At 44.1% G+C, this 54598-nt stretch overlaps 1 protein-coding gene across 6 annotated transcripts; it reads left to right on the top strand.

Annotated features, from left to right (window-relative positions):
- Positions 1-28638: 28638 nt before the first annotated feature.
- PHF24 (PHD finger protein 24) lies at positions 28639-52987 on the top strand. 6 transcript variants are annotated; one of them, XM_064380396.1, is made up of 8 exons: positions 28639-28846; positions 41820-42201; positions 42847-43032; positions 46318-46396; positions 47022-47227; positions 47564-47724; positions 48025-48120; positions 48444-52987. In XM_064380396.1, the coding sequence occupies exons 2-8, from the start codon at positions 41824-41826 to the stop codon at positions 48538-48540; spliced, it is 1203 nt and encodes a 400-aa protein (XP_064236466.1). In that variant the 5' UTR covers positions 28639-28846; positions 41820-41823; the 3' UTR covers positions 48541-52987. The 6 variants fall into 6 exon arrangements, with proteins under 6 accessions (XP_064236466.1, XP_064236462.1, XP_012318687.1 ...); XM_064380392.1 differs by having other exon boundaries at positions 48022-48120; XM_012463264.3 differs by lacking the exon at positions 28639-28846 and adding an exon at positions 29405-29520.
- The last annotated feature ends 1611 nt before the right edge of the window (positions 52988-54598 follow it).

Raw genomic sequence — 54598 nt, 5'->3', positions numbered from 1 at the left:
CTGAGAGCTGTCCATCGTTCCTCCCAGCTGCTGAACATGGCTCCTGTGCACCCTCAGCCCACCCCTCCTACTCTCAGCAAAGGCTGAATTCTGACATTAATTGGAAAAAAACAAAAACAAAACAGAACCTCCTGAGCCTTGAGCCTTTCAAAATCCCTGACTCTCAAACAAAATTGGGCACAAGGGCTGGAGAAGTATACAGACCTTTCAAAATAGGACTCTGCCTTTCCCTTACACAGGAAGGGAACTTTTCCTTCTGTGGAGCCCCAGTAATGCTCAGGTAACTATAGTGAAATACCAGGTTGACAAATTATCATTTATTTAGCAATGTAAGGTACATAATAGGTGCTGAATAATGTAGCAGTCATGACAATGATCAATTTAACATCCATTTATACCCTGTCTACAGCTTCTAGAGTAGTTGCAACAGAAATCATATGGCCCACAAAACCAAAAATATTTACTCTCTAGCCTTATAGAAGCAATTTACTCTCTGACCCTTTATAGCAGTAGTTTGCAGGCCCCTGAAAGGATGTGAATAGATATAAGAGGAAAAGCCTGAGCCCTGAGTCAACATTTAGAGATGAGAAATATAAGAAAAAGCAGGTCATGACACAGGCAGAAAACCAAAGGAATGTGGTGTCCCCAAACCAAGTGAAGATTGTTTGCTAAGGTAAGTGGGAGTGATCAACTATGTTAATGTTACCTGGAGGACATGTTAGATGTGGATTGAGAACTGAATGCTGGATATCATAACTTGAAGGACACTGGACACCTTTACAAGACCATTCTCAGTGGAATGGTAGGAATGAAAATCTAATTGATGTGGCGGGTTCAGGAGAGAATGAAGCTGGGCATGGTGGCTCATGCCTGTAATCCCAGCACCCCAGCACTTTGGGAGGCTGAGGCGGGCAGATCACCTTAGGTCAGGAGTTCCAGACCAGCCTGGCCAACATGGTGAAACCTCGTCTCAACTAAAAATTTAAAAATTAGCCGAGGGTGGTGGTATGTGCCTGTAGTCCCAGCTACTCAGGAAGCTGAGGCAGGAGAATTGCTTGAACCTGGGAGGCAGAGGTTACAGTGAGCCGAAATTGTGCCACTGCACTCCAGCCTAGGGGGACAGTGTGAGACTTCATCTGAAAAAAAAAGAATGGGAAGAGAGGTAGTGGTGGAGATAGCTACATAGGAAAGAGTTTCACTGAAAGGATAACAGTGAAAAGAGCCATAAATTGAAAAGGCTTGTGGAATAAAGGGAGTGCATTTGGGGCGTGTGTATGTGTGTGTGTGTGTGAACAGTATCTCATAACATATTTGTGTGCTGATGAGAATGCGACAATTATCCAGTACAGATAAGAATGATGATGAAGATGAAGACAAATGAGGACAAACAAGAGGAAAAAGAGAAGAGGTTAAATTAGGATACAGATACACTGTGGAAGCTGCAGCCCTACTGGTAAGGGATAGAGTTTCAGCAGTGGGGTGAATGATTCCTGTGTCGAGAATCTAGGGTGAATAAGAGTCCTCAAAAAAGAAATGAAAATCACAACAAAAAGGCAGAAAGCTGTCTGGCCTCGCTTGATATAAAAGATAATGGTTCTCACCTAATGGAGGTCAACCAAGGGCCAAGAAGGGAAGAGCCTGGCTAGGCCTGTGCAGGGATGGAAAGGATCATGAAGATTCTGAAAATAAAGCTCTGACTTCCAAGTCATGTTGCCTAAAATAGATTCATGGTTCTCTCTAGATGAGTTTCCCTTTTGCTATCCTTTACTAAGTCTCAATCAGATATTCCATATTTTTATAAAGAATCTAGCAAAGGTTGAAGGAACAGTGAGAATCAGAAGGTTGAAGGAACAGTGTTTTCTTGAGGCCAATGCAGTGAGGGAAACTGATCAGGAAAAGATGAATGAATTCCACAGGCACAGTGCCTGGGCCACAAGAGTACAGACAACCCTTGATTTTCATTCCAGTGTGTTAATCTTAGAAATTTTGTGTTTTGTTTAATGAGGAAGAGGAAGCCTTACAAAATCATAGAGGATTTTGCTTGAAGAAGGCACATGCTCTATTAAGATTATAAGCATAATGGCATATGGTTTCTCTTACAAAACTTTGAACTTTCAAGGTTTAACTCTTCTGGGAGACTTGCCAGGCAGTGTGGGGAAGTTCAACAAAGCAGCCCCAACTCTTTTCCCTGAGTTTCTCCTTCACCTCTTACCTCAAGAACTGAGGCCTACCCCAGGAATATAAAGTTATTTCTTTCACATTATGTTACAAATGTAGTCAAAAACTCCTCTTGCCTTTTCAGGGCAGAGACAGACTAGAATATTCAAAAGCCTTTCCAGGGGATTAAGGGAAAGTGAAGCACACAGAAACTGCAGAGGCAGGAAAACAGGAAATTAAGATCTAGGCATATGGCTATATAGCCAGGATTGTCTAGATATAAGTAATAGCCCTGATATTTGCTGGCTATATAAACTTGTGCAAGTTACTCAACTTCTCTGAAGCATAGTTTCCTCATCTATAAAATGAGTTTAAAAGCCATGAGCCTGGTTTACTTTTCAAAATAAAATAATGGGTAAATTTATACCTACCTGTGTTAGTTTAGGTCCTCCAAGGAGTAGATGCAAAGATCAGTGTAGACTTGCAGGAAATTGGGGGAAATTCCTGCAAAAGGTAATGGGGAGGAAGCAGGAGGAAGCTGAGAGAGCTGTCAGAGAGAGATACACACCTGATCCCTCAGAAGGAGAGAGGGAAAGAAGAAAGGTTGCATAAGTCAAGCCTTAGACTACCATGTAGAATCCTCAAGCCAGAGTTGTCTGTCAGAGGAGTCCTATATTTCATAAGAATGGACCTGCCATAATATCCCTGTCATATCCATCACTAGCTGGAAGCAGACCATGGGAAGCATGGCCTCGGAGCAAATGCAGTGATGTGTTTAGAACACAGCATCTGGGGACATCAGTCAATTGTATTCCCTGCAGTAGGAGGTTGGAGAGGCACATTCTCATGGTCATACACATCTACTTCTACTTAGGGGACTGAGGAGCAGCTCCTCTATAGTTCTCACAGACCCTTATTCCTAAAGGTAAACTTAGTAGAAGGGCCAGGTTAGTGGAATATCACTACTGTTGATATCAGGCCTGCAACTTGTACTCATACTCTCCCTTCTGCATTCTATATTCCCCTCACTGTTGAGGTGGGGTGTGACACAGCAGGAGCACCATCATCTTGGACAAACACTGCCACTCTAAGTTCCAGCTCCCTTTCTAGCCTCATACATTTCAAGGAAATCACTTCTCTTCTAACTGCAAGCAGTCAGAAAGAGCAGACAGTGAAACACAGATAAGACAGCTCAGGCACAAAGGGAAGTTGGGGGAAGTCTCTTGGGTAACTGCCAAACTTCACCCTCATACAATGGGCCCCAGTGAAACAGTGGACCTTAATAAGCACATTTCTTTCCCTTCAGGTACACTAAGATAGGGAAGCTAAAAGCAGATGCGGTGGGGCGGGGTGGGTGGGAGGTGGGTATGCCTGCAAGCTGCAGAAAGATATACGGAAACAGACACATAACTCTCCCTCCCAGAGAAGCACAACAGAGACCCAGAAGCAGTCCAAGTCTCTGATAAACTCTCCTACCCTGAATCCTTAAAAACTCTTAGTCTATGAGCGAGTGTGCCTCTGACCTACCTCAGCCAGAAGGCTCCTCTCCGGTTTGCTTTCTCTAAAATAAACCTGTCTTGACTAGTGAGCCACCTTTCATGTTTCTTTCCTCTTTCTTTAATTCTTACAGGGTGTGGTGTCTCACACCTATAATCCCACTACTTTGGGAGACTGAGGCAGGAGGATCACTTGAGGCCAGGAGTTTAAGACCAGACCCAGCAACATAGTGAGACCCCATCTCTCAGAAAATAAAATAAAATAAGTTCCCTCTTTGTTATCTATCACCTTGGCAGGTCTTGGTGGCTTTCCTGCCACCAAGGTATAACCCAGCCTTCACTCCTGAAGAGTCTGGTAATCATACCATTGGTAACAACATCCTTCTCAAGCTGGAATTGTGTGTATGTCCATTTGAGAGGGCAAGGGAATAACAGGAGATGCTCAACTATGCCACTTAGATTTCACACATATTCCCTTCCTGTTCCCACTAAGTAAAAGAAGCCTTTCCACCTTCTGCTGATCAGGGTCAATTACCTCTGCCAGTATAGTGACTCCTGTTCTCTCAGACTGGTTCCTAAACACAAGGAGCCTGAAATGCCTTGGTGGAAGGTATAGCTTATAATTTGGTGGAATTCTTGATTGTATCTTTTCGCAAGAGTGCACCTTCTTTGGAGACCAGGACACCTTCAATTTTGCAGAGCTCAGAGTTGCATAGATGTGAAATACAAAATCCAGTGGGTCATTGTGACTAATGGTAAAGGGGGTTACTCTTGCTTGCACCCTTGGTTCCCAGACACATGTATTCTTCCTGCTGGGGACCTAGCACAATATAAACGTCTCTGTCTATAAACTGCATCCTAAAGGATGCTGCCCCATCCTTTCAGAATGTTGCCACCAAGCTGATACTTTAGCTGTGCCTTTAAATTGCTGATCTAGCATTTTCTGAGATCATCTGTCCCTGGAAGACACTATATGTGATGTGGCCAGTCGACAATGTGATCATAAGTCAACTCCACATTTCCTTCACTGGGAAGTGGGTCTCCTGTTTGGATGTTAATCCTGTATGGGATTGTATGCTTATGGATCAGGCATTCCATAATCCCCTGAATAGTGATGCTGGCTAAGGCATTACAGGTAGCAAAGACAAACCCATACCCAGAATAAGTAATCTGTCTCTCTAAGGATGAACTACTGGCCCTTTGCCTTAGTCTGTTCAGGCTGCGATAACAAAATATCATAAAATGGGTAGCTTGTAAATAACAGAAATTTATTTCTCACAGTTCTGGAGTCTGGGAAGACCAAGATCAAGGCATTGGCAGATTCAATGTCTGGTGAGGGCAATCTTTTTCAATAGACAGATGTCTTCTCACTATAACCTTACATGGTGGACTCCTTCCACCATGTTCTCTCCCAAACAAGCTCTCTTGGGCCTCTTTTATAAGGACATTAATCCCATTGATTAAGGTTCCACCCTCATGATCTAATCATTTAAAGCCTTCAACTATTAATACCATCACCTTGGGGGTTAGGATTTCAACATTTTGAAGGGACATAAACAGACCATAGCACCTTTCCAGTATGAGAGATGCCCAATGCTGATAGCTTAAACATTCAGAAGTGGCAGTAGCTGGAGTTCCAGGGCCTGCATTGTGATTCCTCCTTGGGAACTTAACACAACCTTCATACTGTATTATTTCCTACCACTGACATTTCCAACAGCATAGGGTCCTCCAAACCCTCTTGGCAGGACTGCTTGTACCACAGCCTAAACCTCCTGCAGAGCCCTTTTCTTTTCCAGGTCCCATTCAAAGCTGGCAGCCTTCCATGCTGGAACAGAGCAATGTTCCTAGGTGTAGAATGTGTTGCTTCCAGATCCCCAAAGAAGTCAACTGGGACTGTACTTCCATCTTTATGGCAGGGGGTACCTGAGGTGCAATTCAGTTTTTACTTTGAAAGATATGTCAACAAACTTCTAATGATCCCTAAAAGTTTCACTGAAGCTATAGGTTCCTAAATCTTCATAAGGTTGTCTTGCACCCTCTAGAGCACATCAGAATGCCATCAACAAAACGGATTAGCGTGATGGTTCTGCAAAAGACAAAGGTGGTCCAGATCTCATCAAACTATATTATGACAGAGGGAAGAAGGGTTAACATAACCCTGAGGGCAAATTGTAAATGAATATTTTTGGTCATCCCATATGAATACAAAGTGTCTCTGATCCCCTTTACTGATTGGAATTGAAAAGAATGCCTTTGTCAGTTCACTGGCCATATACCATGTACCTGAAGACTCATCAATCTGCTGTAGCAATTAAACCGTATCTGGCACAGTAGCTAAGATTGAGGCTACTGCTTGTTTAAGCCTGCAGCAGCCTTCAGTCATTCCCCAGGATCCACCCAGGGATGTGATATTGTTTATGTTTCTCTGAGTCTGCTTGCTAGGGAAAATATCGTTTGTTTAGTATCTTGGCTGGGACAGGAGGGAAGGCGAGGGAACAGTTTCAAGGTTTCTACCTGGCCTTCCTCAATATTATGTCTTTTATCTCATAGGCTAAGAACCCAGTATGAGAGTTACTCTAATATCCAAGTATACCAGTGCAGTCAGGAAAAGGAAAAAATGACCACTGAGTGCATCCACAAACTAAGCAGGTCCACTCTGAGCCAGATTTTAGCCAGGGTTTCATTTGTTATCTGGTCTCTGTAGACCTCCTATTCTATTAGAACCATGAGGATGCTTTGAGCCTCCAAGTAAAAACTCAGACTGTGTGTCCAATAGTCCTCAAAATGTCTGAGCATTTTTCCTTCCATGGTTTACAATCACCCAAGTAAACAGCCCCAAATCCTTTTCAGGAAAAAAACAGGGGATTCATCACAGTATATATTGGCCATGGTGTTACTACCTATTTTTCTCCCAGAGAATTCATGCTCTATTACCATCTCCACAACTCCCTCAAGCTCAAGCCCCTTGACTGTCCCTCAGACCTTGAAGGTTGTTACAATTATTGTGGCCTCTATTACATTGAAGCTCATTAATCCCATGGCTATCAATGAGCCCAGCTCTGTAACCACCTCTCCTACTCTCAGCCCCTGAACTGCAGAGGGGAGCCACCACTGTGGTGCTACTGCTGCTTTCAGCGGTATTTTCCTTAGGGCCTGGGTGAATTATATGTCTTCTGAGCTCTGCCATAAGACATAATCAACTGGTCTGTTTTGTAGACTGCATAACATAGCTATTCTTGCTTGCTCACTTTCCTCAGCCTCTTTATTTCTTCTACCATCTGTCAGAATAGCTAAAGCATTTCTACTTCACTCAGCATTGGCCATCACTTTCTTGAAGCCTCTAAGAACCACCCTATTCTCTAGGGTTCTTGCCAGGGTGTTAAATCCTGTGTTCCAAAAAAATTGTTCACAATCAAAGTATGATGTAGGCTGATAAAAAGAAAAAAATGTTCACAAATCATTATCCAGACTTATATTCTAGCCTGTTTGATGAAGTACCCTCAAATACAATCCCAGGTAGCTTCTGCCAATATGTGATAGCTAATTCTTTTAGTTCCTTCCTTTTTTCTCCCTTATCAGGTCCATCACTTCCTGGCCAAGTTGTCCTGGTATTTAAACCTAAGTTTTTGGCCTAGCAGCTAGGAGAAGAGATAAGGCCCCTGAGAGGGCCAGCTGTTGCCTTATGAGAGAAGGGACTCTGCAACATCTATCAATACACAAATGCCAGCTCTTACTAGAGAAAAGTAAGCCACTTCTGCATAGTCTTAAGGTTCAGAGGGGTCTTTAGAGCCAACATCCTCAAAAGCATTCATTCAGATGTCTCTATGCCATATGTCAGGGTCCCAAGTTTTTCCAACCAGGACCATGACTGTAGCATAATAGACCTGCCTTGCCTGCTTATTTAAATGTTTCTGGATTAGCCAGGCATTATGGCACATACCTGTAAACCCAGCTATTTGGGCAACTCAGGTGGGAGGATTGCTTGAGTCCAGGAGTTTGAGACTACAATGTACTATGATCATGCCTGTGAATAGCCACTGTATTCCAGCCTGGGAAACATAATGAGACCTTGAAAAAAAATGAAAAATGAAAGAGAGAGAGAGAAGAAAGAGAAAGAGAGAAAGAGAGAGAGAGAGATAAAGAAAGAGAAAGAATGAAAAGAGAGAGAGAAAAATCTAAAAAATCAAAAATAAATTCTCTGGACCTCTTAACTGTTAACGGTCCTCTGGTTCTCATTATCCCTGTGCAGAGTATCAGTTCAGCTTAGCGGTAGCGAACTCCACTGTCTTTGTATGCGCTGTTCCCCCATGTCTTCCAAATGACAGAATCACTGTACCGGCAAAGGCAATCCTTTCTATCAGGGAGTTGTCCCAGGTAACCTCTAGTGAAATCTTTAGCAACTGCACCACCACTGCATGCCAGGGACTATCCATCCTCCACACACCACCCAAGAGGGAGTAATCTCTGGTTACCAGACAATGGGTGAAGTATACCTGGAACTCCATCTTACACCTATTTTCTTGGACCAGGTGTGTTGGTTGGGTCATCAAATGAGAAAATGTCAAGATGAAATTAGATACACAAGAGCTTTTGAGGGGGTGAGAAAGAGTGAATTCCTGTGAGGGAAAATAGAGGGAATCAGAGAAGGCTGGGAGAGCTATCAGAACATGATGCAGGTCTGAGTCCAGTGCAGGTGAGAGAAAGAAAGGTTAGTTTGGAAGAGCCTTATGCTGCTGCTATGGTATGAATGTCCCCTCCAAAACTCATGCCAAATTTAATTGCCATTGTGATTGTATTAGGAGGTGGGATTTTTAAGGGGTCTGCCCTCATGAATAGATTAATTCTGTTATCTCAGGAGTGGATCGGCTATCACAGGAGTGGGCTCTTGATAAAACTATGTTTGATCCCCACCCTTCTTCTCTGTCTCCTGTACTCACTTGCCCTTCCACCATGTTATGACACAGCACAAAGGCCCTGGCCTGATGCCAGTGCCATGCTCTTAAGCTTCCCAACCACCAGAATCATGAGCCAAATAAACTTTTCTGTATAAATTACCCAGTCTGTGGTATTTTGTTATAGCAGCAGAAAATAGACTAAGACAACTGCCATGCAGTTTTAAGAAAATTTCAGCAAGGCCAATGGGAATTCCTCAAGCCAAAGTAGCCTGTCAAAGGAGTCCTACACCTTGTCAGAATAGGCCTGCCTTAGTAACCCTGCTGCAATCACTTGCTGGCTATGAACTGTCCATGGGAAGTGTGGCCTTAGTGCAAATGCAGTTGATTCAGAGTGCAGCAGCTAGAGTTGCCAATACTATGCTCTGCAGTAGGAGATAATGAAAGGCACATTTCTTATGGTCACCACAACACCTTGCAAGATTATTTGGAGAATTAAATAATACATGTAAAATGTTTAACTATACTTAACACATAGGCACTTAACACATGCATTCTGTCAGTTGTTGGTGTTATTATTAATGCTAGGTGGTTCCTAACTGTCTCATTGAGAAGACAACATTTTGTCTATTTAGAAGCTACCTCCTTAGCATCTTGACACATTCATGGTCAAGTCTGATAGAAATAGATTCTTTCTATTCTGTTCAACAAGAGTTTCAACTTCTGGTATGTCAGACAGGGTTTTTTCTAAGTGATTGACACTATTTCTCTCCTAAGAGTCCATACCCATTTCCAAATCCATTGAAAGATGTGACTTTGCTGTTTTACAGGTTTATAGGCACAATTTTAGATTAATCTAATAAAAGCCAATATATTATAAATCGAGAATTCTAGTTCTACATAGAGTGATTCTTTGACAATATGTGAAAGTACCTTAAAAAGTATACAAATGTTAAATAAATAATGACATAATTTTTATATGAAATATAAGTTTTATATGATAATGATGATGAAGTTGGTGGTTTAAGAAGTTGCACACAGCTATAGACTGCCCAGGGTTTGGTCTTATAAAGAGAAGGCAGCTGGGCACAGTGGCTCATGCCTATAATCCCAGCACTTTGGGAGGCTGAGGTGGGCAGATCACCTGAGGTCAGGAGTTAGAGACCAGCCCGGCCAACATGGAGAAACCCCATCTCTACTAAAAATACAAAATTAGCCAGGCATGGTAGCGCATGCCTCTAATCTCAGCTACTCGGGAGGCTGAGGCAGAAGAATTACTTGAATCCAGTAGGTGGAGGTTGTGGTGAGCTGAGACTGCACCATTACACTCCAGCCTGGGCAACAAGAGCAAAACTCTGTCCCCCCCAAAAAAAGAAAAGAAAAGAAAAGAAAAACAAAGAGAGAAGGCAGGAAGGACAATTTGGAATTGACACAAGCATGTACAAGGTCACAAAGATCCAGATCAGGGTTATGAAATTTGGAAGAAGAAGATGAGAAACATTTAAAAGGAAAAATCATCAGAAATTTGTAATTAATTTGCTCTGATTAATAAGAAAGGGAAATGAAACAAAAAGAAATAAAAAAAGTTCCCAGGTCCTAAGAAAAAAAGATGGTTCAGTTGAGAGTAGAATGGACATCTGTTTTTAAAATCTGCCCATCGATTTCTTTCTCCTCTTCTTCTACCAACAGCAACCCTCTCCTTTAGAGAACTTCCCCAAATTCCACTCCATGTGGTTCTCATTCAGCCAATTATAGTACTGTACTTCTTTGTCACAGGGTGAGCTGCAGACTCGAACCTAGCCAATTGTAGACTCCATCCTTCTGGTCACAGTGGTTGTCCCAGTAATGGGCATATGACAAGTCATTTCAACCAATGACCTTCCTTTAGATTTTATTTACAGTTATGTGCTGCATAAATGATGTTTTGGTCAATGATGGACCAAACAGACAATAATGGTCCCATAAAATTATAATGAAGTTGAAAAATTTCTATCACCTAGTGACACGACAGCCATTGTAAGTCACAGCACAGCACATTACTCACATGTTGATGGTGATGCTGGTGTAAACAAACCCACTGTGCTGCCAGTTATATAAAAGTATAGCACATACAACTATATACAGTACATAATACTTGCTGGTGATAATAAATTACTATGTTTATATAAATGCTGACATGCTTTTTATTTTAGAGTGTATTCTTTCTACTTATTAAAAAAAAGTTAACTGTAAGACAGGTTCAGAAAGGTCCTTCAGGAGGTAGTCCAGAAGAAGGCATTGTTGTCATAGAAGATGACAGCTCCAGGCCTATTACTGCCTCTGAAGGCCTTCCAATGAGACAAGATGTAAAGGTGGAAGGCAATGATATTAATGATCCTGACTCTGTGTAGGCCTAGGCTAATGCATGTGTGTTTGTGTCTTCATTTTTAAGAAAAAAGTTTAAAAAGTAAAAATAAATAAAAATGTTAAAAATAGGAGTGGCATGTGCCTGTAGCCCCAGCTACTCGGGAGGCTGAGGCAGGAGAATTGCTTGAACCCAGGAGGCGGAGGTTGCAGTGAGCCAAGATCATGCCATTGCACTCCAGCCTGGGTAACAAGAGTGAAACTCTGTCTCAAAAAAAAAAAAAAAAATAGGAAAAAGCTTACAGAGTAAGGATATAAGGAAAGAAAACATTTTTATACAGCTGTACATTGTGTTTGTGTTTCAAGCTAAATGTTATTACAGGAATAAAGAAGTTTTTTAAAAATTGAAAAGTGTGTAAAGTTAAAAAGTTACAGTAAGCTAAGGTTAATTTATTTTTGAAGAAAGAAAAAAATTAAAAATGTTGAATAGCCTAAGTGTACAGTGTTTATAAAGTCTACAGTCATGTGCAGTAATTTCCTTGGGCTTCAAATACACTCACCACCCCTACTCACTGACACCCAGGGCAACTTCCAGTCCTGCAAGCTCCATTCATGGTAAGTGCCCTATACAGGTGGACCACCTTTTATCTCTTATATATATATATATTTTTTTTTTTTTTTGAGACGGAGTTTCGCTCGTTACCCAGGCTGGAGTGCAATGGCGCGATCTCGGCTCACCACAACCTCCGCCTCCCGGATTCAGGCAATTCTCCTGCCTCAGCCTCCTGAGTAGCTGGGATTACAGGCACGCGCCACCATGCCCAGCTAATTTTTTGTATTTTTAGTAGAGACGGGGTTTCACCATGTTGACCAGGATGGTCTCGATCTCTTGACCTCGTGATCCACCTGCCTCGGCCTCCCAAAGTGCTGGGATTACAGGCTTGAGTATCTCTTATATTTTTATTGTACCTTTTCTGTGGTTAGATAGGTTTAGATACACAAATACTTACCATTGTGCTACAAATGCCTGCAGTATTCAGTACACTGACATGCTATACAGGTTTCAGCCTAGGAGCAATAGGCTATGACACATAGCATAGGTGTGTAGTGGGCTATACCACCTAGGTTTGTGTAAGTACACTCTTTGATTTTGCACAATGATGAAATTACCTAACAACACATTTCTCAGAATCGATTCCCATGTTAAGCAACACACGACTGTATTTCAAAGGCTGAAAAAATCGGAACTCTCAAGCATTTCACAAAAGGGGTACTCAACTTGTATAGATAGATTAAAAGTTACAATATGAGAAAACACATAGCAGGGAAACTCAAAAGAAAGCTAGACTGCCTACATTAATATGAGACAAAGTAGACTTCAGAACAAGAACTATTACCAGGAGTAAAGAGCCACATTTTATAATGATAAGAGGGTTGATTCCCAAAGGTAGCATCACAATCCAAAAGTATATGCACATGATAACAGATGCTAAAGCATAAACTAGTATTGTTAAAAGTCAAATCCACAAGTATACTGGAACATTTAAACACTCCTCTCTCTCTAATCAATATAACAAGTAAATAGAAAATCAGTAAGGATACAGAAGACTTGAATGACACTATCAACCCATTTGAGCTAATTGCCTAATTTACAGAGCACTCCATTCAACAATATTCTTTTCAAGTGCGCATGGAATATTCACTAAAATAAACCATATCTCTAGGGGATAAATAGAGAAATGCAAATCAAAACCACAATGAGACACCATCTCACACCAGTTAGAATGGTGATCATTAAAGTCTGGAAATAGCAGATGCTGGCGAGGATGTGGAGAAATAGAAATGCTGTAAACACTGTTGGTGGGAGTGTAAGTTAGTTCAACCATTGTGGAAGACAGTGTGGCAATTCCTCAAGGATCTAGAACCAGAAATACCATTTGACCAGCAATCCCATTACTGGGTATATACCCAAAGGAGTATAAATCATTCTACTATAGAGACACATGCACACGTATGTTTATTGCAGCACTATTTACAATAGCAAAGACTTGAAACCAACCCAAATCCCCATCAGTGATAGACTGGATAAAGAAAATGTGGCCAATTTTGAAGATGGCCAGTTAGAAGCAGCTCAGGATTGCAGCTCCCAGTGAAAGCGCAGAGGGTGAGTGGACGCTGCATTTCCAGACGGATTTTTATTGCCCACAGACCAGGAGATTCCCAGGCAGAGGAGCCCCACGGGTCGCCAGCATGGCTGTTTTGGCCAGTGTGGCTGTTTTGCCGGTGCCCCAGCCCAGCGGTTCCCAGTGCAGAGTAAACGGGACTGGGCCCCCTCTGTTATCCAGCAAGGGGTGCTCCGGGAAGCTCCGGGAAGGCAGAGTCACTCATTCATCTGACTGAAAAAAAGGGGACTGAAATAGGGAGTCAGGCCAGGAGATTCCTGGGCAAAAAAGCGCCAGGAATCTCAGTGCTGCTGTTTCAGCCGGCGCAGTGGGTTGCCACACAGGAAATCACATAGATCCCGGCACCTTTTCAACAGGCGACTGCAACACCTGGGAGAGAGCCAACCATTCAACTAAAAAACAAAAGGCTCTGAGGCAGGGAGCCAGGTGTTCAGGCTCGGCTGGTCCCACCCTCACAAAAAAAAAACCAAAAAAAAAAAACACACACACAAAAAACAGCAATTGGAAACGCTCTGGGTTGAGAGATTCACAGCAAGCACAGCTGAACCTGGGACGGTCCAGCTCTGTGGGGGAGGGGCGTCCACCATTACTGAGGCACTCCACCACTATGGAGGTAGTCCACCATTGCTGAGGCAGCCTGCCATTGCCAAGGCAACCTGCCATTTCAGAGAGAGTCTGTCATTACAGAGGTGGGCCACCATTGCCTAGGCAGTTCTAACTACACCCATATAAACAGGACTGCAGGGAAGTTCACACGGCAGCTGGGCAGAGCCCACAGCAGCTCAGCAAAGCATCTGCAGACAGACAGTGACTAAGCTGCCTCCTTGCTGGGCAGGGCAGCCCTGAAAAAAAAAAAAAAAGCAGCACAGCAGAAACTCATAAATAAAGCCCTAACTCCCCGGGACAGAACACCTGGGGAAAAAAAGGGGTTTATGAGTTCTGCTGCAGCAGACTTAAACATACCTGCCCAGCAGCTCTGAATGAACAACAGAGCTCACAGCTCAGCACTTGAGCTACTATAAAGGACAGACTGTCTCCTCAAGCAGCTCCCTGACCCCCATATATCCAAAGAGTCACCTCATAAAGGAGAGCTCAGACTGACATTTGGTGGGTCTCCTTCTGGGACAAAGCAAAAGAAACTGATAGCAACCCTTACTGTTCTGTAGCTGCTGCAGGTGATCCCCAGGCAAGCAGGGCCTGGAGTGGACCTCAGCAGTCCTACAGCAGAGGTGTCAGACTGTTAGAAGGAAAACTAAGAAAGAGAAATAACTTCATCATCAACAAACAGGATGTCCACTCAGAGACCCAATCAGAAAGTCAGCAACTACAAAGACGACAGGTGGATAAATCCACAAAGATGGGAAGAAACCAGCACAAAAAGGATGAAAACACCCTAAACCAGAACACCTCTCCTCCTACAAGGGATCACAACTCCTCACCAGCAAGGGAACAAGACTGGATGGAGAATGAGTGTGATAAAATGACAGAATCAGGCTTCAGAAGGTGGGTAATACGAAACTTCCATGAGCTAAAAGAACACGTTCTAACCCAATGCAAAGAAATTAAGAACCTTGAAAAAATATTTGACAAAATGCTAACGAGAATGGACAACTTAGAGAGGAATATAAGTGAATTGATGGAGCTGAAAAATACAACACGAGAACTTCGCGAAGCATGCACAAGTTTCAACAGCCGAATTGACCAAGCAGAAGAAAGGATATCAGAGGTTGAAGAGCAACTCAATGAAATAAAACGAGAAGGCAAGATTAGAGAAAACAGGGTAAAAAGGAATGAACAAAGTCTCCAAGAAATATGGGACTATGTGAAAAGACCTAATCTACGTTTGATAGGCGTACCTGAATGTGACGAAGAGAATGAATCCAAGCTGGAAAATACTCTTCAGGATATTATCCAGGAAAACTTCCCCAATCTAGCAAGGCAGGCCAATATTCAAGTCCAGGAAATACAGAGAACACCACAAAGATATTCCTCAAGAAGAGCAATCCCAAGGCACATAATCGTCAGATTGACCAGGGTTGAAATGAAGGAGAAAATGCTAAGGGCAGCCAGAGAGAAAGGTTGGGTTACCCACAAAGGGAAGCCCATCAGAATCACAGCAGATCTCTCGACAGAAACCCTACAAGCCAGAAGACAGTGGGGGCCAATATTCAACATCCTTAAAGAAAAGAACTTTCAACCCAGAATTTCATATCCAGCCAAACTAAGATTCATAAGTGAAGGAAAAATAAAATCCTTTGCAAACAAGCAAGTACTCAGAGATTTCATCACCAACAGGCCTGCTTTACAAGAGCTCCTGAAAGAGGCACTACACATAGAAAAGAACAACCAGTACCAGTCACTCTAAAAACACACCAAATGGTAAAGAGCATCAACACAATGAAGAATCTGCATCAACTAATGGGCAAAACAGCCAGCTAGCATCAAAATGGCAGTATCAAAATCACACATAACAATATTAACCCTAAACGTAAATGGACTAAATGCCCCAATCAAAAGACACAGACTGGCAAATTGGATAAAAAGCCAAAACCCATTGGTGTGCTGTATCCAGGAAACCCATCTTACATGCAAGGATACACAAAGGCTCAAAATAAAGGGATGGAGGAAGATTTACCAAGCAAATGGAGAACAAAAAAAAAGCAGGAATGGCAATTCTTATCTCTGATAAAATAGACTTTAAAGCAACAAAGATCAAAAGAGACAAAGAAGGACATTACATAATTGTAAAAGGATCAATGCAACAAGAAGAGCTAACGATCCTAAATATATATGCACCCAATACAGCAGCACTCAGATACATAAGGCAAGTTCTTAATGACTTACAAAGAGACTTAGACTCCCATACAATAATAGTGGGAGACTTTAACACCCCATTGACAATATTAGACAGATCAACGAGACAGAAAATTAACAAGGATATCCAGGACTTGAACTCAGACCTGGACCAAGCAAACCTAATACACATTTACAGAACTCTCAACCCCAAATCCACAGAATATACATTCTTCTCAGCACCACATCACACCTACTCTAAAACTGATCACATAATTTGAAGTAATCACTCCTCAGCAAATGCAAAAGAACGGAAATCATAACAAACAGTCTCTCAGACCACAGTGCAATCAAGTTAGAACTCAGAATTCAGAAACCAACCCAGAACCGCACAGCTTCATGGAAACTGAACAACTGGCTCTTGAATGTTGACTGGATAAACAATGAAATGAAGGCAGAAATAAAGATGTTCTTCAAAACCACTGAGAATGAAGACACAACATACCAGAATCTCTGGGACACATTTAAAGCAGTCTCTAGAGGAAAATATATAGCAATAATGCCCACATGAGAAGAAAGGAGAGATCTAAAATTGACACCCTATTGTCAAAATTGAAAGAGCTAGAGGAGCAAGATCAAAAAAACTCAAAACCTAGCAGAAGACAAGAAATAACTAAGATCAGACCAGAACTGAAGGAGATAGAGACACAAAAAAAACCTTCAAAAAATCAATAAATCCAGGAGCTGGTTTTCTGAAAAGATCAACAAAATAGACCACTAGCCAGATTAATAAAAAAGAAAAGAGAGAATAACCAAATAGATTCAATAAAAAATGATAAAGGGGATATCACCACAGATTCCACAGAAATTCAAACCATCATCAGAGATTATTACAAACAACTCTATGCATATTAACTAGGAAACCTGGAAGAAATAGATAAATTCCTGGACACTTGCCTCTTCCCAAGCCTAAACCAGGAAGAAGTCGAAACCCTAAATAGACCAATAACAAGGTCTGAAGTCGAGGCAGCAATTAAGAGACTACCACCCAAAAAAAAGCCCAGGTCCAGATGGGTTCACAGCTGAATTCTACCAGACATACAAAGAGGAGCTGGTACCATTCCTTCTGAAACTATTCCAAATAATCCAAAAAGAGGGAATCCTTCCCAGATCATTTTATGAGACCAACATCATCCTGATACCAAAACCCGGCAGAGACTCAACAAGAAAAGAAAACTACAGGCCAATATCCATGACGAACATAGATGCAAAAATCTTCAACAAAATACTGGCAAGCTGATTGCAACAGCACATCAAAAAGCTTATCCACCATGATCAAGTAGGATTCATCCTGGGGATGCAAGGCTGGTTCAACATACGCAAGTCTATAAACGTAATTCACCACATAAACAGAACCAAAGACAAAAATCAGATGATTATCTCAATTGATGCAGAGAAGGCCTTTGACAAAATTCAACAGCACTTTATGCTAAAAACCCTCAATAAACTAGGTATAGACGGAACGTATCTCAAAATAATAAAAGCCATTTTTGACAAACCTACAGCCAATATCATACTGAATGGGCAAAAAGTGGAAGCATTCCCTTTGAAATCTGGCACTAGGCAAGGATGCCCTCTCTCACCACTCCTATTCAATATAGTACTGGAAGGTCTAGCCAGAGCAATTAGACATGAAAAAGAAATAAAGGGTATTCAAATAGGAAAGGAGGAAGTCAAATTGTCTCTATTTGCAGACGACATGATTGTATATCTATAAGACCCCATCATCTCAGCCCCAAATCTCCTGAAACTGATAAGCAACTTCAGCAAAGTCTCAGGATACAAAATCAATGTGCAAAAATCACAAGTATTCCTATACACCAATAACAGACTTAAAGAGAGCCAAATCAAGAACGAACTGCCATTCACAATTGCAACACAGAGAATAAAATACCTAGGAATACAGCTAACAAGGAACGTAAAGGACCTCTTCAAGGAGAACTACAAACCACTGCTCAATGAAATAAGAGAGGACACAAACAGATGGAGAAACATTCCATATTCATGGTTAGGAAGAATCAATATCGTGAAAATGGCCATACTGCCCAAAGTAATTTACAGATTCAACGCTATCCCCATCAAGCTACCAATGACCTTCTTCACAGAACTGGAAAAAACCACCTTAAACTTCATATGGAACCAAAAGAGAGCCTGCAATAGCCAAGTCAATTCTAAGCAAAAAGAACAAAGCGGGAGGCATCACACTACCGGACATCAAACTATACTACAAGGCTACAGTAATCAAAACAGCATGGTACTGGTACCAAAACAGAGATATAGACCAATGGAACAGAACAGAGGACTCGGAGGCAACACAACATATCTACAACCATCTGATCTTTGACAAAACTGACAAAAACAAGCAATGGGGAAAGGATTCCCTGTTTAATAAATGGTGTTGGGAAAACTGGCTAGCCAATGCAGAAAACAGAAACTGGATCCCTTCCTGACACCTTACACTAAAATTAACTCCAGATGGATTAAAGACTTAAACATAAGACCTAACACCATAAAAACCCTAGAAGAAAACCTAGGCAAAACCATTCAGGACATAGGCGTAGGCAAGGACTTCATGACCAAAACACCAAAAGCATTGGCAACAAAAGCCAAAATAGACAAATGGGACCTAATCAAACTCCACAACTTCTGCACGACGAAAGAAACAGTCATTAGAGTGAATCGGCAACCAACAGAATGGGAAAAAAAATTTGCAGCCTACCCATCTGACAAAGGGCTGATATTCAGAATTTACAACGAACTAAAACAGATATACAAGAAAAAAACAAACAAGCCCATTCAAAAATGGGCGAAGGATAAGAACAGACACTTTACAAAAGAAGACATACATGAGGCCAACCAAGCATATGAAAAAATGCCCATCATCACTGGTCATTAGAGAAATGCAAATCAAAACTACATTGAGATACCATCTCACGCCAGTTAGAATGGCAATCGTTAAAAAATCTGGAGACAACAGATGCTGGAGAGGATGTGGAGAAATAGGAACACTTTTACACTGTTGGTGGGAGTGTAAATTAGTTCAACCATTGTGGAAGACAGTGTGGCGATTCCTCAAGGATCTAGAAATAGAAATTCCATTTGACGCAGCAATCCCATTACTGGGTATATATCCAAAGGATTATAAATCGTTCTACTATAAGGACACATGCACACGAATGTTCATTGCAGCACAGTTTACAATAGCAAAGACCTGGAACCAACCCAAATGCCCATTGATGATAGACTGGACAGGAAAAATGTGGCACATATACACCATGGAATATTATGCAGCCATCAAAAACGATGAGTTTGTGTCCTTTGTAGGGACATGGATAAACCTGGAAACCATCATTCTCAGCAAACTGACACAAGAACACAAAATCAAACATCACATGTTCTCACTCATAGACTGGTGTTGAACAATGGGAACACATGGACACAGGGAGGGGAGCACTATACATTGGGGTCTGTTGGGGGGCAGTGGGGGAGACAGCGAGGGGTGGGGAGTTGGGGAGAGATAGCATGGGGAGAAATGCCACATATAGGTGAAGGGGAGGAAGGCAGCAAATCACACTGCCACGTATGCACCTATGCAACAATCTTGCATGTTCTTCACATGTACCCCAAAACCTAAAATGCAATAAAAAAAAAAAAACTACATTGAGATGTCATTTCATGCCAGTTAGAATGGCGATCATTAAAAAATCTGGAGACAACAGATGCTGGAGAGGATGTGGAGAAATAGGAACACTTTTACACTGTTGGTGGGAGTGTAAATTAGTTCAACCATTGTGGAAGACAGTGTGGCGATTCCTCAAGGATCTAGAAATAGAAATTCCATTTGAGGCAGCAATCCCATTACTGGGTATATATCCAAAGGATTATAAATCGTTCTACTATAAGGACACATGCACACGAATGTTCATTGCAGCACTGTTTACAATAGCAAAGACCTGGAACCAACCCAAATGCCCATCGATGATAGACTGGACAGGGAAAATGTGGCACATATACACCATGGAATATTATGCAGCCATCAAAAACGATGAGTTCACGTCCTTTGTAGGGACATGGATGAACCTGGAAACCATCATTCTCAGCAAACTGACACAAGAACACAAAATCAAACACCGTGTGTTCTCACTCATAGGCGGGTGTTGAACAATGAGAAGACATGGACGCAGGGAGGGGAGCACTACACACTGGGGTCTGTTGGGGGGAAATAGGGGAGGGACAGCGGGGGGTGGGGAGTTGGGGAGAGATAGCATGGGGAGAAATGCCAGATATAGGTGAAGGGGAGGAAGGCAGCAAATCACACTGCCACGTATGCACCTATGCAACAATCTTGCATGTTCTTCACATGTACCCCAAAACCTAAAATGCAATAAAAAAAAAAAAGAAGAAAATGTGGCACATATACTCCATGGAATACTATGCAGCCATGTAAAAGAATAAGTTTATGTCCTTTGCAAGGACATGGATGAAGCTGGAACCATCATCCTCAGCAAACTAACACAGGAACAGAAAACCAAATACCGCATGTTCTCACTCATAAGTAGAAGCTGAAAAATGAGAACACATAGACACAAGGAGGGGAACATCACACACCAGGGCCTGTCAGGGGTTGGGGGAAAAGGGAAGGGAGAGCATTAAGACAAATACCTAATGCATGTGGAGCTTAAAACCTAGATGACAGGTTGATGGGTACAGCAAACCACCATCATACATGTATACCTATGTAAGAAACCTGCATGTTTAGCACATGTATCCCAGAATTTAGAGGAAAGACAAAGAAAGAAAGAAAGAGAGAGAGAGAGAGAGAGAGAGAAATTATAAGCCAGTTGCAGTTTAAAAAAATAATAACCACATGAAAAATAAAATTTATATAAGTACATTAAAAAAGAATTGAAATCATACAGAGGATGTTCTTGGACCACAATGGAATAAAATAGGAATTAATGACAGAGAGATATCTGTGAAAAACCTAAAATACTTGGAAACTAAGCAAGACACTACTAAATAGCCCATGTGTCAGAGAATAAGTCCCCAGGGAAATAAGAAAATACTTTCAATTTAGTGAAATTTAAATATATCAAAATTTGGGAATGTTTCTATCAATAAAGAAGAAGAATATGAAATTAGATAGTGGTGATGATAGCACAACACTGTGAATGTATCAAAAACCACTGAATTGTACCCTTTAAAAAGGTGAATTTTATAATATGTGGATATTTCGATTTTAAAAAAGAAAAGAAAAAATATATTGGGACCAAAAGGCTAAGCTTCCACCTTAAACTAAAAACAGAAGAGCAAACAAAGCCTGAAGCAAACATAAGGAGGAAAATAAAAAAGGTAAAAGTAGAGTTTAATAAAATTATAAGCAGAAAATCTATAGAGAAAATCAATTAAAACAAAAGCTGATTCTTTGAAAAGACCAATAAAAGTGACAAACTTCTAGCCAGACTAAGAAAAAAAGAAAAAGACACAAATTACCAGTATCTGGAATGAAATAAGGGACATTCATGAATGAAATAAGGTCTGTAGGACAGCTGTTAACAGGATAATGAGGAAACATTATGAACAACTATATCCCTATTATATTAGTTTTCTATTGTATCTTAACAAATTACCACAAACACAGTCCATTTATTATCTCACACTTTCTGTGGGTCAAGAGTTCATGCATAGCTTAACTGGGTGCTATGTTTAGGGTCTCATAAGGCTGCAATTAAGGTTTTGGCTGGGCTGTATTCTCATATGGGGGTTTGACTAGTGGGTAGGCAGAATAATGGTCCCTCAAAGACGTCAATGTCTCAATCCTCAGGACTTATGAATATGTTATAGTACAAGGAGACTATATGGCAAAGGGGTCTTTGCAGATGGTAAGGATCTTGAAATGGGATTTAATTCTGGATTATATGGTGGGCTCAATATAATCATAAGTGTCTTTATAAGAGAGATAGGCAAGAGAGTCAAAGAACAAGATGTAACAACAGAAGTCAGAGGGATATGATGTGAGAAGGATTCAACCATCTGCTGTGGCTTTGAAGATAGAGGAAGGGGCCACAAGCCAAATGATACAGGTGGCCTCTAGAAGCTGAAAAAGGCAAGGAATGGATTCTTCCCAAAAGCCTCCAGAAGGAATAAAGCCCTGCTGACACCTTGATTTTATCCCTTATAGGACTCATTTTGAACTTCAGACCCCTAGAATTGTGAGATAATAAACTTGTGTCATTTTAACCCACTAAGTTTGTGGTAATTTGTTACAGCAGCAATAGGAAGTTAATATAACTGAGGAAGAATCCACTTCAAAGCTCACTTAGATTGTTGGCAGAATCCATTTCCTTGTGTCTATAAGACTGAAGTCTCTGGATTCTTGCTGGCTGTTGATTGGAGGCCACCCTCAGCACCTTGAGGTTTTCTTAACATAACAAAGAGCTTCTACAATAAAACTTACAGCCAACATCGTATTTCATGTTGAAAAACTGAATGCTTTCCCCCTAAGATTGGATGTCTGCTTCCCCCACTCCTATTCAACATCATGCTAGAAATCCTAGACAGTGCAATAAAGAAAGAAAAAGAAATAAAAAGCATAGAGATTGGCAAACAATAATAAAACAGTCTCTATTCACAGAGAACACAATTGTCTGCATGAAAAATCCCAAATAATCTACACAAAAGCTCCTAGAACGAATATGAGAGTTTAGCAAGGTCACAGGATACAAGGGCAAAACAAAAATCAATTATACGTCTATATACTAGCAATGGACAATTGGAAATTGAAACTATAAAAACCACAAATTAGGTGCAGGATCTGTATACAGAAAACTACAAAACACCAATAAAATAAATCAGAGGAGACCTAACTAAATGGGGAGATAAGCAATACATATGGATTGTAAGAGTCAACATTAAGGTGACAGATTTTTTTTCCCCCAAACTAAGGATTTAATGCAGTGCCAATTAAAATGCCAGCAGAATTTTTTAATACAAATCAAAAAGCTAATTCTATATTTTATATACAAAGGCAAAGGAACTAGAATACCCAAAATTATTCTGAAAAAGAAGAACAAAGAGGACCCACAGTACTTGATTTTAAGACTTACTAAAAAGCCATATTAACTAAGATGACAAAGTAGTATGGGCAAAAGGATAGAGACATAGATCAACAGAAGAATAGATAGTTCAGAAATACACCTGCACAAAAATTGTCAATTTATTTTTAAATAGCTTTATTGAAGTAGAATTGCCATACAAAGAACTGCACATGTTTAATGTATACTCTTTGATGAATTTGGATATATGCAAATACCTGTGATCATAGCCAGTGGATATCCAAAAAAAGCATAGAAGCCACTCAATGAAGAAAGTCTTTTCAGCAAAGGGTGCTAAAACAACTGGACATCCATATACAAAATCAGGAATTTCAATCTATACCTCATGTCTCACACAAAAATTAATTAAAAATAGATCATAAACCTAAGTGTAAACAATAAAAGTATAAAGTTCTTTTCTTCTGTAAAAGATAGGGCAAAATCTTTTGTAATCTTGGATTAGGCAAAGAATTCTTAGATGTGACACTGAGAGCACAACCCATAAAAGACAAGATTGATAAACTGGACTTCATCAAATTTAAAACTTTGCTCTGCAAAAGACACTGTCAAGAGAATAAAGTACAAACTACAGATTGGAAGCAAATTTTTTGTAAAACACACAGTCCACTGCAGACTCGAACTTCTGGGCTCAAGCAATCCTCCACCTCAGCCTCCTGAGTAGCTAGGCATGTGCCACCAAGCCTGGCTAATTTTTCTTTCTTCTTTTAGTGTAGAGATAGGAGTCTTGCTATGTTGACCTGTCTGGTCTCAAACTCCTGGCCTCAAGTGATCCTCCCACCTTGGCCTCCCAAAGTTCTGGGATTATAGGTGTGAGTCATTGCATCCAGCCTCATACTCAGGATTTTTAAATGCCAATCCTAATAACAAAGAAGCCCAGGGCTTGTGTTTCTTTGGTAGAACAGGTATTAAGGGATTGTTGCAGTAAAGATACAAGCTCTGATTAGATGTCAACATCATTTTAGTATATATATATATATATTTTTTTTTTTTAAGAGAAGGGGGTCTCACTATGTTGCCCAGGCTGGAGTGCAGTGGCTATTCACAGGTGCGATCCCACTACTGATCAGCATGGGAGTTTTGACCTGCTCTGTTTCCGACCTGGGCTGGTTCACCCCTCCTTAGGCTACCTGGTGGTCCCCCACTCCCAGGAGGTCACCATATTGATGCCAAGCTTAGCATAGACACCCTATCAGCATAACACACTACAGCCCAGAACTCCTGGACTCAAGTGATCCTCCAGCCTCAGCCTCCTGAGTAGCTGGGACTACAGGCACGCGCCACTGCGCCCAGCCATTTTAGTTTTCGTTTACTGCACCAGGAGATTCCAATTTAGTACCAGAGTCTTCATCTACAGTTTGATGACTCTATTTCAACTCTATTAAGATCCCTTTAGGGTAAGTGTGGTGGTTCACACCTGTAATCTCAGTGCTTTGAGAGGCCAAGTTGGAAAGATCAATTGAGGCCAGGAGTTTGAGATCAGCCTGGGCAACAGTGAGACCCCCATCTCTACAAAATATCTCTCTCTCTCTCTTTTTTTTTTTTTACGTAGCCAGGCACGATGTCTACTTGGGAGCCTGAGGTGGGAAGATAACTTGAGCCTGGGAGGTCAAGGCTGCAGTGGGCTGTGACTGTGCCTCTGCACTCCAGCCTGGACAACAGAGCAAGACCCTGTCTCTTAAAATGAACAAACAGTGACAGCAACAAAAACCCTTTGGGTGTAAGCAATGGAAACCCACAGGCTGGCTGAAGCATTCAAAGGGATGGAAGACATGGGCACCGTGTCTCACATCTGTAACCCCAGCACTTAGGGAGGCAGAGGCAGAAGAATAGCATGAGCCTAGGAGTTTGAGACCTGCCTGGGCAACATAGCAAGACTCCCTTCTCAAAACACACACACACACACCAAAAAAAAAGGATGGAAGGAAAAGAAGAACCATGTAGGAAGAGTAGGGACCCACAGCAGCAGTAGGCAGGTCTTCACTTCAGGACACATTGTCACTAATGTATATATCACAATTCTCAGGCTCTTTGCTGCTCTGTTCTGAGTTTCAAGTTCCTGAGTGAGTATAATTGCACCAACTTTGGTTGGACGTCTACCTCTGGATCAACTGGCGGCAGCCACTGGATGAATGCCCTAAATCTCAGAAGGCCACTGGGGCTTTGTCCCTGCACACTGAAGCCATTCACAACAAAGGGGGAATTGTGTGCTAGGCAGTGGCCCCAATGTATTGTAAGCAAAACAGGTTGCACAGATTCTCTTCTACATGAGCTCACCATCAGGATATGAGGACAAAACAGGGTTTGGTGGCATTCTAATTTCCACTCACAGTCTCTTTAATATCCCAACAGGTCTTTGTCTAAGGCCTAAGAGAAATTAGTCTCATCTTCACGTTTATACTTTTACAATTTGTTTAAACTATGGACAAAAGATCATACACACTCTCATTCAGTCCTTTATCTAAAAAAATAATACTTCTAAATGCTTAGGGTGGTCCTTAAGATGTTACTACTCTGCACAAAAATGTATAGCAAAAAAAAAAAAAACACATAGGGCATTGCACTCCAGCCTGAGTGACAGAACAAGACCCTGCCACAAAAAAACAAGAACTTACAGTGGCTCCCTATTATCTACCACATTAAAACATCTAAGAATTTAGTTACTCATCAAATAGCCTTCTCTTCCTTTCCCAACTCCTTTTTTATTAAATATTAGTTGAGCATACAATATTCTCTTTAAGTATTATTTTTTAACAAAATTTTACACGACAGCACAGCTTCGTGCTGGAGGTGAAAGAGACTATTTCTTGCTATGTTGCCCAGGCTGGTCTCCAACTCCTGGGCTCAAGTGACCCTCTCACCTCGTTCTCATAAAGTGCATGGATTACAGGTGTTAGCCAACATACCCAGCCAGAACAACATTCTCTACTTTCTAGACGTTAACGTGGTGGTAACTGTATTTGTCAATCTTATAAGCCCAAAATTTTATGGTCATAAATATCTGAACTCAGACCACCCCAGAATATTTTTGGCATGTTTGTCATAACCAAAGAATATGCAAAAAAAAAAAAAAAAAAAAAAAGTTGAAAACAGCCCCTACCTCGTAAAGACAGTTAAGAGTGGCACAGGCTAGGGCCAGGCGCAGTGGCTCATGCCTGTAATCCCAGCACTTTGGGAAGCTGAGGCGGGTGGATCATCTGAGGTCAGGAGTTCAAGACCAGCCTGGCCAACATGGCAAAACCCCGTCTCTACTAAAAATATAAAAATTAGCTGGGCATGGTGGCACATGCCTGTAATCCCAGCTAGTCAGGAGGCTGAGGCAGGGGAATCTCTTTAACCTGGGAGGCGGATGTCGCAGTGAGCTGAGATTGCACCACTGTACTCCTACTCCAGCCTGGGCGATAGAGTGAGGCTCTGTTTCAAAAAAAAAGAAAAAAAAAAAAAAAGGAGTACAAGCTGCTCTCTAGCAACCCTTTCACCTTGTCAGAGTCCCAGCTGCCCCCAGACCAACCTTGTTCACTCCCACCTTGCTTTTTCTTTTGCTATTCCTTTGACCTTGAACATCTCATCTTGTGCATCATTCTGTATCCTCCACTTGCATAAAGTAAACTACCTCCAGGGGCCGGGCGCGGTGGCTCAAGCCTGTAATCCCAGCACTTTGGGAGGCCGAGGCGGGTGGATCACGAGGTCGAGAGATCGAGACCATCCTGGTCAACAATGTGAAACCCCGTCTCTATTAATACAAAAAAATTAGCTGGGCACGGTGGCGCGTGCCTGTAATCCCAGCTACTCAGGAGGCTGAGGCAGGAGAATTGCCTGAACCCAGGAGGCGGAGGTTGCGGTGAGCCGAGATCGCGCCATTGCACTCCAGCCTGGGTAACAAGAGCGAGACTCCGTCTCAAAAAAAAAAAAAAAAAAAAAAGTAAACTACCTCCAAAAAGTTTGCACTAACCTCTCCATACACTGAACAATAGTTATAACATAGTAAAAGCTGTCTCTCCTATCAGAAAAACTGCATATAACTAAAAAATGAATTTGATAGATTTTGATATCACTTTTAATGTTTTAATATCAATAATAATTTAAATGGTCATTATGCATTCCTTAACCCAAGTACCTCCTTCATGAAGTAATCTGTCTCACCCACCTTGGAACTTCCATTGCATTTCATTCCTCTATTGCACACAACTCATTTTCTCTCTTTTGTATTATGATTATGGTTCTCTGTCAATGCTTGTCCTCTATGAGATTATAGCTCTTTGAGGGAAGGTACTGTGTCTTACTCTTATTTGCACCCTTTCTAGTCCTCAGCATAATGCCTGGTATACTATAGATGCACAATATACTTTGCGTGTGTGTGTGTGTGTGTGTGTGTGTGTGTGTGTGTGTGTGACGGAGTTTCGCTCTGTCGCCCAGGCTGGAGTGCAGTGGTGCAATCTTGGCTCACTGCAACCTCTGCCTTCTGGGTTCAAGAGATTCTCCTGCCTCAGCTCCCCCAGTAGCTGAGCCATAGGCCAGCGCCACTGCACCCGGCTAATTGTTGTGATTTTAGTACAGATGGGGTTTCACTATGTTGGCCAGGCTGGTCTTGAATTCTTGACCTCAGGTGATACACCTGCCTCGGCCTCCCAAAATGCTGAGATTATAGGTGTGAGCCACTGCGTCTGGCCACCGTATACATTTTTTTGAATGAAGGAAGGAAATAACCAACAGAGATTTATATATCGATATTACAGCCTTCTTTTCCATATAAGCCCATCAGATGGCCTAGAAATAAAACACTAAAAACAGTTCAGAGAACCCTATCTGTGAAACTGTTGGTATGATGTAATTCAAAAGAAGGTTAGGGGACCCCCAGACTATACGGAAAGCTCAGTCTGCTTTTTAGTGCGAGTTTCACAAGTAAAACAACCATAGTGTCTCTTGAGAAATAAGCACTAATTTTAGAACTAATAAGTATCAGTTTTAGAGCTCCATATATTAATGGTTTACAGCCTTTCCTTTCTCAGTGACAGTACTGAGAAATGGTTAGGAGCTTGGGGTCTGAAGTCAGAATACCTGGATTTCAGTCTAATCTCCATCACATATTACCATGTGACCTCGGGCGAGTTGTTTAACCTCTCTGGACCTCAGTTTCATCACTGGCAAAATGCCGAAACTAACAGTAAACTCCCTCAAAGGGATGGTGTGAAAATTAATGACAGTATATTTAAACCGTTTAGAATAGTACCTGGCACTTTGTGTTTTAAAGTGATAGAAATATATAAACCATACTTACCTTATATCCCCTATTGGTAAATTCTACGTTAAGGGCAAAATTTCTTTTTTATATCCCACCAGGGTAACTAGCACAGTGTGTAACAAATACTAGATGCTCAAAAAATGACGTGAATTACATTTGAGGTATACAAATTGAATGCACAAGAAAATGAAGGTATGGTAAAAATGTAAATGCAATTAATATGAATTAAAGAGCTCTTGACATATTATTTGCATACCTTTAGTTTTTCCTTATAATTAGTTGCTGGGTGTCTTACAATTTGATCTTTTTCTTGCCCTCTTCAAAGCATGTAGTTTGGTGTAGTGCACATTAGCCCTCAGAATTGCTGGCCTCCTGACAGGCTAGCTGTTTGGATAGTCTGAGGTATGAGGTTGCAGCAAAAAGTGGGTTACACGACAGCACAGCTTCGCTGCTGGGGATGAAAAACCAATAATCCCAGAAAACAGCGCAGAGGGTAGGCTGGGCCAGCCGAGGACTATGTGAAGGCTCATTGGGACCCTCCAGAGACAAGTGGGGTACTGCAAAGGTGAGTACCCTAGTGCCAGGGTCGTGAGCCCGGAGCCCTGGGTGGACGGCTGGTAGGACATGCTGGATGAGTCATTCTCTCCACCCCAGGCACGTGCTGGTGGCAGCATCCACCCGGACCCCGCCTTCGCCCCGGCGCGGAACGCGAGCCGCGAGCGGCCCCAGCCCCCCCGCGGCGCCCCCACCGGGCCGCCTCCTCCGGGCGGGCGGGCACTGTCCTTGCCGCAGTCGGCCGCTGGCGCAGTCCCCACGCCGCAGTGCCGGGCGCTCATGGGGGGCGCCCACGGGCACCTGGGCCGTCTGCTCATCGGAGCCGACCGCCGCCCTCCCGCATTCCCACGGCGCCCCACGCTCTCGCGCCAGTCGCCAGTCGCCCGCGGAGCCGCGAGGGCCTTGCCTAGAGGCGCAGGAGGACTGGGTGGGGTGGGGCGGGGCGCGCCCACCGGCCGGCCCAGGGCACCTCGCTCGGGTGCACGCGCCGCAGCCCCAAGGGGCGGGTGGGTGTGCTCGGGGCGCGCGCGCCGCCGCTGCCGCCTCAGCCTGCTGCTCCGCCCGCGCCGCCTGCTGCCGGCGCTCGGCCCAGCACGCCTGCTCTCGGGCTGCCGTGGGCAGCTTGGGGCCCGCGGTGTAGAGTCCGCTGGCCCCGGAGCCGCGTCCCGCACCCGGACGGTCCCGGTAAGCGGGGGCGGGGGCGGCGGGGACCGGGCCTCACCTGAGGGGCGGGTCTGCGGCCGTGGACAGTCCTCCGGGGACTCTAAGGTGCTTGTGTGGGAGCTACCTCCAAGGTGGCCCCCGAGTTGCTGGATGAACCCCAAGTGACTGCTGCCTCTACGCCTTGGGGGAGTCTCTGAGGTGCTGTGGGAAGCCGCCCCCATGAAGACCCTCTGTGGGAATGGACTCCTGGGGCGCTCTCTGCATTTGCTGCCATGGGGTGCCCCAGCGGTCCCAGAAAGCCTTTCTGTGTCATTGTGGGAGCAGGCACAAGGGTGGTCTCTAGAGCTGGTTCAATGGAAGATCTCCTGGGAACATAGGGGAGCTGCAGGAGCCTCGAGGTGGTGGAGCCCCAGAAGACCCCCTAGAAAAGGAGGACCCGAGACTGTCCTGGAACTGGGGGAAGCAACCTCTGACTAGGGAGAGGGATCCTGCCATGGGAACCATGAGTGACTTCCCACGGCTCCAAGGACTTTGGCCTCCACCTCCCTGTAGGGCTCCATGTACCCTTACTTGTGGCCCAGGGGTGGGGGCCTTCTGGGGCTGCAGCCTCTTTCCATTCCTCCTCTTTCCCATTCGGATTTTTCTTCTCCGTGGTAGCCCAGTTGCTCCGCGCTGCATTTTAGTGGAGGCAGAAACTGCTGCGAGAGCAGAGGGCTCCAAGCGGGGGATGAGGACCAGTGAGGCCTCTAAAGTGAAGATAGATTTGAGCCCCTGGGTTTGACCGTCCAGAAGGAAGCAGTAAGATCAGGTGGAATAACTGACTTGGACAGGTGCTGGAGGGAAAGGCCTTTGAAGGAAGGAATAAAGGATGTATAGGATTATAGAGCACCAGTGTGCTAGGCACTGTACTAGGAATGTTTAAACATCTCATATAACTCTTACAACAGCTTTGTGAAATTATCCCCCTTTAAACATCGAGACTCAGAAAGGTTTAGCAATTTGCCCAAGGTCACAAAGCTGATAAAAAATATAATCATAAAATCTGTATTTTAAATTCTATTTGGGAAAAAAGTGCTAAGGAGAGGCAGAAAAAGAATGGATATTTGTTAATAAGTTGCATTAAGGTGCCTGCCGAGCATAGGGCTTTGCAATGGTACATGCTCAGTAAATGTGATGATTAAATAAGTGGATGAGAACAGTTTAACTGGAGATGAGATTGCTGCAGGAACTGATTTCCACAGAATCCCCAGATTTCAGGGTGTGGCTTCCTTCACAGACAGTCCTACTGTCATGATGCCTTGAAGTGGCTAATGATGCCTGAACCTAATTGAGGCCTCTGGGTGTGGTCTTTGATGGGGCTTACTCTGGGTATCTAGGGGGACCCTTCTGAGGATGGAGTGTCCCGAGGCCACCCTCCCTGCTGCAGAATACTTGAAGGAGAGAAAGGAGAGTCAGGGTTACTTTTAGGAAGCACAATCCACACTATCCTTGTGGCCCTCTGACTACATGCACCGGTGGACAATGGTCCACAGACAGCACTCAGGACACTTTTGCCCAAGAGTGCCTCTGTGTGAGGAGGAGGAGGAAGGTGGGAAAGGTGCAGAGCCAAGGAAGCCTCACTGGGAGTCTGTTAGGGGGAGCTCAAAGGGTCTGCGCCAGATAGAGTGTTGCCCCTTGATGTTTTCTTTCCAGCTGAATCCCAAGAGTTCAACTTTGAACCCAAGGATGGATTCTGATTTCTTGTCCAAAAATGGAGTGGTGAGAGGGCCAAGCAATGATATTCATTACAGAGCCATTCTGAAAGGGTTTTTCTGCTCCCCTTCCCTACTTTCTTTCATACGGCCAACCCTAGTTAAATCCTCCTTGAATGGAAGTGGCTTCCTTTGGCTCCTGGAATTACATAGTCAGAAGAGAGACCAAGCTAGTGACAAAACAGAACAACCTAGTTTACCAGTTGTTAGATTTTTTTTTTTTTAACTCAGTGATGCTACCTTGTGCACAACTCAGTGGAGTAAACTCTGACAAAGGTTTATGTTGGTTAGGACTCCCCCATTGTAAAGTTGTTTATAATCCCCTTTCAGTTCAAACCCATCTCATCAGCTTAACAAAATAAATAGGTATGCATATTTTTAAGGAAAGTCAGAGGGACCAAACCTGAAAATATGATATTTGTTCCAGCTCATCAATTTGTCATTGAGGTTTTATTGCTAAATTGGTCTTCTTGTTGAGGGTGCTTAGTATCACACCCAGTCATGACCCTGGAAAAATCACTAAATGGATCCAAGTTCTCCCCTAATCTTGGACATTGGATATCACCTTCCCCATATCCAGCATTGGGTAAAAATTAAGATTTCAAAAATCCTAAGAATACTGCCTAACTCTCTCTAGTCACAGCATGAGTCTGCAAATCAAATCATTCCAGAATGTGTATGAAAGATGTCACCAGGTGGCCTTAATCTTCTCAAAAATGCTCTCTCCAAAGGAAAATAAAAGAGGAGAGAATGGCTCACCCAGTTTCATTTGAGTGTACCCAAATGTGTCTGGATTTTACTGTCTGGATTTCTCAACCTTTGATCTTTCACATATTCTCCAATTTTCTAACAGTGTCTTATTCTAACATTTGCCATTCCTCTTCCTCAGACATGGATAGTAAGACCTTCCCAGGCCCATTCCCCCTTCTTCTTGCAATTTTTTCCACTACACCTGTTCCTAAGTGGATCACATTTATGCAAATATAGTTTCCTTCTCTTTAGCTACAGAGTCTATTATCTTTTAGTCCCACACGCTTCTCCACAGCAGTGCTGCTTGGCTTCTGCTATCTTCATGTCCCAAATTGATTTATTCATTTCTGATGGGAATATCATTATGCACTCCACCTCTCAATCTTAATGACCAGATTTTGAGAGGAATTGCTTACCAGCTTTGGACCAAGAAACCAAGACCATCAGTGTCTAGCTGGAGACATGATGATTTTTTCCATTAGCACATCCCGCTCCATTCCCCCGCCTTCCAGCAATCCCCTCAGAGACCCACTTACGTTTACTAAGTGCTGCTTACTTGCCAGGCACTATGCTAGATAAATATGAGAGTTTCTTGCCCTTGAGGAGTTCATGTAGAATCAGTCTGCATTTCTCTAATCATTCACTATAAAAAGTAGGAAAAGTAAGGGGGAAATTACAGCATTACAGAATATCCACAGGAACCAATGTAGAGTATGCCTTTTCCCAAGCATCACTGAAACTCAGCTGCTGTGCTGCACCTTCTCTGGCGCCACATTCAGCCCTCCTGCCAGTGCCCTACCAAATTACTTTTGCCCATATACTCTGAGTGTAAACTGGCCACATTTTCCCCTTCCTATGATAATAGTGACAGAACCATTTATTTGGATAGCATGTTACAGTTTATGAAGCCCTTTTAGATACATGATGGCTGTTTGGTTTTGAGAAATGGTTTATCTTACTGGGGTCCTCTCACTAAAACAGAACTGTGTGGGCTAACTGGCTCACTCTCTCTTTGTATGTTTGTTTTTTGAGACTTAGGAGTCTCCCACAGGGAAAGCCCCAGTGATTCACTACAATCACCACCTACCAGCTCTTAGGTTGTGAAGGAGTTTCCTGTTGGGTCCTAAGGCCAAGCAATGCACTCATTGGTCAGCCCTGGAACTTATCAGGGGAGTGCCTCTTCCTGGCCTCAGCAAATCCAATTCTCTGGGGTTTTCTTCCTCCCTGAAATTCAAATACATATTCTCTTTTAACAAATATTTTAAGCATACTACCTCAAACCAATTATTCGGGCTGATGCTAATTCTTATATGAAGACACATTTCCTTGCCTATTTCTATCTAGCACCCAGGCTGGCTTCATACCATCTAAGTCATGATGGAGTCCCCATATAGCTCCATGCCTTGGCGTGTGCTATTACGTCTTCCTGGAATGCTTTTTTTCCTTATCCTCTGGTGTAACTCCTACTCATATTCAAAATTTAGCTCAAGCAACACCTTTTTTTTTCAATCCTACACTTATGCCCCCTGAACACGCACATACTCACTGCATTCTCACAGGCTGAAGGAGGTTCCATTTGTTCATTCTACCATCAGTTATTAAGCACCTGATTTGTGCCTGATGCGTAGTAGGCTGCACTCAGCAAATGTTTGCAGAATCAGCAAATAGTAAATGGTGATAATTAAGGTGTAATAATTGCATTACATGGGACTGAATCTGTGTTTCAGGGAACCAGAGCAGAAAACAGGGAGTGCCTCTCCATCTTGCTGAAAAGCTCTGCTTGCTAAGTGCAGTCTCACCAGCCAATCACTGATGGTGTGATGTTCCTGAATTGTGGCTCCCTCTTTGGGAAGTCAGCACTGTGGCTTTTAATGAAGACTCAGGCCCTAAGAGGCTAAGATCATGCCATTATTTTGCTCTCATATATATTAGAACTTTGTGAGCTTTCAGTAAATATTAAACAGTAGCAGGATGCCTAGTAGTCTTGAGCTGAGGCCAGAAAGACAATTTTACTGTCTTTAGCATTTCTGCTCCTTGGAAACCCCAGAAAAGCCCTGTGTAGTTGTGACTGTATCATCCTGAATAAATAGGGTGAATGGAGAGAGGTGGGGAGGTACCAGGTAGACCCCTTCAGGGTCTACAAACATGAATACTGGATTGTAGGCTACTGCCAGGTGACAGAATGGCTGAGTAGGAACAGGCTCCAAGAGCACTGTAGTGGGGCACTGGATTCCTAAAGCAACAGCCAGTCACTGGAGAACAATTGGGGCTTGGATTTCCTCAAAGACCAGCAAGAGAACTCTTTTTTATTTATTTTTTGTTGTTGTTGTTAAAAATCTTGGAGTTGATGCTGATGTTCACAGTGAGTTCAGGATTGAATGTGCTATGCATTCAGCACTTTTTTTTTTTTTTTTTTTTTTTACAGACCCTGGTTCTGTTAATTTTCCATACTCTTGCAGCTGATCACCTTCTATGTTAGACATGTGGCTTTCCCTAAGGCTCTCAGTCCTTTGGGCACATGCTTCCAGGAGCCAATTGTTGACTGCCTTGAAATTTTTCCCTTGTGTGTACAGATACTGCTCATGCTAAATTTCAAACCCAGGACAAAGGAAGTGCATTTTCAAACTTTGTACTTATACCCTTAAGGCAACTACCCTCTTGTGGGCCCACCATAGTCCACAGGACACAGCATAAATGCAGGGGACTATTGACTTTGGTAATACTGGCTTCTCTTTACCATTGTGATTGTAGAAACTGGCTAAATTGCAAAATTTCTTAGCTCCTTACTGTAGCCAGAGAAAAAGCACCCTCATGTTCTCATCCCTGCTATCCCTGACTCATTGTCCAGGTGCCACCTCTTGGGAAATAGAGTAGAATAGATGTGATGATGTGAGCTGGTGACTGCATAATTTCTAGAATTGAGTTTTAAAGATTTGGTCAAATCAGTCTCTCTGATAAAGAGAAAAGACTATGATCATAAATAAGTGGTTTATGTTGCCCAGTCATCTCTGCATCATTCATTCAATGAAGATTTAAGAGGCTAAAACCCTTAATGCTTAATGGAGAGGATGAAACCTGTATACAAAAGACACTTTAATTAAAAGTGAATGTCATATGCTCTGTGGAAAGCAGTAAGAACCATCTCTACTTTTCTCCCTCCTGATAGTGAAACACAGATTCCTTTCTCCACTTGCTCAACTCATTCTCTTTGGTTGTCTTTCCCTTTCCCCTCACTCAGAGGTTTACTTGCCTTGTTCCTTCCTAGGGAAGCCCTAACCTCCAGGCAGCCACTTTTACTTGCTTGTGAGCCTTTTAAACAGCCGCCATTCCCATACCAAGAATCAGATTGAACCAGTTACTCAGGAGACTGAGGCAGGAGAATCACTTGAGCCTAAGAGTTTGAGGCCGGCCTGTGCAACATGGTGAGACCCTAGAACCACCCTCGATCTGAAAACATAAATTTTAAAAAGAAAGAGAAAATCAGTAAATGTACTTTACATTTAACAGGCTGCATGAGGAAATGCCTACCTGTTAGGAGTGTTGCCCTTCAGGCTCTCCACAGCTCTGAATCTTTTTAGAGAGTGCTGGGAAATAGAGGTTCTCCAGTATCCTTCCCCTTCCTTATTTCTCTATCAGCTCCTGCTGCGGAGCAGCCCCTCCTCCTTTTACCCCCACCACTTTGCCCTTATAAATAATCCCGCTGAATTCTAAGCAGGTGCTCTGCAGAAAATGGGTGTGTCTTGTGAACATTCGAAGCTGCCCGCATATGTTTTACTGCCTGATGGGCACATCTAGGCAGGCTTCTCTTACCCAAGACAGATTCTACTTGTTGCTGTTTTCATTTCTTTCAGTTCATGAAGTCAGATGGCCCTATTCTACCTTGTCTCACTGTTATTTACCATCACCTGCTCCTCTCTCCTGAGTTTTTTTTTTTTTCCAAGCCTTCCCTAGATAACTACAAATACCCTGAAAGCCACATAATTATTGGGACAATATTTTTTTGGCCTCTTTTCATCGTTTTTAGGGAGGCAGAAACCCCCAGTCCCACCCACCAGCCAAAGAAGTAATTATTAGGTATAATTTGTGGGATCTTTGCAACTTGATTTCCTTTTAACTCTCTCCTTTTCCTAGGACTTCTTCCAGCATGGGAGATGCCAGGTTTTTCTCCAAAGTCATTTGTTTTTACCTGGCACCAATCACTACCACTTGTTTCTCTAAAAATTTGAGCTGATTTTGTTAATTTCTCAAACACCCCAGGTGTTTGAAATCATGGCTATTTCAGCACACACACTTTTAATCAAAGTGTCTTGTATACAGTTTTGATCCTCTCCATTAAGTGTTAAGAGTTTTAGACTCACTCTTAAAGCTGAATTCTGTTGTGTCCTCACAGTTGACTGTCAAAGTCAAAGCCATGCCAATTCAAAATGACTTGGTGATCTTGTTTGGATTTTGATGGTTTACTTTGAATAGTTTTGCTTTGCATTTCTGCCCTTACAGTCATAAAATGGTCCACAAGATTGAACCATCTCAGGGAAAAAGAACAGCAGTGCTACAAGAGCCTGTGATCAGGACTGGAAAGTGTTTATTTTTATGTTTGTTTTGCTAGTAGATGTCAGCTTCAGTCTTCATAGAAATTGCTTTAAGGATAAACTCCCAAAACCATTGCAATGACATAATTGGCCACGGAGACAGATTCATAGCTATTTTTGGTATCCTTATAAAGAATCATGGTATCCGTACAGTTAATAACGGGTTATAGCAGATCTGCAGTGCATTGGGAGACGTCTGTGGCTAATTTGCTGATTCACTGTTAATGAGTAAGTTCACTTATAGAGTAACCTCCTAAATGGCTGGTCTTTGTTCAATAACTTTTATTAAAATATCTGAAAAAGCCAAAAACAAATGCATACCATTGGATTTCCTCTAATGAGTTGTTCTTAAAAATGTGAATTTGGTATGTTTTTTCCAAATCTCCAAATAAGTGTTTCTCAACTATTTTTTTCCAGTGCATGCCTTCTTTCTGATAAACATAAAGGTCTCATGACTGTTACCTAAAACTTCTGACATAACCTCTGGGAGGAGGCTGCCTCCAACTATTTGAGAGTTAGTACCTTCTGTATAACCCTAAGAACCAAGAAGTTACTGTCAAACTCTACTGTTTTGTAGTCTATGTTACCAAAAACAAAAAAAGAGATAGTTTTTAGTATTTGTTTTCCAGATATAAATATATAACTGATAAGCTCTTGAAACCCACTTATTTCTCCCCTCCTCCTGGTGTTTCTGATATATACCTCCCACCTGCCCCAGGATCCAGCTAATTCACCATTTGAGAATCATTGCTCTGGTCGTTGTGTTTAAAAAATTAAATCAAGCGGGGAGCTCTGTCTGGAACCTGTAATCCTACCTACTTGGGAGGCTGAGGTCGGGGAATCACTTGAGCCCCAGAGTTATCAACAAGTCTGGGCAACATAGCAAGACCCCGTCTCTTTAAAAATGTTTCATAAATTAGCTGGGCAAGGTGGTGCATGACCTGTAGTCCCAGCTATGTGAGAGGATTACTTGAGCATAAGAGTTTGAGACCAGCCTGGGTAATATCACGAGCGAAACCCCCTCGCTCCTGTTTAAAAATAATTAAATCATTTTTTCTCTTTTTCAATAGCATGAATATATCACAAGTTATTCAGTAATTTCCCTATTGAGGTTGTTTCCACCTTATTTATTTTTTAAGAGACAGGGTCTCACTGTGTTGCCCGGGTTTGAGTGCAGTGGCTATTCACAGGCACAGTCATGCACACTACAGACCCAACCAAACTCCTGGTGTCAAGCGATCCCCCTGCCTCAGTCTCCTGAGTAGCTGGGATTATAGGAGCAAGCCACCATGCCCAACTTATTTCCATCTTTTTAGTCACTATAAAAAGAATGTCCTAATCAATCAATCAATCGATCATTTTTTTTTTAAATGAGATGAGGTCTTGCTATGTTGCCCAGGCTGGTTTTGAATTCCTGGGCTCAAGCAGTCCTCCCACCCCAGCCTCCTACATAACTGGGATTACAGGCACGTGCCACTATGCCTAGCTAATTTTTTTTTTTACATATGCCCACAGGTCAAAGAGCATCAGCCTCTTGGATACAAAATAGGTTTTCTTTAGTCAGAGGTGTATTAGTAGCTGTCCATCTCTGGTAGATCTTCCAACCACACAGACTCTTAAGAGAAGCTTAAGTAAACTGTTGATCTTGCACCACATCAGTTAAGGGCAGAGCTTTCCTTATATCCTTATATCCTTGTCTGTTAGAAGTACATTCTTCAAATTGCAGATTTAAATCCATTAGTGGGTCATGAAATCATTTCAGAGAGTCACTCTTAGGGTTGTTTTAATGAAATAGGATAGAAAATATCAGGGAGCATCACATGTAGTAGAGTATGATTGTTCCACAAAATTTTGACTTCAGTTGCAGATCTATGAACGCATGTGTCTACAGGGTTATCACATAAAATATATTTCTTACTCTGGGTCGCAGCTGAAAACTTTTGAGAAACATACCTTAGGGTTTCTAAGGAAAAACCTAGTGGTTCTGGAAAATGTAATTGTTCATAATAAAAATACATATGAAGGATTATGTCTCAGTTTTGCATGTTCTCTCTTGGGGTGCCTCTCTCACTGTAAGTTGGGGAGTTGCATCCCATCCAGACATCAAACACAGCTGTTGACCATGAGGCATTTGAGCAGCATCTGGGGACTACAGGCCCACCCCTGTCACTTCAAGGACCCCCTGGATCCAAAGCCTCAGCAAAAACTTTAACATACACATAGTCTCCTCTCCATCCCCACCCCACCCTGGCTAGATTCCCTCATTAGGTCATATGAACTTTAGAAGATGAAAAACAGCATGAACTTCTAAATGCTTATGAGTATATGTTCTAAATGCTTATGAGTATATGTTACACTCAGTAACAGAGAACTAAAGCCCAAAGCAACGAGCAACAGGTTCTGAATCACAGAACAGGAGACCCAAATAAAAACAAGTCACCAAGTTCCAACCCTAGGATCTGTTTTACTATCTAACTAATGTGCAATGTGGGGAAACTGGAAAATACAGATTAACAAAAAGATTACAAATACATAAAGTACAAAATTTAGATCATAATATGAGCATTTTTATAACTTGCTTTATTTTTATGAATTTATTTGGGGATTAAAATATTTTCCTTTTAATTATAATTTATTATTTGTTATCCACTGAGGAATGAATATTCTAAATGACTTCCTGAATTTGTTCAATAAATCTTTCTTCAATAAATCTCCTGTGCCACTGCCCCTTAAGGAAGTATTAAGTATTTAAAGTCAATGTTCCTTAATCATATACTTCAGTTTTACAAACATATTTACAAATGGAGTTGGGGAGGTGGTTCTTTCTTTTCATATCAATCAGTTTATAAATTCGAGAATATGGATTTTCTTGGTAGCAGTAGTGGCAAGGCAAGCACCCGAGCAGGATAGGTGTTCCCACCACTGTGGCACGCACAAGCAGTGTTTCCAAAAGGAGGATGGGGCTGTCATCAGATAGTACATGTATTAAGGTTTCATTTTTAAAAGCAAAAAGAATTATCCACAATTAATTAGCTAATTGGAAAATGTTTATTAAGAATCTATTCTGTTAGATGCTTAATAGACACATTGCTAGGCAGTGGAGATAAGGACTGTGTGGGATAAAACAGTCCAATAGGGGAAACTGACATTGATCAGGTAATCATCCTATTGAATGTCTAATGACAAGGATAAGTGCCCAGAGCAGAAGGGCATGGTGCTGTGAGCACTCTGACCTAGACTGGAGTCAGCAGTGACTTCCCCGAGGAAATGAGACTTGAGCTAAGCTCTGATAGACAAATAGGCACTAGTCAGGTGGGGAGGAATGTTCAAAGTTCCCAAAAATAGAGGGAGCATAGCAAATGAAGACTGAAATGAGGCCATTGTGGTTGGGAAACAGAGTAAAGAAGAGAGGCCAGACTGTGCAGGGTCTCACAGGCCACAATAAACAGACTGATTGTGGGGACTTCCTCCTGAAAGCTGTAGGAAGCACTAAAAGTTTTTAGCAGGGGATAACACAACACCTGAATGTCCCAGGGACGTCTTTAGTTCAACATGTACAAAATCCAATTTAATTATCCCTCTTATTTCCCAGTTTCTAGTTAGTCCATGTAAAACTGCCCTTTTCCCCTTTATCCTTCATCCAATCAGTTATCAATTGATTACTAGATTTCCCTAATTCTATTTCCATGATAACAAATACACTCAATATTATTCCTGCTGTCATCATTTCCATTTAAACCCTCTACGTCTTGCCTGGACTATGATACAGTAGTAACCTTCGAATTGGCCCTACTTCTCCTCCTACCCACTGCCACCTTTTTCCCCAAACAAACTGAGCATAACCGCCTATGCATCCTTCAGGGTCCACTTTGACCACTAGTAGTGTGGTGGGTCTCACCTTCCTCTAGGTACTCTCAGCACTTTGACTTCTTTGGTTTCTAATATTAAGTATCTTGAGTGGTGAGACTGTTCTCCTGTCTTCTGTTTCCTATGATGAGCAGTGAGTGCCTTGCACATAACACTGTTCAATAAGCCTTGATTAGAATGGATTGAGAGCAAGGCTAAAATGGACTCTGCTCCACTTTACTTAGAAAAAGCATTCCCCAGCTGACTTTCACTAAGTCTCCTCAGGCTAGGGAATAGCAGACCAGCTTTGCAATGTGCCATGTCATGCCTCACTGTCCAACGCCATACTCTGATACTGCAGAGAAGAGCAGGGATAATGTTACTTGTAAATCTGTAAAGGATATGGACCCTTCTTGAACAGTTCAGAAGAATTAAAGCAGAAAATATGGGAGTGACATTAGTGCAGCCTTAGAAGTGTCAGAGGTACCTTAGAGCTTCATAATAGGCCAGTGTCTGTGATAGATAAACAGACCTACAGAGAGGCACAGCTACTAATGAGAAGGGGTACAGGAGTGTTTGTGTGACCTTGACCACATGGATAGGGGTGGTGGAGTTTCCTTACTAATTCAGGAATCCTCTAAAACTAGGAGTTCATTGACTTAAAAAGTAGGCATTTGACAAGGATTAGCCCCAGATGGATTGTGCACAGCACTTACTGAAGGAGCTTTTCTTCTGTCAAAAGGCCTGATATGTGTTGCTGCCAGCTTGCTTTAAGCCTTGAGTCTTCTTGTAGGGTAGAAGAGAAACTTGGATTCTGAAGTCTCCAACAATTTCCAAGTAGCAGAGATGTAGGACCCCTGGACTAAATTGGTTTTAGGACAGGGAGACAGAGATACCATTTCATGCACGTAGAGTGCTTTCCAGTCTATGAAGCACTGTGAAGCCCATTTTCTTATGTTATCCTCGTGACATCCCTGTGAAGTGGGCTGGGGAGATAGCCCTCATTCCATAGATGGGAAAACCAAAGTTGCAAGGCCTGTCAGAAATCGAACCAAAGTCATCCAGGCAAGATGGCAGGCCTGTGATCCCAGCTACTCAGGAGGCTGAGCCAAGGGAATCACTAGAGCCCAGGAGTTCAAGAACAGCCTGGGCAACATAGCAATACCTCATCTCAAATAAACAAACAAACAAACAAATAAAATAAAATTTAGGGAAGGAGTAGAACCAACATCTTGTGACTCCTTAACACATGCTCTTTCCACCCCCATCATGTTCTAGAAGAGGGAGAAACTATTTAACAGCACTTGCCACTTAGGTTGAAACTGATTGGCCTGACATTCTCAGCCATTGGCTGAACCTGTGCCCCTCTGCTTTTTGTCCAAAGAGCCATGGGGGTGTTGATGTCCAAGCGGCAGACAGTGGAGCAGGTGCAGAAGGTGAGTCTGGCTGTGTCTGCCTTCAAGGATGGGCTGCGGGACAGGCCTTCCATCCGACGCACAGGTGAGCTGCCGGGGTCCCGCCGTGGCACTGTAGAGGGCTCTGTCCAGGAGGTGCAGGAGGAGAAAGAAGCAGAAGCAGGAACCGAGGTGGTCCAGGAAGAGAGTAGTGCCGGCCGCGCAGCCTGGGAGAGGCTCCGAGATGGGCGCGGCGTGGAGCCTGAGGAGTTTGAGAGGGCTATCCGGTTCACACCCCCTGCTTTCATTCGCCCTATCCGGAAGCTGGATGATGACAAACCTCCAGAAATCTGCCTGGAGCCCAGAGAGCCTGTGAGTATCCAGTTAGGACAGGATCCTCAAGTCTTAGCCTGGATATGGCTAAGGTGATCCTCAAAACCAGAAAGATGGAGCTGAGTCCAAAACAATCTTGGAATTTCTTCTATAAGAATAAAATATTTGGTTTATCTTGGATTCATCTTAGTTAAAGGCTTGGGGCAATAGATGATAAAGAATGATGCTATGGTAGGTCTTCTGTTGACCCTCTCCCTCTCCCCCACTACCATAAGTTTTCAACTGTGGATAGCACTACCCCCTGTAGGAGGCATTTGGAAATTTGGGAGGGGGTAGTTTGGGGAAGTCACAACACCAGGTGGCTACTGGTGTTTGGTACCAAGAAAAGCAGGGATTATAAATGTCCTGCAATGCCTGGAACAATCTCTTACAACAGATTGTTCTTTCTAAAAGTGCCAGTAGCTCCCTGTTCATAAACATGGTCACAAAGGCCTGAGCAGCTGGAAGAACCTCCTGGTTCTTGACCTCCAGAAAGAAAGCCTGAACAATGGCTTCAGTTGGAGCCATTCCTCTAGGCTAATCTGGGAAGACTCAGCCCCATGCAGGTAGCTCTGTGCTTAGTGGCCTTGGAATCTTGCTGCCTATGCTTACACATCTCCATTTTCTCCTGCCATCTTTCTGCAGGTTGTCAATGATGAGATGTGTGATGTTTGTGAGGTCTGGACAGCTGAGAGCCTCTTCCCGTGCAGAGTCTGCACCAGGGTTTTCCATGATGGCTGCCTGCGCCGTATGGGCTACATCCAAGGAGACAGTGCAGCGGAGGTGATGGAGATGGCCCACACGGAAACAGGCTGGAGCTGCCACTACTGTGTAAGTCTGGACCGCAGGGACAGTAGAGGACTTGGCACTTTTCCTGGAGGCCCAGTCTTAGAACACTTGTTTTTAGGCAGTGACCTAAAGAATCTGCCAGTGGTACACACAAGAGACCTAGAGCTAGGACAGGGTTTCTCAACCTCAGTACATTTTGCTGGTTAGTTCTTTGTTTGGGGAGCCAAGGACATTGTAGGATGTTTAGCAGCATCCCTGGCCTCTACTCCCCTAGACACTGATAGCACACATCCCAATGTGAAGGTAGAAAAATCATCCCCAATAGAAAACCTCTGAGCTAGGAGATTGACTGGGGCCTCAAAAGTAATTCTGCTTGGAGCAGCTTTCTCTAATAGTCTATAGTTGTCATTCACTGTATCCATCTGAAAACTAACCTGAGATCATAACCAGCTTGCTTCCAATAGGGGTAGATTTCATCACAGGAAAACTTGCTAGGCCTGAGATCCTCACTTGGCCTGCCACCTGACTCTTACAAGCATTTGCTCTTCCTCTTTGAAGTGGTTGTTATGTGAATTAAATGACAAAGCTCTATTGATTCAGAACTTCGCAAATTATATATAAATGCCTTCTAACTTTTAATGAAGGACGGAGGCTAAGGTTTCCATTGAAAGCCAGATTTATATTCATTTCTCACTACACCTGAATAGAATTCAAGTCTTGCCTTATTGATCTGTTGTCCTGCAGATATCATCATTATTTATTGATTTCAGAGTGAGGAGCACCTGCTGATCCCCCTTTCCTGCTGCTTAGACAAAAGCAGAGATGTACCACTTTCTAACAAATAGCGCTTTCTCTATGGCCTATTATGGAACAGTTATTTTCAGCCACTTAAACACCTGTCCCCCTGGAGTGCACCGCAGCAGACCCTGCTCTACCAGCGACCTTCTCTAGTGCCTGTCGTCCCCTCTGGATGCCAGCCTTTCATCTCAGCCAACCTGCTTTGAGGTGTGCTGCTGCTATAGGACTGGGTTGAAGGTGTCACCTCCCTAACCCCCAGGAGCACATTACTCCCTTCCCAGCTTCCTGACACAGTCCTACCATCATTGCCACCATGCTCTACTGGACTTTTTACAAAGCCTCCTTCCCTTCCAAGTACCTCTCCTTTCTTTCCTTCCCTTTTTTTTTTTCTTCTCTTTTTATGAGTCAGGGTCTCACTGTGTCACCTGGTTGAAGTGCAGTTGTGCGATCATAACACTGCAGCCTCGAACCCCTAGACCTAAGCAATCCTCCTGCCTCAGCCTCCTGAGTAGCTGGGACTACAGGTGCAAGCCATTGCATTTGGCCCCACAGCCAAGCTTCTTAAAAGAATTTCGTCATCTCCTATGGCTCTTTGACCAACTATAATCTGACATCTGCATCCATCATCCTGCAGGATTGTCCCTTCCTAAGGTCACCAGTCACCTCCTAATTGTCAAGTCCACTGACCTTTTCTGAGGCATCTTCTTACTTGATCTCTCTGAAGTATTTATTACTTCTTTATTCCTCTCTCTTTTCTTTAGGATTTAAGGATTTTTATGGGAATTATTGCATAAGATATGGAGATGAGAGAAAATAGAAAATAAAATCCACCTCAGTCGTGTAACCACTGTTAACATTGCCTCCCACATTATGCAGCTGTCTTTGCTCGCTATCCAGGACCCTTTTCTCTACTGATTGTCTTCCAGCCTGCGTCTCTGACCATTTTTTTCAATGCCCTTTGTTAGTTTCTTGTCTGAGTCCTATGTTTCTCAGGGTTCTGTTGTTTAACATTCTTCTTTTCTTACTGTACCCTCTTTGGGTGACTCCATCTACAGCCACCATCTAAACACTAGTGACTCCTATATTTGTGTGTCCATACCTAAATTTCCTGCCTCTTGCACTTATCCACCTTGATATCTCACAGGTACCTCACACTTATCATGCCCAAAAATGAGCTCATCTTTGCCCCCAAGCCTGCTCTTCTGCCACTCCTTATCTCTGTGAATAGTAATACCATGCCCCAGTTACCAATCCCAATTCATTCTCTCCCTCATGCCTCACATCCAGTGAGTCATCAGGTCTGGTTGATGCTGCCTCTAATATCTCTCAAATCTCTCTTCCCTTCTTCATTCTCATGTCTCAGTTTAGCCACTCATCCTTTCTTGCCTGGACTGTTGCAGCAGCCTTCAACTGCTCTCCACACCTCCAGACTCTGCCCCTCTAATCCATCTTCCACACAGCAGCCACGTATCTGACCATGGCACTCCCCACTTGAAAACCCTTTGGTGCCTCCCTTTTGCCCTCAGAATAAAGGCCTAATTTAAGGGGCTCGATGAAGGGTATTGGAGGTACTTCATAGTATGCTCCCTCCTTCCCTCACACACACACACTCACATGTACTCAGACTCCAGCCACACTGAACATCTCACAGTGTTAGACACCACTGAAGTGCTCAGTGTATACTAGGTGCTCAGCAGGCATTTATTCAAAGTATGGTTTGAAAGAAAAATACTACTATTATATATCAATTTTTTAAAAGTGTTACGGAAGAAAAAGAATGGTTTGAGTTCTTTATGAAATCCACATATGAATACTCATGAAATATCTGCTCTTGTACTTTGCTGATATTTTAGAGGAAGAAAGTAACCTTGTGCTAGAAAGGATCTTTGACAGTTTAAAGACTGTATGGCAATGTCAACAAAATAAGGTATCGGTGCTCCTTTGGAATGAAAACTTCTGTGGCACCACAAAAAACTCATTTGGCTTTAGGAGCCTTGTAATGATGGCATCTTTTCAAACCATTCTAGAGTTATTTAAAGTGATACAACCCACTTGGAGCAGAGCTAGGATTAAACTTTTTTTTTTAACTAAAATACATTTTTAGCACAGCCTAACACAGAAGCCAAGTCGATAAAAGGGATGAAGATGGAGCTGCTCTGGTTGATGGAGATAGGGATTCACAACCTACCCACTCACTAGCCCCCTTATTCCCTGCAGCAGCTTCCTAAGGCACTTCCAAGAAATCCCTAGGTTAGCTCAGTGGATACATTGAAAACCACTGTTTTAGTAAAGGGACTCAGGGCTGGAGTCAGGATATCTGGGTTTTGGGGAAGATTCTGCACCAGACTAAAGACAACTCTGGCCAAGTTCTTTCCCCCCTCTGGAGCCTCAATCTCATTGATTGTGAATAGGAGGCTGGGATTAGATCTTGGAATTGCTTTCCAGTTGAAATTCTATTTCTATCCCTCTTGACTTTGGCCTTTCCTTTGAGCCTGTGTGGCCACCAACTCAGCTGCTCCTCATTTTCAGGACAACATTAACTTGCTGCTTACTGAGGAGGAAATGTACAGCCTCACGGAGACCTTTCAGCGGTGTAAAGTCATCCCTGGTAAGGTTGGGTGGTGCTGCTTGAATGGAGAAGGGTCGGGCAGATTACTCCTTCATGCTTACTTTTTTTTTTTTTTGGAGACAGAGTCTTGTTCTGACACCAGGCGCCAGGCTGGAGTGCAGTGGTGTGATCTCGGCTCACTGCAACCTCCACCTCGCAGGTTCAAGCAATTCTCCTGCCTCAGCCTCCTGAGTAGCTGGGACTACAGGTGCGCACCACCAGGCCCAGCTAATTTTTTTTGTATTTTTCAGTACAGATGGGGTTTCACCATGTTGGCCAGGATGGTCTCGATCTCTTGACCTTGTAAGCTGCCTGCCTCGGCCTCCCAAAGTGCTGGAATTACAGGCGTGAGCCATGGCACCCGGCCTACTCCTTCATGCTTTCTAGGATGAGCCATGAAAGGAGTATTCCATATTTAGTGGATAGAGGGTAAATGGGTCCTTGTTCCTGAGTTGTTGGCCAGCAGAGGCACCCACCCCGTTACAGCCTGGGTGACCCTGGCCATGGGAGGCAGAGACTCAGCAAGAACTGTGGGTGTGGGGACCCCAAGGGTGCCCTGGAAGTGATGGAGATGCCCTGAGGCTGAGGAACGATGGGCATGGCCAGCACGGGGTGCCTCCCACAGATTGCTCCCTGACACTGGAGGACTTCCTGCGCTACCGCCACCAATCAGCAAAGCGGGGGGACCGTGACAGGGCCCTGAGTGAGGAGCAAGAAGAGCAGGCAGCCCGCCAGTTTGCTGCCTTGGACCCTGAACATCGAGGCCACATAGAGTGGCCTGACTTCTTGTCCCATGAGTCCCTCTTGCTGTTGCAGCAGTTGCGTCCCCAGGTGAGGGCCAGCTGAGGCAAGTGTTCCTGGGATACTGGGTGAAAAGGGCCTGGGAGGTATGCTGGGCAGGTCGGGGGAGCACTGGGTCCTGCCCGAGCAGGGACCAGTATCAGGAATGGGCTGATACCAGTGACTGAGGATCCAGTGCCCAGGCTGAGGAAACTGCCTAAGGAAGACTGATTTGCCCTGGACTGCACTGGAAATGTTGGTGCTACCAGAAAGGCTCTGGACAACTTCTAAGGGGGGTGGCAAAGGTGGTAATGGAGGTAGGATTCTCTATGGCTTGGCAGTTTACAAGATATTTTTACCTCTAAGATCTTGTCTCTTCTTCCCCAGAACTCTCTGTTGAGGCTTCTGACAGTGAAGGAGCGGGAACGAGCCCGAGCCACCTTCCTGGCCCGGGGCAGTGGGAGCACCATCAGTGAGGCAGAGTGCTGCCGGGCCAAGGACTCTTGGTTTTGCAAACGGTTCCCAGAGGCTCCCTCCTGCAGTGTCAGGTCTGCTTCTTACCAGTCCCAAGCCCCACTCAGCCTCTTCTCCTCCCTTTTCCATGCCAGTGGCCCTTCTTACCCTTCTGCTCCCCCTGCCAACAGCTGGGAGAGGAGCCTCCTGTGCACTAGGTAGAGGATGGTGATGCCTACGGGCCAGGGCATAGGGCAGCCTCTACCTTCAAGTCGGTCTTGCTACATGTCAGAAAAGCCTGGATGAGCACATCCAGAGCCATGGGTTTACCAGAGTTTAGGAGGGCCAGGCATTTCACTATCGCACTCCTAACCATGTGTCCTCACACCCAGCAGCATCAGCCATGTGGGTCCCATCGCAGATAGCAGCCCAGCCAGCAGCAGCAGCAAGAGTCAGGACAAGAGCCTGCTGCCCACAGAGCAGGAGTCCAGGTAAGTGGGACCTCCTCACCTGACCATTTGTACCCTCTGAACACCCCCTCAAGACACACAAGTAAGAGAGGGCATTACCCACTCCCACTCCAAAACGGCAAATGCCCACCCATGAAACTGGGCTCCAAGACTGCACATTCGACCCAAGCCTGTAGGGACAGCCAGCTGGTCTGTTGGCTCGGTAGCACAACCAGCCATAACCAGGTCAAGCATTAGCCAAGGCTTCCCTGAGTTTTGTGTAGCTCAAGCCACGCTGCCCCTGGGATCAGGGTTCACGCATCTTCAAACCAGCATCACGACTCTGTTCTTTGCTTCCACTGCAGATTTGTGGACTGGCCTACCTTCCTGCAAGAGAACGTCCTCTACATCCTGGCTGCTCGCCCCAACAGCGCAGCCATTCACCTGAAACCCCCAGGATAACATGGAGCAGAGAAGCTTGGTTTGAGGACAGTGACATCCTCTCCCCCTTTCCTTTCTCCCTTCCCCCACCAACCTCTGGCACTGAGACTCATGGGGTTGGGACACTGCCAGCGTCTTAATGTGTCACTAAGCTTTATGGCACTGAAATCACCATTCCCCTCACAACAGAGGCAGTGAATTCATTGCCACATGGAGAAGCCCTGGTAGCTGTGGCAGCATCCTCTCCTGGACCTCCCCTGCCCCACATCATAGATGGGACCTGCCACCACACACATATGGGTGTGCACATACTGCCCAGCTGTCCATGCCTTCAGAAGCCTGGTTCTTTTTGGTTGAGAAAGGACCAAAGTCCCTTTGTGAAGCCCCTCATATAGAGGAGGGGGTCTTTACTCATCCCTTCTATTGGCCAGTTCTGATTTCCAGTAGATAAGTCTCTGGCCAAGTGATTCTTAATAAAGGGGCATGTCAGACTTGCATGCCTGCCTGGAGATCCTGGCGATGCTAACAGGCCCCACTTCCCCCACTGAAAATCCCTTCTGCGGTGAGCCACTGTTACTAGTAGGCATGCATTGTGTACCTCAGCTGTACTGGGTTGGGAAAATAGTTAAACATCACCACTGCAGTTCAGCCCTTTATTTATTTAAATTCCAATTCCTGGTGACAGAGAAGGCAACTAGCCTGGGGAATCCTGACTGGAAGAGGGGGAAGCAGCCCTTTCCAGGGACCCAGGATTCTAGGAACCTCTCAGTGAGATCACCTGAGTCCACAAGTCTTTAGCAGGATAGTCAAAAATCAAGGTGAGCCTTCTTGGCCCCTATTTTTCAGATGGTAGTTCATGACCCAGGCCAAGGGGGCCTGAATGGAACAAACACACTGGCGGGAGCCACAGCCCTCTGTGTTAGATGCTTCACCCAAGTCACCGACCACAGAGACTGAGGAGAGCACACTCTGGAGGAAGAGGAGAGAATGGGGCTCATGCTTCCTCATTTCAGCTCAACTCACTGTAGACACCATCCACAGCCCAAGAAAGAGCAGCTCTGCAGAGCCCTGAACAGGGACTCTTTCAGCCATTCTGACAAAGAGGATAAGAGGCTGGGGTTTAAGAAGAGGCTCTGCAAAGAAAGTCCTGGGAAAGCCTAACAGAAGGAGAGGTTTCCCCTTCTCCTGTCACTGAGACATGCACGGCCTGAGTGGCAGCTTCTCCTCACTGCTCACCACATGTCCTTCCCCACCAGGCTAGGGCCTGGGCCTGGCATGGGAGGCCTTTTGGGACAATCAGAGGCTGCCACGAGAACACCAGGCCTGGCCTCCAAGCCCAGCAACTCTCATCCTTCCTAAGTACTCATCAAATTCAAATTCTCCAGTCTGCGTGTTATGGCTCATCCTGGTCCTGGGGTCCAGATTCTAGGCTTCTGTTTCCAACCTAATGACTTAGGCATAGCCAGATCTGACTACCAAGAGTTATTCAAAAGGGAGTGGAGCGCAGTTATGCAGAAGCAAACACATCTTTATTGCTCGAGGCCCTTGTGCTAAATCGGGTGCATACAGAAGAAAGCACATACCGCTCAGTGCTGAATGTTTCGAGGAAAGCAGGGAGCTGCAGCCACGGGCTTGGTGAGAGCCCTGTGTAGTCTCCTCCTGTAGGAACTGCCTGAGCTGGAAGCAGGGTGGTGAGCTGTTGGGGTTGGATTATTTGGGACTGAAATAAAGCAGACAGGAGATGGATCTGGGCTCAGGTGTGTGGCCCACAGCTTTGGGAAATACTCTTCAGCCATCCCCCAGGACTCATCCATAGAAGGGGCCATTATTCTGTCTAGTCAAAAAAAGAAAGCGCAGGACTCCTGGGCCCAAGAACTGCATCTGAAGCAGCCAGGCCTGGGGTTTTTCACCGAGAAGATTAAAGCACATTAAGCACAGGGGCTCTTACCCACTCTCCTGGCAAATCGTCTTCTGTGCCAGTGGCCTTGGGCTGCTCAATCTCACAGGGCATTTTGAGTAAAGACAAGCTCTGGGCTTTGAGAGCTGAACAGCATTTTTCTCCTGCCTCATCAGTCACAGGGACTGGAAGTCCATCTTGTTCTCTGATCCTTCACAGATCAAGGTGATGCCTACCTCTTTGGAGCTGCTGCCTCTAGCTCTCCGCTGGTGAGTGAGGAGAGTCGGTGAGCCAGGTCAGGCCTGCCATATTCCAGGGCCTGGCAAAGCAGCCCCAGAGTTCTTCCACAACAGGTGCAGGCCCATTTGGGATCACCCTTCTCCCTGTTACAGAACAGCAATCTTCCTGGGTGAGGGCCTGCAACAGAGATCCCAGGGGCACTTCCCCAGTGAATAGATTTCCCAGCCCACAAGAGTCCTAGGAAGCAGAAAAGCACAAAGGAGCAGCTGGCATCTTCCCCATAGGCATCTAGCTTTTTACCAAAGGGGAAGTGCCATTGCTCCCCAAGTCCAGAGTTGCAGAAGCCCTGCCCCAGCCCCTGTCCAGAGTCTCCCTTTGCAGTGTCCTAATCGCCAGAGCCCCTCTGTCATATGTATAGAGACGTTAAAAACATTAAGAAACCTAGTGAAGCCCATTTCCTTTCCTTTCCAAGCTCTCCCATCACTGTGACTCTCTGAAATTCTGCTAAGTCCAAATATTAGCATCAGGCTCCAATAAGGGTATGAGAAAATATTTCAGTCTTTTCTTCTTGGCTACCCAAATTTGAGATCAGTGTTTCCAACCAAGGAAGGCCTGGGTTACAGATAGGCTCCTCTGAAGGCCACTTTCCCTAAGCATTTTTCACCTGGCATTCCTCTTCCCCATGTTCAGCTGTGAACGAAGGGGCAACTGGATGATGCGCTGGAGCTGCGGGGTCCGAGGGTCACCTGATGCAGTGGCCCCGGCCACGAGACCTCTCCAAGTCTGCCCCTTGGCTTCCTCTCCTGAGCCCAGCCTTCCCCAACAGAACACTTGAGCAAGGGCCCCTAGGGTGTCCCAGGGATGGAGCAGTCCCCTCACTCCTAGGTACTGACCTAACCCTCAAGTGCCCCTCTTCATTTGAGGACAGACATAGTAGAAACCATGAGGACATTGCCTCTTTCTGCCCTCAGTGCAAGCACCTGGGGCTAGCAGGGCAGATACCAGCCTTTCTGGCTCTACTGCTCCCTATGGGATGTCACCCTGACCTTGCTTAAGTGGCCAATTCTTAGGATCCCCTTATTTCTGTCACCATTATGAAAAGCACAGAATTAAACTGCCTGGGAAGAGGGCACCTCACTGGGGAGTGAGCCCCAGGGTTGTACCCAGGACTCATAGCTTAAAGCACAACCTCAACCATTGCAGGTTTCACAGCTTCAGTCAGAGTGGTGCCAGGAAGCCCAAAAGCCAAGAGGGAAGGTTAGCAAAAGCTGCCTGGCAGGGCCACAGGCCAGCCAGGCCCACCCCAGAGCCAAGAGAAACTTCAGGCAGGACTGAGAACTGGTAGCTGGCTCTAGTGATTCTGCAAGCATGTTCCCTTCAGACCATCAGAGTGAAGACAGATAGACACGTGACCCTAAAAGGCAGAACAGTTCTGATGCCAGAACTTTGGGACATCCTGGCAGTACCTGTCACCACAGTCCCTTTTTAGACCTCCTCTATTTACAGTGAAATAAAATTCCTATTTTCTTTTTTTTAATTTTTTTTCTTTTCCTTATTTCATGCTCTTATCTGAAAAATTGCTACTTTCTCCTACCACTTAGTTTGAATTTGCCCAGGATATCTCTCTGGGCCCCTGGCTGCAACCCAGACAATGGCAAGATCTCCTGGAGTGGGGGATATTCATGCATCATGCCTGTTCCTGATGGCTCAGCCCTGGCGTGGGGTGGGACTGGGCATTTTCTCTGCTGTTGCTTTTCTGCTGCCACTATTTTTGGCAACCTTGAAAAGAAAATAAACAGATTACAGAATTTCTACTAGCACTAAGGAAAAGCTTTTTCCCTCTGGGCCACATGCCCCAGTGGCCCATGGAAAGGGGGTCAACTCTGGTCTGGGCCAGTGACTAAGAAGCTCAGTCACCTTCCAGTTTCTATAGCACTGGGTAGGCATGACCACAGTTGAGAACATCAAGTTATAAGTAGCCAGGCCTTTCCATAGCCATGGTGACACAAAGGCCTTCAAGATTAGCCACCTACCATCAAGGATTGGCCTGTGATCTGTCTCCCAGCCAAACCCAAGCTTGTGAGAGGGACTCTGAGAACACTTGAGTAACACTGGGAAATCCAATGCGCTCTGGTCCTTCATGCCCTTCCCATGTGCTTTTCTGAAGAAGGTAACTTGACAGTCAGCTGACGGGAACGTCCCCAAGCCCTATCTCCCCATCTCTACAGCTGCATGCTCCTCTGCGTGACCCAGCCTTCACAGCACTCCAGAAGGAGCTGATGCCCTGAGGCTGGGCACAGTAGAAATCATAATAAAGCAATTGTGATGCTCTATCAGCTTCCTGTTTCTTGTTGTTTGGGGAACCTGCCATTTCTATGTGGTTTCCCATCATTGACCAATTCCTGGGTCTGAGTATAAGAAAGGAGCAGCTGCAGCCACCAGAAAGGATACAACATGCTGTGACTCTTTCTAGAGCTCTCCTGGCCGTGACCTTCCCAAGAATCAAGAGATGGGTGGAGGTAGGGGCACCACACATACCAATACAGAGATACTGATATTTCTGTATCCAGCACAGATAAAACACTGAAGCAGGGAGCCAGAGCTTTCAGAGAAACTGAGGATGAGGTCATAAGGTCTCCAAGGCTGTCTGCTATGTGTTATCTCTCCCCCATGCCAGGCCCCAGGGCCAGTTTTAGACACTTCCCAGTTCCTCCTGAGCTAAAAGTAAGGAAAACTCATTGGCTGTTTTCTCCTAGTCTGAGTGTTTCCTCCCATTTTGACAAATTGCTTTAATGTAATATGATAGGGTTGGGAAAACTAAGATTGGAGATGCATTTGGAGGACTGTGGGATCCCCTTCATCCCTTTTATCTGGTGAGAGCCAATACCTGTAGGTGAGAAAGCATCTCTAGGCTGTGGATCAGAGGCTGATATTCTACCTCCAAAACCATAGAGGATCCCAAGTACAAGTAGTTTCTAACATTTTTTGAGCACTTACTATGCACTTGGCAGTGCTTTGCATAGAGTCAGTAATCTTCACAATAACCCTATGAGATTTTTATTACAGGTGAGAAAAATGAACAGAGAGCCCATGTTTCTCAAGGTTACACAACCACACAGGAAGTGGGGGAACCAGGCAGTTTGCCTTTAGAGGACATGTTCTTAGCCACTTTGTTGTGCTTCCTGTCAAAGCACACCTCAAAGGAACCACTGCTGTGTGGGCCAGCACCTCCCTCTCCACCCTGGGAATAGACATAGACAGGTAACCAGGCCTGTAGCCATGGCACGGATTTCTTACCACTGCACAATTCACCCCATCCACTCACCAAGCTCCCACACCTCTCCTCCCTCAGGTTTTCACATGGGGTCCATCAGACCGAGAGCAGCTTAATGACATCCCACCAGCCCCTTGTCCTTGTCTCCAGGCTCAGTGAAGCTAAGCATTGGGACAGAAAAAGAGGCATAAAGACTAGGTGTCTGTGGGCCCTAATGAATGTTTCCCTGCCCTCAGTTCAGCAGTCCTGGCTGGAACTTTAGACCCTCTGAGGACTGTTCCTCCCACCAACTGCCACTTGCTCCCAGGGCTGGCTGGGTCCTCGATTCTATACAAACCTACGTCCACCTGGTCCTGCTCTGGCTGAAATGCATTTCCTCTTTATCCCTGGGGAGAGTCTTTCCTTAAGAGAATCGATGGCTGCTAAATTTGCTAAACATGGAGTAGTGCTCTCTATCCCACTCATCCTTTCTAAGGGTTGCTTGGAGGTTGACTTTGCTGAACCTGTTTCCTCGACTGTAAAATCTGTAGAACAGCCCCTGTCCTGTCGGCTTCCTGGGCTGGTAATTGAGTTTTGTAAGAGAGAGCTTTACAGACTGTAAGACATTGGGTGAGTAGCAAGGATTTCTGCTCCATCTGAAGGCTGTGAGTGTATCATCTCCACCCTCC

This window comes from Aotus nancymaae, unplaced genomic scaffold, assembly GCF_030222135.1.
Source record: "Aotus nancymaae isolate 86718 unplaced genomic scaffold, 86718_ANA_hifiasm-v0.15.2.pri h1tg000003l, whole genome shotgun sequence".
NCBI lineage: Eukaryota > Metazoa > Chordata > Mammalia > Primates > Aotidae > Aotus > Aotus nancymaae.
Note: the sequence above shows the minus strand (reverse complement) of the source record. Positions and strands in the feature narration are given on the sequence as shown.

Bases quoted from the DNA above. Each gene is read 5' to 3' on its own strand.
- PHF24 (XM_064380392.1), top strand. From the start codon at position 41,824: ATGGGGGTGTTGATGTCCAAGCGGCAGACAGTGGAGCAGGTGCAGAAG. The intron at 43,033-46,317 runs GTAAGTCTGGAC...CCTCATTTTCAG, and splicing joins GCTGGAGCTGCCACTACTGT to GACAACATTAACTTGCTGCT. The intron at 46,397-47,021 runs GTAAGGTTGGGT...TGCCTCCCACAG, and splicing joins GCGGTGTAAAGTCATCCCTG to ATTGCTCCCTGACACTGGAG.